The following is a 68,595-nucleotide window of genomic DNA, read 5'->3' on the forward strand; positions in this document are numbered from 1 at the left end:
CCGGCCGTGCACCCTCGAGGGGGGCTGGGAGGTGCCCAGAGCAGGGGGGGTCACAGCAGGTTGGGATGGAAAGGGGGGACCCCGCTGGGTTCCACCGAAGTGGAGGCTCATCCCGTGGGGCTGGCTCATCCCGTGGGGCTGGCTCGTCCCGCCGTGTCCCTGTGGATGTTCAATCCCGTGGATCCCGCTCCATCCCGCCGTGTCCCGATCCATCCCGCCGTGTCCCGATCCATCCCGCGGGTCCCGATCCATCCCGCCGTGTCCCGATCCATCCCGCGGGTCCCGATCCATCCCGCCGTGTCCCGATCCATCCCGCGGGTCCCGATCCACCCCGCGGGTCCCGATCCATCCCGCCGTGTCCCGATCCATCCTGACGTGCCCCGATCCTACCCGCGGGGCCCGATCCACCCCGCCGTGCCCCGATCCATCCCGCCGTGTCCCGACACATCCCGCGGGTCCCGATCCATCCCGCCGTGTCCCGATCCATCCCGCCGTGTCCCGATCCATCCCGCGGGTCCCGATCCATCCCGCGGGTCCCGATCCATCCCGCCGTGTCCCGCTCCATCCCGCGGGTCCCGATCCATCCCGCGGGTCCCGATCCATCCCGCGGGTCCCGCTCCATCCCGCCGTGTCCCGATCCATCCCGCCGTGTCCCGATCCATCCCGCGGGTCCCGATCCATCCCGCGGGTCCCGATCCATCCCGCGGGTCCCGATCCATCCCGCGGGTCCCGGCGCCGGGCGCTGCCTCCCCCTCGCGGCCGCGGGCAGCGGGTGCTGCCCCGGGACCCTCGGCTGGAGGGGATCCCCGATCCATGGTGAGCCTCCCCCTGCCCAGAAACCCAGACCCCCCACTCTGCCCGCCGAAAGAGCAGAACCCCGGCTAGCCGCTGGCAGCGGGAAAGCTCCGGGGGACACGCCCGGGATGCTGCTTTGGGGTTCCCGCGTTGTACAAGCCCCAGACCGGGACCAGCAGCACAGTAGTGACAGGATCACTCCCCAGGCTGCTGTCCCCCACTCCAGTCCCACGGTGGCTGCTCCAGGGATCCCATTCCAAGGGTCACAGCTTGTACAATCCCCAAATCAGGAGCAGCACCACCCCACAAAATAAGGAGAAAGCAGGATCCCCCACCAAGCTGCTGCCCCAAACAATTCCCAGCTGATGCTCAAACAAGAGGAGACAAGCAGCAGGTTTGAGGGTGAATTTTATTGGAAACAAGGACGGGGGTTGAGGGGTACAAACCATTCCCAAAAATACAAGGAGAGAGGGGCTTCCAATGAGAGTCAAAATCCTCGCCCACCTTAAAGCCAAGCTGGTTCTACGCAGCGAACTGCCACTGCAGAGGGAACAAGGTGGGACAGGGAAGCAGGGGTGTGAAAAGGGACATGGGATTTGGACAGCTGAGACCTGTGCTGAATGAGGCATAGGAGATGGCACAGGGAGGTGTGGTGTGTTTGCCCTCTCAGCAAAGCCTCAGCTCATCCACGGGGGCCCAAGCCCAGCCCAGAGACCTCTCCCCTGTGTTTGAAAGGGCAGATGCTCCTTTGTCCCAAAATACAGAAATCGGGACTTTCTCCAGGAGGAGAAATGCAGAAAAAAATAAAAAGCATGCAAAAAAAAGGTTTTTTAAAAATGAACACTGTTCCCCAATGCAATAAAGAAAGGGTGAGATAAAGGGGGAAAGGGTTTAAACAAAGAGAGAAGGCAGAAAACCCCAAAGCTCAACTCAAAACAAAAATAATCTGCAGTAACCATGAAAAAAAATACAATTGTACATCTCAGCAACGAAGCTGTCAAACCAAGCAGGTACAGGTGAGTGTTGGGTGGTTTGCAGAGCAGCATGAGGAGGAGGAAGACACGGAGAACATCAATCACTTCCTTATTTTCCATCCAGAGGTGGGCTGGGGGCTCAGGGTTGAAGCAAAGCTGAACAGGGTTTGTGCAGCTCCACCTGGGCTGGTTCCCTCAGGGTTTGCTGAGGGGAATCAGAAGGATGGCACAGGGAAAAGCGTGGCTGGGCGATGCATCAAGGACTGAAAATCATTTTCCCCAAAGCAGCTTTCCCAGGAGCAGCTCATGGGGATAGTGTGGAGCACCCCAGTTTCCCAGGCACTGCAGCAAACCCTGGACTGCAGGAGGGGGGGGATAATGAATTTAAGAGGACCCTGAACACTTGAAATTCACCCTGAAATCCAGACCTCCAGGGCATGAATTTCAGGAATAACATTTTGAAAAGATTCAGTTAAAAAATAGATGCATTTCTTTAAAAAAGAAAGAAACAAAGTAATCTTAGGCCAGAGTGTTTTCTAGTGACCCCTTCCCCACCTGCCCAACTTTAGCCAGAAAAATGTTACTACACCAGATCTGCTGGCCACATAGATATCCACACATTCATCATTGATTTAAAAATATATAATATATATAGAGCACACATACACACACACAAATATATATTAGAAAAGAAAAAAAAAAAATCCTTCAGAAAATTTCAATTATTTAAAAAAAAAAAAAAAACAACCAAAAAAACCAAACAACAAAAACCCAAAATCCACAGCTGGTGCATTTATCCATGATCACGTACAGTAGAAGCCAGAAACCCCTCCTGCTCCCCTGGCTCCTCAGGCTGGGAGCGTGGGGAAACACATCAGGTTTTCACAGTGGATTTGTCAGCAGAGAAGGAACTGCTCCTCCCTCCTCCCACACAGAAGGGCTTTAATTTATAGCGAGTTAGATCAAACCTAGGAAACACGTTACAAAGTCCATTATATATAGATATCAAATGTACAGCTGTCGGCAGCCCCGGGCCGGTCACTGGGGTTTGGCTCTCGCTGGCACCCGCAGGAGTTGGGGACACTTGGGGACACGAGGGGTGCGAGTTCGGCCTCTGCAACGAGCAGGTGTCACAGTGAGAGGTCTGACAGCAGCTCCAGGTTGGAAAGCAGATGGAGCAGCGTCTTCTCAGGGAGCCAGGGCAGGTGGAGGCAGCCAGAGCTGTGGAAGGCGATGCCCAGAGCAGGGATGTGTCCTCCCAGCCCGGGGCTGGAGGGAGGAGAGGCAGCACGGGGGATCTGCTGTGTCTCCATCACCTTGTGCCCACGAGGGAAGAGATGGATACTGGGGGCAGTCCCACGGGTGTGGGCTGCAGTTTGTGTCACGATGGGCTCATGGAAAAATGCCTTTTCTTTCCTCCCCCCCTCAAGGGTGCAGCACTGACTGAGGGAGGGATGCCCGAGCTGCTGCTGCCTCAAAGGGTCCTTCAGGTGTCGAGCCAGGCACTGAAACAAAACAGCAGCCCAGGGAGCCCCAGGAGCTCCTAAAGCTGCGTGGGCTCCTGGGGGCAGAGAGCCAGGCACAGAGGGAAGGTGAGTGAGACCAGACTCCAGGGAAGGGGCTTTGGGCAGGCAGGGGAGGAGTGGGGGAAGCACAGCAGCACTGATCCTCCCCGTCTTCCCCTGACAGCCAAGAAACACAACCCCCTGTGCTGTGCACTGGGTACTGGAGAGGGGAGGTGGCCTCTGGCACCCTCTGCCTGCTCAGGCACTGCTCCTCTCCCGGGACCTCCTGAGCCTTCAGAGTCCTTGGCTTAGCTGGGAAGGTGTTGGCTTCAAAAGGCTCCTCCTGGGGGATTTTTTTCTCAGGGCAAAGAGAAGAGATTTTGAGGCTGGATGGGGCCAGAGATGCCCCCAGGGCGACTTGTGATTTGTGCAAACCACCGTGAACTGAGTCCTTGCTCCCTCTCCTGCAGGGCAGCCAGGATGGAGGGACTGCAGGAAGCTGGGAGCTGGGAGTTAGGAGTCTTCCCCGAGGATCTCTGTCACGAAGGAGGCCATGTCAGTCTCTTTGGTGTTGTGCAAGGTAAAGAAAGGGTGTTCCTGCCAACGAGATCAAAGAAAACTTCAGCTGACACCAAGGCCACAGACCCTGGGGGATGTCACAGCTGGAGCTGGACTCCAACCTCCTCCCCAGACTCCCCTGGACACCAATCTTCAGCTAAAAGATGAACTCTGGCATTTCTCAGTTCAGCCCCACCTTGGCAGCTGTACTACCATCCTTTGAGGTCTAAACTCTCCAAGAGCAGATAGGACAGAGGGAGAAAACACCTGGAAACCCTGACCTTAACACCCATGAAATCAACATACCCTTCCACCTCTGACACACTACACCCATCCTGCCCCATGCCTGAAAAATCAGCCACGTGTTGTCCCACTTCCCTGCTGGACCACTGATCTGAGCTTCAAAATTGGGAATAAAGACCAGCAGAAACAGCTCTGCACTTACCATGAGTTCTAAATAGTTCATTCGCTCAGCTGGGTTCTTCCTCAAGCTGTAAGGAAAAAAAAATGGGAGAGAAAGGCTGTAGGATTCTTTTCTTTTGCTGTACGTGGTCTGTCATAGAGCATCTCCCCTTCCCACCCAGCATGAAATGCTTGGGCTGCACCCATCCCTCTCCCTCCTTGGCTGAGCAGGTTTGAACCACAGCAAAGCAGCCAGGCAGTAACTGGGGAAGGACAACTCAGTGTTTTGCCACAAAAAGCACAAACCCAGCAGCTGTGCAGTCTGCCCCACACAGACCAGAATGACTGGGAAGGAGAGGATATGGTTTCCCAGCACCTGCAGGGTGAGCTTGCCTTTGCCTGGCAGCTCCAGGCAGCACCCAGGGAGCAGGGGACACCCTGGAGGGGGGAACAGCTTCCCACAAAACCACAAACCAGCTTTCACCCAGAGGCTGCCAGGGGTTGGTTCTGGTTTCACTGCCACTTTGCCAGAAAACACCAACATTTCAGCAGCAGAGACAGGAGAAGGGGAAGAGAAACCTCTGCACTTTCCAGCCAGCCTGGGTGAGTCAGGACGAGAGCAAAACCAGTTTGGGCAGCGCTTCCTGCCATGCTGAGCACCAGGTACAGCAAGGAGGGGAGAAATGGGCTCCCAAAGGACAGCAAAGGAACCCCCCCTGCTTCATCCCAACCCCTACGGATCAGGGCTCCTCCTCAGCCAGGCTGAGAGAGCCAGCAGTCCCTGCTGGGGCCTCACCACTGTGCTGTGAAGTCCACAAACTCCTTGGAGAAGCGTTCAGGTGGCAGCTGGGGCGAGGGCTCCTCCACCACCTGCTTGAGCTGCTGGAAGGGCGTCCCCCAGGACTCGTATGGGAAGCGGAGAATGGCCAGTTCAATCTGGGGGTGGAGGCAGAGCAACGTCAGACACACACCAAGCACAACCCCACCATGCTCAGCCAGCTCAGAGGCAAAGGAAAACCCTCTTTCCTCACAAACCATTTTCAGTTTGGGTCACACCACTTTTTTTTCTTTCTTTCTTTCTTTTTTTTTTTTTTTAAATACAAAGACCCAGAGGCCAAAAATACTTCCTTTTGAGGCTGGTTCAGCATATTAATGAATTTACAGGAAGTCACAAAAGATATGTAAAATGGGATTATTTAAAAAGATAATAATAACAGCACACAGTTTCTGCACTGGCTTCCAAAGTGCTCTGATAGCCCTGAGGCAGCCTCTGGGCCTTGGGCTGGCACTGCATGAGCTAAACACACAAAAAAATCCACAAACTCAAGAAAAAATGAAGTGCTAGAATGTCATTTTGCCAAAACCACCTCAATCACTGGGTTCTTCCTACAAGTCACCTCTGCTCCATCCCTCATGTAAGCAGGAAAAAGTCTGTCAGAGCTCTTGGGCAGTCTCCTCATGCCAAGGATCATTTCCTGTCTCGAAACGGGCAACAGAACCTTGAGACCTCCAGGTAGAATGTGTGATGGGATGAGAGGAATAAAAAACCTGAAAGGACAGACTGGGACTCTGTGTCCCTCCCTGCCTCTGGCTCAGCTCAGGGAATCTCAGTTCCTGCTGCTGCAAAACTGAATGAAGCCACCAGCCCAGGAAAGCCTGGATTAGCCCTGCAACTCAATGGCCCACAAACTGTCTGCCCTGAAATCAATCCAACCCCTTCATAAAGAAAATAAGACAAAAACTCCCAGGAAGCCAGCCCAGGAGGAAGACACAAAAGGGAACCAAACATTCCGGGCTCCATTCAGCTCCGGACTGGCTTTTAGCAAGGTCCTGTCTCCCTTCCAGCTCTGGCAAGGTTTGGATATTCCATCACCCGGAGTCTCCCATCCCACAGCTTCCTGCAGCTCAGAGCTGATGACATTTCCAGTCAACCAGACCAGCTCTGCACTGGCATGGGGACACCAGGGAGAGGGGATTTGCTTTGGCACAGTGGGTGAGACCACGCTGGGGAAGAGGGAATATTTGCCAAGACACAGCATGCACAAAGACAGGGATGCAGCCCCCAAAACAAAAGCCACGGCTAAGAGGGCACAGGAAAAATTCCTGAAAATAATCTACCCTCAGAGAGAGAGTCTCCTGGAAAGCAGGAGCTGTTTCTCAGGCAGCATCCCTTGGAGCCAACAGCTGGGATTTCCTTTGTCCACCGGCGCCAGAGGATCTCAGCTGCTTTCTGCAAGATCCGTTTCTTGCAGGAGGCAGATAAACCATCCCGAGCAGCTGCGATTTTGGAACTGAAAGCATTTCCCCTTCCTGTTGGCTGCTCTGAGCTACCCCACAGGCAGGATTTGCTGCAAACCACACACAGCAGCTCTCACTGCAGCGGGACTGGAATCCCCTGCAAGGCTCTGGTGACATGGAGAGGGAGGGGTGACGGAGGAAGGCTGAGCCCCAGCTGCAGCAAACCCTGCTCCACTGACCACCCCTCAGCCAGCAGGCAGGGCACTGCAGTTAAAAGCTCTTGGATACTCAATGTCATCCTGATATTGTCTGCTGGGAGCCTGAATTCCCTGGGTAATTAACCTCATTGCCCTGAGCTGTCATGCCCAAATTGAGTCCTGCTGCCACTGCTCCCAGCAGGGGAACAGCCCCACCTGCCCAAACCCCATCCCAGCCCCAGGGCTGCAGATACAGACCCCAGTCCCTGACATTACCATTGTGATCCCAAGGCTCCAGACATCCGACTTCACGTTGTAGCCCTTCTGGTTCAGCTCAGGGTTTATTCTTTCTGGCTGTAACAGCAAAATGAGAGATGTTACCACTCCTGCCTTCCCCACAGAGCATCTCTGGCTCCAAAAGCCAGGCTGGGTGAATTTCCCTGGCTTGTGTCCCCAGGGCCTGAGGTTAAACCCAGCTCTGATGAAAGCCACATCTTGCTCCACACAACTCACATCAAGTCTCCCTCTTTTCAGGAGAGTGAGACTTGCACGATCCCTGCCTCAGGAGCACACACTTCCCACATGGATGCCACAAATGGCAAAGGGAAATTCATACTGATTTGAGGATGAAACTAAACAATCCTGCCAAGAAAAGCCTCAGCACTTTCTATCCAACAACAGCCACAACCAGCACCAGCCAGTTTTGCATCCTTCTGCAAATGGAGGGGGCAGAGGGAGAGCTGCTGAGGGATTAACACACAGAGCTGGGCTTAAAGGGAGGCTCTGCTGAGTCAGGGAGACCAGAGCACTCTTGAGTGGCTTTTATCTCAGGGTGGAGGTGGAACAGACTGATTTCTAAGCAGCAGCCTCTTACAGTCAAGGCTGAGGCTGCACAGGGTTGCACTTACAGCCATGTAAGGTTTGCAGCCAGCATCCATGGTCTTGGCAACAGAGTCCACCAAGTAACCACTGATCCCAAAGTCGCACATCTTCACGTGCCCCTCCTTGTTGATCAGCACGTTGGAAGGTTTCACGTCTGAGAGGAAAGGCAAGAGGGCAAATTGGGCATTTGCAGGGGTACTGAAGAGTCTGACACAAAACAGGCAATTCCCTGCAGGCCTGGGAGGGACCAGGCAGGCCCCAGCACAGGGAGAGGGAGACAAAACCCCACCAGTCTTACTGCAATAGAAGTCGTTCACAGGTAAACTACAACCATGTCCTTATGTCCTTAGGGAGAACAAGTCCTCTCTCCAACCAGGCAGGTCAAAAAGTAGAAATAAAATGTTGAGTTTCTCCCCAGCTCCTTAGGAGAGATTTATGTGCCCAGCATAGCCTTACAAGCACAGCTCTACCAAATCTTCAGGACAGCTTGTCTCATGCACATCCTGATCTGCCCACAACTACACAAGGGACTTTACCAGGATGGAGAGCAAGACCTGGGTGTTAAAATTCCCATCTGTCATTTTGTAAGATCTCCTTCAGCCCTCACTTTGCTAAAACTACCCAGCCAGGAGGGCATGGGGATTTTATCTCCAAGAGCTGCCTTCAAGGCACTTCTGTACTGCAAGAAGGACAGAGATGCTCATAAAATACAGGTAGTGAGGAATTCTGTTGTTACATTCAACCCTTCATCTAGAAAGGAGGAAGAGAACAACAGCCTGCAAAAAGGGAAGCATCTCAGGAACAAGCATCTCAATCTGTTCACCACAGTCCTAAGCACCAGCAGATTCCACTTCAGGCATCCCAGAGGGACAGGAAAGGAAAGGAATCCTCCCCTAGCTTATTTCAAGGTTAGATCTCCAGCCACACTTCACTGACCCCATCCAGCATTTACCTCTATGGATTACAGACAGTTTACTGTGCAGGTGCTCCAGAGCTCGTACAATCTGGGGACAAACAGAGTGAAAAAGCACCCATTAGTCACACGCAGCAGCAGTCGCACTGCAAACACACCACAGGCCTCAGGAGAGGCCTCCAGCAGGCTCAGGGCATGCACAAACCCATCTAAGAACCCAAGAGCCACTCACAGACACAGCCATTTTCCCCAAAATGTCTTCAGGGATGGTTTTCTTCTTCTCCAGTACTTTCTTGTAGAATTTATCTAGGGAGGTGTCCATGAGTTCCATGCAGATCCACACGTCACCCTGCGGATGGAGAGAAAGCTGCTGAGAGGGAATTCCCTGGAAATCCGAGGGAGATAAAGAGCTGGGCTGAAGAACACAGAGGTGTTTGGGGACAGTTTGGTGCCTCCAGAGCAATCCCACAGCCCCAGGTGCCCCCAGGCACCCACCAGGTCAGTACCTCACGGAACAGGGCTCCGTAGAAGGTGACTGTGTAGAAGCAGTCAACTGTCCTCATGGAGATGTCCAGGTCCATCAACAACCTCTTCTGCTCCTGAGTGTTCACAGTGGCTCGAATCCTCTGAGACAAACATGAAAGAAAAGAGTTTGGTGTAGGTGGGGTAAGCATAATCACCAGCCTGATTCAGGACCTGCAGTTCTGGGGCCAGGGTGTTTTATCCTCATTTTGCAGCCAGCAGGAGACGCCCAAATTGCCTCTGCCAGACAGAACCTTAACGAATGCAAAACCCTTGGCGCTCTCTTGGCAGCCGATGCAGGGCCAGGCCATCAGCCTGGAGAGGCACTCTGACATCCCAGCCTTGCACTGCAGGCACCAATCCTGGATTTCCAAGCCCCTGCTTATCAATCCCACCGTGCCCAGGCAGTATCAGCACAGACCCTTCCCTGGCCAAACCACACCAGGAACACCACAGGCTGCCAAACCCAGATAAACCCGTCCCCATTTTGCCACAACCAGTGGAGCTCAGCAGTTCCTCTGCTCCCCTGGAGCTGCCCCTCCTGATCCCCATCCCACTCAGGTGTCCTCACCTTCACGGCCATGATGGTGCCGCTCTGCGCGTGCCGGACCTTCTCCACCACGCCGTAGGCCCCACGGCCCAGCTCCGAAATGGTCACCAGGTCATCAGCTTCCACCTCGAAGTTCTTTAGGGAGAGAGGACAAAATGACATCAGGGACAAGCACATTTACCAACAAGGACATCAGCAACGCTTTGAGCTCACTCGTGCAGAGCATTCCCAGCAATGGCACCTACAGGACTCCAGAGGCACCACACTTTGAGAGGATTGGGGGTATTTTTGTCTCTGTTGAATCACAGCCCAAACCCTCTCACCCCACCACTCATCAGGGTTCATTTAATTCCCCCTCTGCAGCTGGAGATCAGGACTTTCATCCTTTAAGCCCAGGGAACGTTGCCACTAGAAAGGGCACCAAAGGTTGGTGCCTCTCTGCCTGCAGGGGATTACTCACACAGGGGTATTTCAGCAGTTGCTGAACTATTTGCAGGGTTTTAACAGTTCCTGTGCCAACACTGGCAGCCTCCACCACAGCTCCAAACCCCTCTGTGCAGCCAGGGATCCCTCACCTCTCCCCACATCCCCAAAATCATTAGACCTGTGTGTGTCTAATAACACCTGTGCAAAACCTCTCTTAGACTGGATGCACACAGCAACTCCATTTCTAATTATCAGTGAGTTCAAACAGGTTTCACCCGCTTTCAATACTTTCTCCTACCACCAAACAGCTGCCAGCGAGGTAAAACCCGAGTTAACACCAAGAAAACAACTACCTCAGCGTTACTTCAAGCTGGGAAAAAAACCATGGCCAGTGCTCACCCCAGCGAGTGCCTGACCCAGCAGGGAGCCAGTGAGCTCCTGCACAGCCCCACAAACAATTTTCCCTAAAGACACGTTCCCCTGTAATTGCTGGCTCTGCTGGGCAGGGCACGAACTGAGTGAGACACGGGCTATTTTTGGACACTGCATTCATCGCTCCTAATAAGTCACAGGCCTCCTTTTAGCCAGGCTTTATCCAGCCTCCAGTTTTCCTCCGGTCTCAGGGAACGAAAATAATACCAGGATGCCAAACTGCCCCAGTGGCCACAAAGGCAGCGAGGGTGGGAAACAAGCACAGCTCCGGATACGGTGCCTGCGAGCTACGCCCTGAGCAGGGAGAGAGGAAACGGCCTCTGGCGTGGAGGAGCCAGGCTGGGAGATGTGGCTGCCAGGCCCCTGGCCAGCACTGTCCCCTCAGCACCAGCCACAGCAGCCTGAGGTCTGCCAGACCCTCCTGCCAGCGCTGTTTGCAGCCAGATGTGGCTGTTGATTCCAGCCAGATGTGGCTGTTGATTCCAGCCAGCTGTGGCGGGCAGGGAGCGAGGGAGGGCTGTGCATAGCTCAGCACTGAGCTATGCTCTGCCCAGCACAGGAAGGTGCCGGCCCTTTCCTGGGCAGGACGTGGATCCTGAAATGAGGAGAGCAGGGCTGAGGGGACACGTCCGAGCTCCCGCCACAGGCAGCTGGCAGAGGAGCGATGCAGGCTCGCAGCAACCTCCAGGAAGGATCTGGTGGTGCTTTTCGGACATGTGTTCTGCAGTTGTTCCAGGTTATTGTGTTTTTCCTTTCCTGGCATTTGCCCCGAGGCTTCCCCAGAAGCTGGAGGTTCCCAGCACCTCCAGGAACCAGCACTGCCCTGCCCAGCAACAAGAGGCGATGGATGCGCCCCTGGAGCCGGCGCTTCCCTCCCAGGACAATGGGATGCACGGCACGGCCTCTGCAGATCCCACGGACCTGAGGTCACCACCCAACCCCATTCCTAGAGCTGGAATTCTGCCCAAGTCCTCTTCTCCATCATGTCACTCCGAAATACCCAGACCAGACCCTTCCTGCAGACACTGGAGCAGGCAAGGAGGTGACTCTAGAGAGTTCTCCCGAAGCTGCAGCACTCTCCCCTTGCACACACAGAGAGCATCTCTCCCAGAGTTCTTGCTATACATGACACCAGGCCCAGAAAACAGCAAAGGCAGCAGGACTGCTCCCTGGACCAAGCCAAAGCTTCCTCTCCTCAACCCTAATCCTTGCACTGAGGCCAAGGGACCCAGATCCCATCAGCCAAGCCACCTCCCAGCCTGGAAAGGGTCTAGATATAGGGCTGATCCAATGCAGGGTATTTTTAGCTCATTTGCAAACAGCTTCTGCAGCCTCAAGAGAACTCCTAACAAGAGAATGAAATAAAAGAGAGACAGTGGCTATTTCTAGCAGTGTTTTTCATCAGGTCACTAGGAAAGAGTTTGAAGAACCAGAGAGAAACTTTGTGCCTGGCTTTTCCTGGGCCTCAAGCAGCAACACAGACCGGTGGGTAAGCAGGGTAAAGGGACTTTGCTAGGGGCAGTCTCAGAGCTTGGTGAGGCCACCCTCATTTAGGACAGATGGGTTGGATCATCCTAGAATGGTTTAGATTGAAAGTTACAGCCCATGAGGCTGCACACCTGATCTGACAGGTTGCAAGGCACAATCCACAGAGCTCTCCATGCCCAGAGAAAACCAAACTGGAAGCAAGCAAAAAAAACCAGAAACTCCACTGACACTTACTTTATCTCCAATGGTAATGAACGCCCTGGAGTCCAGGTTCCTCGGGGGCCTGCAAGGAAAGGCACAGAGTCAGGAGAAAGCCCAGCTTCACTCATCCTCCTGGCCAGAGCCAGGTTTCACACTCCTTTGAGCACTTTCCCCCTGTGCCTCGTTGTAGGTTCCAACCAGCCCCCTCCAAACACCCCCAAATGCTTTAAACCATGCCAGTAACACCCCACAGCCACGAGGCACAGTGAGAACCCTGGGGAGTCAGCCAGGTGAGGCATGAACCCAACCACCGGGCTGTGAAACCATTCCTGCTCAGGAGAGGAGCCCGAGGAGCCGAGAGTGGCGGGATGAGCCGTTCCTGTGGCAGAGCAGCTCAGCTGTCATGTTTTGACAGGCAGGTGTTGTAACAGCACAGCCACGTAGCCCGAAACGCACGCGAGGGAACAACAGGTAATTCCTCCCCCGTGAGTCATTTGTGTACTCTCTGCTGCCTGTTCCAGGCAGGCAGAGCAGGCAGCACTTTGGTGTCACCCTCTGCACAACACCAGGCAGGTGAAAGTTGTCCTTTATGGCTTTTTTTTCCCCTCATTACTGCCCACTTCCCATTCGGGGCAGCACGGTACTTTTAGAGCCACCATCAGTGTTCTGCCCCTCGTGCCTCACTTCTGGGCTCTCCCCATCCCTTGGGAGCTTCTAAGAGCAGAGATTGCTCAACTGGTTTAGTCTCAATTCCCATCAGAGCAGCCTCTGGCTTCAAGGAAGTACTTTGGGCTCTGAGCAAAAGCCTTGCACTGCGCAAATATTTGCACTGCAGCATGAAAAGCAGGGAGAAAAGGAGCTGTGGACAGCTTGCACCAGCCTCTGGGCATGCAAAGCCCTGCAGACTCCAGCATGAGGCCTTCTCCAGGGGAAATTCAAACTCTGGCAGGAGCAGAGACAAATGTGCCCGTGGGGGAAGGAGGTGGTTGTCCCACACAGGGCAGGGCTGTGCGAGGCTGCACAGCATCAGTGGGGGAGCTCCCCTGCCTCCCCCTTTCTACCTGGGTTTTCAGCAGTGATATTTCTCTTTTGGGGACTTCACTGATCTCCTGGAGCTGGGAGAGTTCTCTAGAACAAGATTCTGGAGCAAACAAGGCTCAGCAGTGGCGATGCAGCCCAAAGTGTTTTGGAAGAGCACCATGGAAGTGGAATTTTAGCCATCTGTTCTTTGTCAAACCAAGCACTGCCACCCTGGGCTCTCCCCCATGGCATAACAAGCATCAGCAGCTCGAAGCAAACAGGGCAGGGAGAAATTCCAGTGCCCTGAGATACTGCTGGGCACTGGCCCCAGCACCAATCAGCCCAGCAGTGCAAGATGTCTGTGAACTCCTTGCAGCAGGGTAAGGAGCTGCAAACAACTCAAACTAAACCTGACACTCAGGTTGTGTAAAACACTCCCCACAACCTTTGTGCCTCTGGCTTCTGTCACGGTCCAGCTACCACCACCTCTTCTCTTCCCCTGCACTAAAATTCTTCCCTCTTCTTCCCTAAGGCAGATTCACTCTCTCTACCGCATTTTTGCCCTTTGGCATTGGCAGAGCCATGGCAGAAAGACTGAGGAGAGCTCCCCAGAGGATTCTGAGTCTTCACCTTTAGGACATTTCCTATCAAGCAGGCACTTCCCAGAGAGAGACACACGCTGCGCTCGTGTCTGCACGCACATGTGCAATTCCTTCTCATCACCCACGAGCCACAGCTTAAGAGGAAAGAATAACTATGCTGATTTTGGGAAGTCTTCACAGGCCATTCCCCTCGAGGAAGCGCCAAATCCAGCTCTGGAGAACCTCTTTGAGCAGCAACTTACGTTGTGTTGGCAACGGGTGGTTTGATGGGGACACATGTTATCCTCAGATCCCGTTTCTTCTTGCCTTTCACTAGAAGGGGAGATGCACACATGAGCAAATGGACTTTTGCTTGTTTTCCTTCAAGCACCCTCTTCCCAGCAGCCCCTATGCAGGGGATGCAGCCCTTGGACCCCTCACCATGGTCAGCAAAATGCCAAGAAGGTCACAGTGACCACTTGCCCAAAATTTCAAGCAAGAGCCAGAGCACAAGTGTGTCTCAATGACACTGTTGAACATTTCTCTGTAGAAACAACCAAGGGTGCACTAACAGACCATTTTCCAGGTCTTGCAGCCAAGCACTGTACACTGGAAGTGCTCTTTACTCTTCATGGTCATTAACAGTCCCCTCTATTTGTAATTTAAGCTCTTTCTGGGGTTAAAGCTGCAATTTCTGCTGGGCACTTACCTGGTTTGTGTGGCTCCAAGGATCCTTTGGAATCTGAAAGAGAAAAACAAGACACCAGGTCAGCCTTCATGCTCCAGCCACACCAGAAAGCAGCCCTGAACCCCTCATGGTTCGTGGACTCAGGAGAGCTCCAGAGGAGAGGGAGGCAGCTGGGCTTTGGGAGCGCAGCCAAGCCTGGCCCCATCCCCGTTTCTCCAGCCACAAGAGGTCCCCATGCCATTAGTGATGTGCAGGGCTCCCAAAAAAACATTCCCTGTCCCGAGACTCCCTGACCCCCCAGGGCCCCAGCCTGGATCCAGAGCTGGATCTGGCACAGAGGGCAATGAGACATCCAGCAAAAGCAAGGGGTTAGTGCAGGAGAGGGGACAGACCATCTACAGCAAATGGAAAACCAGACATGAGCTGTGAACCCCTCACAAATCCAGGCTTGCACAGGCTGAGGCACCAGGACAAGGCACCAGCAGTGACTGGCAAGAGGATGCTCTTGTCCCTCCCTCCTTCTCCCAACTCCAAACAGCCCTGAGATAACAACACCCACTGCTGCAGAGGGAAACGGGGCTCAGGCAGGGCCAGGACAGGCCAGAAACCTGCAGGTGAAAATTCCATCCCAGCTCCCTGGGAAAATAAACTGACCCCAAGGGGCTGAAAGCACAGCAGCTGAGAGCATCGAGGTCCTGATGCCCTCAGGAGAGACAAGGGGCAGCTGCACTTTGCAGCTAAAGGTGCTCTGGCTGCACAGAGCTGGAAGACCCGTTAGGAAGCAGGAATATCAAGGTGTGCTCCAGGCATGGGGTTGGGAGCAGACAGCTCAGCGTGGCCTTGGACAGCCTTTCAAAACAGCTCCTACCTGCCTGGCTGCTGGGAGCAGGCGTGTGGACAAAGTCCAGCACTCCAAAGGCTGCCAGGGAAGGGAGGGGAGAGCGAGGAGCTGGAATTTCAGCAGGAGACGCAGCACTGTGCAAGAGCTGCAGCAGGACAGAAGGACACATGCCAAACATGTCCCCAGCAGTGACAGCTCCCATCCCTGTGCCCTGCCAGCTCCAAGACAAAACAGGTGCCTGGGACTCACTTCTCCTGCCTTGTCCTCCCACAGATGCAAACCTCACTGAGGCTGTGGGTTAAAGCTTGTCTGCAACATGCTGCAAAGGTCCCAACTGCAGGACCAGCAGCATCCCTCCCTGCTGAGGGAATCAGTCCACACCCCCACCTTATCTGTCACTTTTCCTGCATCACAGCTGAGCCAGAAGCTCCAAGACCAGCACAGTTTCCATGATGTGAATTTCCAGCTCAGTGAAACCACCCAACGAGCCACCCCACCCCAAACCAATCCCACTTGGATGGAAACCACCCGACCGTGTCAGAGCAATCACAAGTTCTAATTGGTGAGCCTGCAGAGTTTTCCCTTCCCCATCACCCACCCAGCAGGGCTGGAAGGGGTACTATGAACAGCCCCACACACCCACTGGTGGCACTTTGCAAAATACCCAGCTGAATAAGGACAGGAGCAAACGCAAAACAAAGCCAAAGGAAAGATGTTGGCCGTGGGTTCAGAAATGCCTCCCCTTCCCACTCCCAGCCTCTCGCTACTCAGTGTGGGAGGCCATGAAAATAATCTAGAAACTGGGGTCCCCTGTGTCCTTCTACACTCAGGCAAGTTGGGGAGCTTGCTGTGGGCACCCACCCTATCCCAGGGGATGGATTTAGCTCCGTGCTGAGCGTTGCACCCCCAGGACCTGCTCCCAAACTCAGGCCGGTCTCTGCTCCACACACAGCAGCTCCAGCCAGAGCTCTACACGAAGCCCTGAAATCCCCCCATGCTGGCTGGGATTCTGCTCCATCTGTTTGCTCTCCCTCTCCCCAATTGCCATAGAAACCCTGCAGAGCTGGCACAAAGCGCCTTCTGTGCCACCAGCAGCGCCCCTGGCACCGCGGCCGTGACTCACAGGGCAGGAGCAGGGTCCACAGGCACCCGAGCCAGGCCTCCTGCAGGATGGCCCCAGCCCTTCCTCAGCCCTTCTGGCTGCAGGACCGAGGCTGGAGGGAGCTGGGAGCACCCAGTGTGGGGTTGGGAATCACAGGGTGCATTGTCCAGCAGAGCCCAAGCTCGCAGGCAGCATTTGCAGCAAGGGATAATCAGGGCAGATTCCCTGTTCCAAATGCCTTGCTCTGTACAGAAGAGGCTTTTGATGTGCACTGGCCATGAACTCTGCTGTCACAGGCACCCTGCACACTTCCCTGTACTCCTAAACTACCACTCTTGACCTCACAGAGTTGGAGTCAGCAACCATCCCCTTTCCCAGCCTATCCTGCTTAGTCCCAAAAAGCATTTCCTAGCTCCAACGTGAAAAAGCACTAATTAAACTGGAGGTATTACACCACCACCCCCAGGCTCTGCCTGGGCCACCTACAAAGGGCAGAAAACCCAGCTCAGCCCATGCCTGCAGGAATAAAATCGTCCAGGATGCTGCCCTGCAACCAGGGAGCTGAGGCAGAGGTTTGTTACAGCTCTCCTAAAATTTGACATGAGATTTCCAGCTCCCAAAGGCTGGCCTGAACCGCTGCAAGCTTCTCCCACTGCTTATGGCACCAGCACCCCTCCCCAAGGAGAGCCCGTGCCCTGGTCAGGGTGAATGAGAGTGCAGGAAAAACAGGGGGGGGAAAAAAAAAGGGAAAAAAAGGAGCAGAAAGGCAGTGGGATGGGCACGACAAGACCCTGCAATTCAAGCCCTTCAGTTGCAGGGCAGCTTTTGCCTTCAGCCCCCGCAGGCAGCTGCTGTCAGCTCCTTCCCCCTGGAGAGTCCCTGGCACTGTCTCTCCTCCACTTGAGACTCAGCACAATCCCTCCCACATTTGGGATCCCGGGAGGGTCGGTGCAGGAGGAACTGCTAGAATGTGCACAACTGCTTATGCCACCTGAAAACCCTGGAAACTCTCCAGTTTCCCACTGGGCTCTTGCAAGAGGGGTGTCTGCAAGCACAAGTTCCCCTCAAAAGATCCTTCTGCAAAGGCAGCAGCAGGACAAGGGGATCTGGGGATGTGTTCTGGTTATCCCTGCAAGCTCCAGGGCTCTGCTGCCAGCCCCGAGCCCACCAGGGCACAGGAAAAGGCTGCCAGCCACAGACACACACGGCACAGTGCCCTGCACCCAGGCAGGGGAAAATTAGCTGACAGAAGTTCCTGGTGCAGATGAAATTGCAACCCACGTGATGCTGCAGGCACGTAACTGCATCCTTTATGCTAAGAAAGGAACCATTTCCTCCTAAAGACAAAAAAAAAAAAGCCCAACTAGATTTTTTTCTCATGCTATAACCACCACCAGTTAAGAACTGCCAGACATTTCCTGGAACTGCCTAATTCAACACCGGAATCCTCATTTTTGCCACCAACTTCAGCCCTATTAAGTTGCACCTCTCCACCGGAGGTTTTTCCTTCCCACTCCGCTGGCGTGGGCGGAGAGAAGTGAACAGGACAATCTAAAGAACTGCAAATAAAACTATTTGCCTGAGTCGACCTTTGAAATTAAACCTCACCACTGCCTCCCCGGGGCTCTGGTTGCAGCCCCAGGTGAAGTCCTGGGCACGAGAGGCTGCTCCAAGAGCTGCACTGCTCTGTTAGTGCTGGGGGAAATGTTTGGGATGCATCCCGGTTCTCCCCGATCCAAGGAGGAGTCTCAAATGCCATGGATAGGGCAGAAGGCTGGAGGGTGGATCCCAGCCCTGCTGCAAAGAAAGAGCTGGAACAAAAAAGCATCAAGGAAAAACAAAACAAAAACCCCAAAATAAATTGGAGGCAGGGTGCAGAGCAGAGAGGGGAATTTGGGTGCTTGGTCATGAGAGCCAGCTCCTCACAGGCACACTCTGTGCTGTTTTCCACTGTTGGGAGTGGAAAAAGCTATCCATGGGAGTGGAAAAAGGGCTCTGAACCTGCCGAGAGCCATCACTCATCAGCCCGCTGCAGAGGGGCTCCCGCAGCGCTCCTCACTTCTGCAAAACTGCCCGCCAGCAGCAGGAAAAAACCACGCTGCACAAAAAGCCCCTTGCAGCCCCAAAGCAGCTCCTCAGCCTGTGCTGAACCAGAGCTCCCGACTGCTGGGGCCATGGGCACCCACCTTTCCCATGCAACAGGCAGGGGACAACTATGAGGAGCTGCTGGAAAACCCTGAGGAATGCGACTCAAACCGGAGCCAGAAGCCAGCTTTACCCTCTGCATATTTTCCTTCAGACATGCTGGATTTCTTTTTTTTTTTCTTTTTTTTTTAACAATTAAGACCCCAGAGTTTTAACCCCACAAAACGTGCAACTTTTCCAGTGCTTGAAAAATAGGTCCCCAGCTGCAAAGATCGACCCCTTGCCCAAGCCAAGAGGAACAAAACCGCGTGGGTCGACCCCAGAAAAGTTACACAGCCCCTTTTAGCACCAAAAGCACCCTTTGCTCTCCCCCACCACGTGTTTTGGAAATTGCAACATCTACCTTGCTTCTTGTCCATGGTTTCCCAGAAATGAAGAGCAGCGCCGGCACGCCTGGCAGAAGAGAGGGATGGGGGCGGATTGGAGGAGGGAGGGGAAAAAATTCCCGCAGGATCCAGCGCACGGCACTTCTTGCAAGCACCGCTGATTCTTTTCAGTGGGAATGCATGGCCCGAAGCAGCCTCTGGCTTCACCTCCTCGCCGGGTGCCCCCAGATCCCGGGGGTCCCCAAGGCTGGGAGCAGCAGCCAAGGCAAGCGGGGGGAATCGGGGAAGGTAGAGCCGCGTTCCCTCATCGGCAGCTGCCGAGGTTGGCCGGACTGGGCTCCGATTACCCTGGAAAGCTCAACAGTTGTAAAAACTGCAGCAGAGAAATAGCAGGTGACGTCAACAGGAAACTGGTGGGGAGCCAAGTCCAGCTCCGGGAGCTGCTCAAGCGCTGGATTGCTACAGCACATCCCGGTGGGACGCGTCCTCTTCCCACAAACTCAACCATTCCGAGCCAGCCCGCAGGCCTGGGCATCCCAGCGGAGTGACCCTTGCTCCAGGACAGCCCTGGCACCAGCCAGCACAGCCAAGGGGAGCCCAGGCTCGCTGGTTTGGGTGCTGGGATGGAAAGAGGTCACATTTGGTTGTGCTTCAGGTGACACGTTAATTGCTCTGCCACTAACAACTATTACCACAGCAAATAGTAGAATTATTGCTCCATGACAATGCCAGCGCCGAGCTCAGCAGCTATTCCAGGGTGACAACAGAGATGGCATCTCTGGTAGCAAAATATAAATTGCTGCATGCACTTGGCTGGGAAATAGCAAGGGAGAGCGGGCAAATAAAAGCATTCATTTCTCTGCAAGCACGTGCAAGAAAAGCCGTGGCCAAGTATCGCTGCTCTTCCCCTTTCCCTCAAAACCGCTCCAGCAGAAGCCAATGCTGATGTTCCTCATCAAAGCCAGGCTCAGCTCTGACAGGCTGCAGTTTTGTTTTTGATTTCCCTGTCAGCCTGGAGGGAAGATACTGTACCAGATTCTTTACCTTAAACTAATAATAGAAAATCTACCAGCTCTTTGCTCCTGAGCTCTCTCCCGACTCCAGGCTGTGCTGGACCAGGCACATTTGCAGGCTGAAAAGTCAGAGGTCAAGGTAAACGCACATGCCAACATAATGAGCGGCTCTAATTTTAAATAGTGTTTATGTAAGCCCCAGAAGGACTGTGGAAGGTATTTTCTCAGGCTCATTTCCACTCCCAGGGTATAGTTTCAGGCACAGATCATCAGCACATAAAGGATGCTGACGCAGGAGCTGCTCTTGCAGATGGCACTGAGAGCCACCAGCAGCCATCCTGGGGAGAGCAGTGCTGTGCTGCCCTCCCATCACTAACTCTGTTAGCAGCAAATTCCCTCTCACCCTGACACAGGCACCCCAAGGATCTTTACAGACACCCACAGAGCTGCTTTGGAGCAGAAAGTCCCTAACCCAGCAGGTGGGATGGGAAATAAGATTTCCTTTGAATTAGTCCCGTTGGGTTTCAGCGCCCGAGGACCAGGGGTGGTGTAAAGCGGAGCTTCCCAACATCTCAAAAGCATCTTAAAAAATAAACAAACAAATAACAACAACAAAAAAGCGACAAAGCAAAAACAAACCTTATCATCCTTTCAAGTTCTCACTATTGAGAACTCTTTCAAAGGTTTGCTGGTGCAGTAGGAATAGCCAGGCCTGGAAAGACATGCACCGTTTGCCAGAAATTATCCAATCCTTTATAGGGCACAGGTAATCCCAGGGGAACAAAAAGCATCAGGTGTTTCACTGGTGTTAACAAAGCCTCCCCACGAGGGACATCACCCTGTAACAGGTGAGGGATGCTGAAGAGCAAATCCTGGGGAGAATTCAGGCACTTTCACAGGGTTGGGTATGCCAGGGCAGAGCCAGGGACAAGGATGGCTCCCATCTCACCCAGCAGCCTCCTGCCAGGGGGCTGGCTTGAATAAGGGGAAGAGCACACCCTCAAAAACAGCAATGAGCTCAAACAGTGCCCAGCCAACACTGGGCCCCTCTCCCCACCCCTCCCCTGTGGACACACAGCCCCTCCCGAGGCCACCTCAGTTAAGGCTGGGTCACCATCACAGCCAGGGAGTGGAGAAGGGGATGAGCTGCTTTGCCATGAGCAGCAGAAGTGTCCCATTTGGGATTGGAGAGGAGTTTTTATTGGTGTGTTTGGGATAGACCAAAAAATGACTGACTTCACCTGTCCTGCAAGTAGAGCTGCTGTCTAACCACGGGGACAGTGTGATTTCCATGGAATATTTCATTCCCTCTGATCAGAGACAAGCCCATGCACCAGCTGGCTGCCCCATCCCAGCGCCACACTGCCTGATGTCCCCCACATCTCTCCAGGAATGGCAGCAGCTTCCCTGCTCAGGGCTGCAAGGGATTGTGATCGCCTTTCCACACACACATCCCACGGGAAAGCCCCACGTGCCTGAGCCATGCACAGGACACACAGGCTGGAAACTCTGCTTTAAAATAGAGCCTTTGAACTGAATCCAGCTGGAAAGGGAACAGTGTTATCTTTCTCATCCCTTTGGATGGGGCATGGGATTGTCCGTGGTTGGGGACGATCAATCATTGCACCACACGGGACTCGAGGATGTCACAGCCACAGTGCCACCAGCTCTGGATGAGACTGTGCAAGGCACAAGGATGTGACCTCCCTGTGCCCAGTGAGGAATTTGGGGATGGGCACTGCAGCCACAGTCTCTGACAAGCAGAGGCACTGGCACGGCCACCTCGGGGCTCCCAGCCACACCCGGGCTCCCTGCACCGGCCAGATAACACCGGGACAGCCCCGGGAGGATGTCACCACCCAGCCACATTCCAGATGTATTTTTAGGTTACCTGTACAACCTCGAGGGCTGGAAAAAACGTTTGATTTTTGTCCCCGTGTGTCAGCCCCGTGACAATGGAACACACGGGCTCCACGCCGAGAACCCACACGTGACCAGAGGCCAGACTCCCCTGAGGAAGATGAAAATCCCTGTCTGGCTGACACTGTGACATTACAGGACACGTGTAATGCCCAGAGCTGTGGTGCTTTGCACCAGAGCTTGTGCAAAACCCCTGTGCAAATGTGCTGACAGTCACAGAGGCACCTGCTGAGAGCAGGCAGTGAGCTGGGGCACAGGCAGAGCATCCTCTGGGATGGACACTGCCTCCCTTGCATCCTCTGCTCCAAATGGATTTTCCCAAAAAAAAAAAGCAGTGGCTGAGGCTGCACCTCTTCAAAGCTCAGCTTTGTCATGAATCCTTTGAAGGAATCCCAGCCTTGATGCCCTGGGACTGTCACGGGAAGGCAAAGGAGACAATGCTTAGAGAAAAGCAAAGAACAAGCTAGGAAAAAAAAATGGGAAAAAAGGAAGAGACAGAAGCATCATCACCTGTGGCCATCTCCTCGACAGCAGGTACCAGCATCACTCCTTTCTTTGACTTCTCACTCCGTAAGCTAAGTCATGAAAAAATAAAATCTGCTTGGAATTGATGTGACCAGCTAGTGACAGTTTCCTGATGGGAGAGAAAACTCAAACTGTCCTTGGAATAGATCAGCTTGACAGGAGGCACAGTGGGAAAGGGAATAGTTTGACTTTGTAATTGTCAGCAGTAACTCAACTCCAGCATCAAAAGACACTTCTATCCAAACTGGCATCATTCAAGTACTGCCAGGTGTCCTTGTAAACTTATCAAGAAAGCAAAGTATTCCCCTCTCTGCTTCTTCAAAAAAAAAAAAAAATTTTGGGAAAGAAAAAATTTCTACCATCCTCCCTCTAATTTGCTTTGGGCAGGGATAGAGTGATGTCATCTCTCCAAATGATGTAAGAGAACAGGCACCTGCTATGAAAATGGAATTTATGGGGGGAAAAAAAATCCCCTTCATGTTCACAGCTGCCTGTTCTGGGAGAGGGGCAGAAACAAGGGACTGACCCAGGTGCTTCCCACAGACTTCAGGCAAGACTTTGAAGAGCAGCATCTGCACTGGGACCAGGCCAAGCAGCTGCTCAGAGGGTTCACAGTGACATTATTCCCCAGGGACCTGGAATGCTTCCCCACTCCCAGGGTGCCACCACAGCTCAGGTGGAAAAAGCCTGTGCTCCTTCAGAGGAAAACTTCTGACCTGCAGCACTGAGCCAGCTCCACATCCCTGAGGTGCAGGAGCAGAGAAAACCTTGGATTATTTCCTTTGGAGCAGCTTACACAAAGCAGCAGGCAAGTGCTGAAGTACAATTCTCTACATTTCCTGCTGTCCCACACCAAATTTTTGCTCTTTTTGGTGCACATTCAATTCCATCCCTTCCCCGCTACAGGGAACCAGGCAGGAGACACAAACACAGAGAGCTCAGCCCCAACAAGCTGGACCTGCAGCCTCTTTTCCTGGCATTACCCACACCATCCTCATGGCCCACACCATGTACCACCTCCTCATTTTCTGGTGGAATTGCCCAGTACCCACATGGCAGCTTTGATTCATGACAAGGAAAAGCAGGGGCTCCACAGGAAATGTGTTTTGCCACCACAGCCCCACGTGGTGGCAGGAAGGGCACAGCTGCTCCTCTGGGTGGGATGGATCTTCATTCCCCTCCTTTTGTCACTCTCTCATATCCACCTATCACACTGCACTTTTCCCAGTGCTCAGGGAAGTGAGAGTTGCAGGTTTTTCCTAGTAAAGGCAGATTAAAGAGCTGCCTCTCCATCCCAGGAAACCAGAGGTCTCCACAGCCAGGCTGGTCCCGACTCACCAGCCCAGCTCAGGAGCTTGCAGTGACTCAGCCCAGCTCAGCCTGCAGCTGTCCTGGGGCACATTCAGGGCTTCCAAAAACCATTTTCATTTGAGTAAGAGAAAAATCAATTTTTAAGAATCTCCTTTCTCCCAGAAGAGCGAGGCTCACATCCGTGTTCTGGGGAAAGGAGCGGCGCTGTCTCTGCGGGGTGACGCGTGGAGAGGAGCTGGAAGGAGATGTGTGAAACATCAAACCTGCCTGAGATCAAGGGAAACACACCCTGGCTCCTCTCCCTGGGATGGTTACACATGGTTTCCCTCACTGAGCTGAGGCTGTAAAGCCCCATGGGGAAACCCACAGTTACCAAACACAAAACCCTTTGTGGATCTAAAATTAAGGGTAAACTCTTGTAGATACCTGGAATGTACACAAAGAAATCACACCTACAGGGGAGCTGCTGGAGGAAAAGCCAAGTGGTTTTTCAAGCACCTTAGCACACCACACACAAGGCTGATAAGAATTAGAAATTCACCCACAATTTCTGCTTGGTTACCTCATCCAGGCCTCGCTTCACTCTCATCACCCGTCAAGAAACCAAGGCACAGACAGGTATAATTAATAAAAATTGCAAAAAAGCTACTCTTGGGTAAGAAAGCAGCATCTGCAGGGCACAAGAGGCATGCCCAGCACAGCCCAGCCCAGCCCTGCAGGTATCCTGGGCTCCAAGGACAAACCCAGCCCTGGCTGGTGCCAGCCATCCTCAGCCACCTGGTGCTCACCTCTGATGCTCACAGCCAAACAATTGCAGGGATCAACCAAAAACCCGAGAGAAACGGGCTGCAGATGCTAACAGAGAGTGAACACTGAGATTTGTACAAGCAGATCATCTAAAACACCCACCACATCCCTCTTTTTAGCAGCCTTAAAGCAGTGTGGAGCTGCTTCCAGACTTAAGGAAAAAGGGTGCTGCCAAAGAGAGACAGAGCTTGGCACAGGGGCTGGTCAGGTCCAGGCTGGTCCTCCAGCAGCATCACCATCCACCAGCACCTTCATCCCTCTTCCTGCACAATTACATTGTGGGTTTTTTTTTCCCTGAGCACCACAGGGGTGGCAGTCAGCACCACGAGAGGAACAGGTGAGGATTTGGCACAGGGTGGAGGATTTTAGTTCTGGAGAGACCAGGGAAACCTCAGAAGTCAGCTGAGCACATGTGCACCCACACAAAGGTGTCTGACGCTGCCCTGTCCCGTGCCAGCAGGGATTTTCTGGGGGTTTTACAAACAGGCACGTGGGGCTGGGCCTGTCACCTACCCCCGAGCACCTTTCAGAGGTGTTTGGAAGATGACAAAGAGCAGCAAAAGCCACGTATCAGCACGAGATCATCTCAGCTTTGGCCGGGGCGCAACTTGGCAGCACGTCAGGAGAGAAACCAAGCAGTGCAGAGCAGCAGGGGATTTTGAACTATGCAGAGCAGCTTTCCTCAAAAGCCCTGACCGTGAGCACATCTGGCCCTGAGCACAGGAGCCACGTCATTTTTAGTGACAAGCTGCAAAGACATCCTCGTGTCTGCAGCACAACACACCCTTGCAGCCATGCCTGTAATGTTCAGGGCTGATTCAGAGGGGCCATCCCAAGGGCTGCACACTTTGCTGCTTCATCATCTCCCTCTCAAGCCTCAACTTTCCCACTCCCACAGCAAGTAAAGCAAGATCTTCAGGCTACAGCAAAAATCTCCTCCGTCGTGCAGCGTGTTTGCCCTTCACCACCTTGGAAAAAGTGTCCTTGCAGGGAGGGATGAGTGCAGGAACAGGGAACATCTGCTCCAGCTGTGCCAAACGCCCTCCAGCCAGCGGGGTGAGGATGCTGCCATCTCCAAGCTGCTGTGAACACACCCCAGTGAACACATCCACAGCACCCAGCCCACTGCAGCCAACCCCTGCAGCACAGCCAGGCTGCTGCGTCAGCCATCCCCACGAGACCCCGGCTAGGAGGGAATTCATACACACACACACACACACACCACAAAGCAGTGTCTAACTGGCCTGCAAGCCCAGACAAGCTGACACACCCTAGATAACCCCGTCATCCTCCCCTAAACCACCCCCAGCCCATCCACGTAACCAGCCCTGCGTGTTTATGATCTGTCACACACATGACTGTCACCTGCCAGGCCCTGCAGGACAATTTCTTCCCCTCCTGTCCCTCTGTCCTGCACTGCTGGTCCCATCCACACCCATCTCCCACGGATGCTAAGGGAGGATGTGGCTCTTGGCACCACCAAAGAGATGCTGGCAGGACCCCATCCCCTCTGAAGGGATTTATGCATTCCTCATGAGAAATCTCCAATACCTTTAGGAATGAAATACAAGAATTAAAAGTTGCTTTTACACTTCCTAAAAGGCACTATCACGGTGGGAGAGGAGGCAGCGGGGATGAACACTGGTGACAAGGGGCACTTGGTGCTCAACAGGCAAATCCCAGGGAGAAAAGGGTCCAAGGTATTCCCAAAGAGCTCCAGCAGACACAAGCAGCTTGGCTGGTGCCAGTGCCAAACCACAGCTAAGGTTAGCAGCCTCTGATGGGAAATTACTTGTATTGAGCACTCCGGAGGTTTCTTCCTTTCCAAACCCAGATTTGTCTTTGGTGGTGGTGAGGGGGGAGGGAAGGGTGAATGCTCCACAAACAACTTCTGGTAAGTGTTGTCTCCTCCTCATCCTGCCTCCTCTTACACTCAAGATAGGTTTTTAGTGGAAATTTATCTTTTTTTTTTTTAAAAAAAATAATTTCAATTGAAATGATGAAATTAAGGTTTAGAGCACAGGAGAGATCAACTCAGCAGTGCCCCTCCCTGGGCACAGAGCAGGCCAGAGGATGGAGGCTGTGGCAGCTCAGTGGGTGCTGGAGAGGATCCACCTCATCCTCACCTTCATCCCACTGCAGGTCCCCAGCATAAGGCAATGATTTCCTTCCTCCCCTACCCACTGGGACCGCCAAATCCTGCCCTTCCCCTTGGCCACGCTATAACCCACCACATTCCACACAAGCAGCACCTCTGCTCCAGCCTTTTGCTGGGCAGAGAAACGGCTGCAAGAGAAAGGAGCACACAGGGAGCCCTGTCCCAGCTCCAGAAAAGGGAGCAGACTCAGATCCACGGAAAACTGGGGCCACCAGGCAGCCCTGTGACATCCAAGATTGCTGCAGTTGTGCCCAGTAATTCCAGTGCTCCTCAGGACAAGGAACATTGGGACCCACAACGCTGCCACAGCACCACTGCAGCACTGCCCAACACAGATAAGAGGCTCTGAGGAGATGGAATATCTCCCAGGTGGAAAAAAAACCAACAGAAACTTCCAGTTTCCATCATAAAAAAATCCTCTCTGCCCTTTCCCCCACTCCAAATCCCTGACTAACACTTGACCTGTGCTGCAGAGGTTTGTCAGCAAGAGGCAGCGGGTAGATCCAGCTCCGTACGTACCCACAAGCCACCCTGAGTCATGCCAGTAAAACCCCAAACTTTTTGTTGATAGAGTAAAATCACCTCCCCAGCCAACACAAGTTCCTCTCTCCCAGCTCTTTCCCCAGCAAACAGCCAGCCCAGGCTGTGCCTTATTAACCAACACAAGCAAAAACCATTTTCTGTCCAAAAACCCACAGAGCCTCACGTCTGCAGAGGTGTCATTTTGGGCCACAAAATCACCCAAAGGGAGCCTCTACAAAGCACAGATTCATTTCCTCCAGAACAACCACCTTTGCAAAGAAACTCCAGCTCATCCCTGGACCAATTTATTCCCAACTCAGAGCTGGAAAATAAAGGGATCAGCCTTCAGCGAGATTCATTATCCACTAGAAGAAAAGCAGGGAAGCATCCCTCCAGGGAGGGAAATGGATTGCTGAGACACAGCTAAATATTTATCATGTCCAGAATGATATTTTCCAGGCACCCACCGTTATGCCAGCAGAGGAGGAAGGCAGGAGCAAAGTGCTGTGTTTTCTCCAGGATTGTTAGAATTAATTGGATTTGAGCTCTGTGATGCTTCAACTAGAATTAAATACTGGCTCCATGGGATGAGAGCTCCCACCCCTCCAACCACTCACACCAGGCTGGTGGCTGCTCTGCCTGGACACGACAGGAGCCCAAAGCCAAAGTCCTGCTTCAGCAGGTCACGACCCACACGTGTATTTTTGGCAGAGCTGCCTTTTTTTGGGGGATGGCAGCTGGAAAAGTGTGAATGGCAGATGAGACAGTGCTGGATTCACAGACTGAATTGCACAACAGTGGTGTGCTCCCACGGAGGGCACGGCCAGGGCACGGCAGGGACACGTCCCCATCACTTATTTACCCACCCAGAATAGATGTGCCACGAGAACAAGCACCAGTTCATCCTCAGGTCCTGGCACCTCTCACTGCTGATTTTTCCAAGCCTCTGTGGCCAAGGAGAGCTGCCTCCCCAGAGGCACAGCCTGGCTCCAGACAGATCCCGATTCCTCTCCCCAACAGCACCTCTATTCCCAAAGGACAATCTCCCTGCCAAGGAAAACTTGCTTTTGAATTACTCAGGCATCAGTGCTGGGTGAGCCAGGGGAGGCCAAGCAGGTTTTCTCCCTCCAGATCCTGTCCATGTGCTCACTCTCCCTCCCTGCAGCTGCTTTTCCCTGCAAACTCCAAGATTTTGGGAAACAACTGTTTTGCCTCTGGCACGCTCCTGCCTGTCCCTCCAGGGGGGGCTTCCTGGGCATCAGGGGCCACTCAAGTCACAGCCAACAGCCCCAGCGATGGGCACAGGGATTTCCACGTGCAGGGCAGGCAGGAGAGACACCTTGAGACCCAGGGAAAAGGCAACAGCCTGGATTTGTATCCCCAGGGTCTCAGACTTTGCAGCCTCCGCTGTTTCTGCACCCACACAAAGGCTGAAAATTCCCTGAGGCTTCATCCCCTCCTGCTTTAACCTCTGGCACACAACACCCTCCATGCACAGCATCCATTCACTGAAAAAGGTGCAAACCTTGCTGGAAAATCACACCCAGGCCCAACCAAGCCTTGCAAGCTGCAGCCAGAGGCTGTGTCCCTTGCAAAACTCTACAAGGAGGATACAGGGACAGCTCCAGAGCTTTGTTCCCGATTCCTTCCTGCAGTGCCACCCCATGCCATGAGACACAGCTCGAGGGAACTTGGGTGACCTGAGAAAACAGGGAGATTTTTGCATATATGAGTAAACATCAGCCTCAACAATGCAAGATAACACAAGAGACGTTCTCCCACATACAAGATCCTGCGAGATAACTTGGATCAAGCAGACAGGAGCAATGGGAAGAGGAAGAAAGAAAGCTGAAATCCTCCCTAAGCTTCACAAAATCCCCAGAAGGTGTTTATCTCCCAAGCTATGTTTAGTGCAGAGCAAAGCCCCGGCCCAGCACCATTCCTATCGCCAGTGTCACGACCAGCCACGCATCCCAAAAATCTCCTGAGGCAGGAGACAGCCCCGTGACTAAGCCAGAGTGATGGCAGGTGAGTTTTGGAAGGCATCTGTCACAGAAAGAGCCAACCAAGAGCTTCAACACAGCAGCTTCCCTTTACAACCCTGGGCAATACAAACCCGAGGAGAACCAGCAAAGGCAACCTGAGATTGCTCGCTGAAATTCCCTAAGGAAAACTAGGGAAATTCAGCTTAAATTCAGGCTGCCTGAAAGAGAGAAAAGTGGCTGCCATGAGCAGCAGGTGCACACACTCAGACCTGCGAGCATCCCTGGAAAAAGCCGCTCGGAGGCAGGTGCAAGCCAAGGAGAGGCAGGACGAGAGGGTTGTGAGGAGGCAGGTGTGTAACACACACACACACACACCCAGGATGGACCCTCGTGCTGGTGGAAGCAAAGGAGCTCAGGTCAGACGGGGACTTGGAGCTCTCAGTACACGTGTGACATCTCCAGCACAGGACATCGGGGTTAACTGCATGAATGAACCAACTTGTCACAACCAACAGAAACCTGCACACACAGAATGGCTCCAAACCTCCTCCAGGCATCATCTCCTGGTGTCAGCCACGCTGCTTCCCCCAAAATCCTCCAGGCCCAGCTCGGGCTTCATCTCCTGTGGGGCACAAGTGGTCCCAGGGCCAGGCTCACCTCGTCCCTCCATCCACACATCCACCGGTCCGGCACAGGCAGCCAAGGAAGGGTCTGGGCTCGAGTGTCCCAGCCTTTTAAGAAGCCTGGATGATCCCTTCCAAGGCTGGATGGCTGGAGGCATGTGCTCCTACCTGTGAGTCAGCAGCTCCGCTCAGCAGCTCCGTAAATCGCTGCTGATTCACACCCTGCTTACACAGCAAACAGGAAACTCAGGTCCACATTCCCTCCGGATAAGACACGGATCATTTAAAAACGGAGGGGGGAGAGAAAAAAAAAAAAGTCACGGGAGGTGCGTTCATCTGCTCACATGGCTCCTGACTTCAAGTTTCCAGCGCATCACTCCCGCACAGGGAAAACCCCTGGAATTTTATTCCGCTGATGGAGAGCGGCAGCAGCCGCACTCAGTGCGCTCCCTCCTCCGTCCGCTCTGCGCTCCGGGCGCGGGTGGAGCCGGCTCCGGGGAGCACCGGGACACCGGCAAAGCCATTTCCCTGTCCCCATCCCTCCCGGCACGGCCATGGCAGGCCGGTACCTGCCGGCCGGTGCTCACCTTGGGATGGGGACAGGCCACCTGAGTCACGGCCCCGCTCTATAAATATCACCGGTGACACACAGTCACGTTCTCCGGCGGGGAAACAGCGAGGCACGCCCGGCACCGGCCCCGGGCCGTGCCCGAGCACCGACACCAGGAGACACGGCCCGCAATCCCAGCCCGCTCCTTCCCACCCGGCTGAGCCGTGCCGAGGGCTCCGCTCCCCCGGCTCCGAGCCCACGATTCCCGAGTGGAAACTCAACACACGGAAAGCCTCCAGCAGCAGCAAACAAAACCCGTTTTTATCGCTCCCCCCACGCCAAACGCAGCTTCGCCCCTTCCCCCCCAGCGCACTCCCCTCCGCACACCCCCACCGAGGGCTCTGCAGCCCCGGCCATCGCGGCACCCGGCTCCGGCCTGCGGAATCGCCGGGGCCCGCGCAGGGAAAGCCGCGGGGAAGCCCACGCCCGGCGGGTTGTGCGTTAGCCCCGGCCCCGCGGTTACCCCCGGCCGCCGCTTCCCCCAGCCCCGCTCGTACCTCTGGGCAGGGACATGGCGCTGAGCGAGCCCGGCGGGCCCGAGCGGAGCCCGCGCGTCCCGCCCGCCGCGGCCCCGCCGCCAACCGCCCGCCGGGCCCGCCCCCGCGCCGCCATTGGCCAGCGCCGCGGGGGGGGCGTGGTTATAGCCCCGCGCGGAAACAGCTTTGCGGTTCTCGGGCGCGGCTCTGAGGGTAAGTGAGGCGGGCGGGCGGGCGGAGCTGCTCCCCAGCAGAGGTGGCCCCGGTGTCCCCGGTGTGGCCTCGCCGCGGAACCCGCAGGGTTGGGGCACGGAGCATCCCCCGGGGAACCCGTCCTGTGCTGCTCTTCGACCCACGCACCTCACCTGTCAGCTAATGATGGTCAACTTGCCACATCTTCAGTGGGTCCTGCACGCCACGGCTGCCACCGGTGGGTCTGGCTGGAAAATGGAATCAAGGGAACGTCTGGATTTGTGATTTTGTGAGGTTTAGGTTGGATATTGGGGGAAGGTTCTTCCTCCAGAGGGTGCTGGGGCACTGCCCAGGCTCCCCAGGGATGGTCACAGCCCCAAGGCTGCCAGAGCTCCAGGAACATTTGGACAACACCAGGCACAGGGTGGGATTTTGGGGCCTGGAGTTGGACTGGATGATCCTTGTGTGTCCTTTCCAGCTCAGGATACTCTGTGATTCTATGATTAATTCCTCTCTGAGTCACTGAGGAATCAATCCCTCCTAGTCGTGGCACATCCCGGGGTAAGGATGCTCCCACCGAGCTGGGCTGCAGGCAGAAGTGCTGGACAGGATGTGAGAGATGCAGTTGAACAAGAAGAAAAGGAGATTCCAAGTGCCATTTTCTGGCTGGAATTCTTAGCATGATCCATAAAGATCTAAAGGAGGGGTGGCAACTGCTGACAGCACTGGTGAGATCACAGCTGCTCTGCCACAGCCAGCTCTCAGCTTTGCAGAGCATTTGGGGTAAATCTGAGGGCTGGAAAAAGTTCCTCAAACCCCAGCAGTCGAAGGGAATCACTGCCAGAGGGAAGGAGCTGGATGGATTGGGATCTGTGGCCACACGGGTGCCTGGAGCAGATGGCACCAGATCCAGCAGCTGCACACTGAAGGTGGAAGAGTTCAAATGGAAAATAAATTACAGGTTTTTAATGGGGAGAGCAATTACCTTCCCCAGAGACGTCACAGATTCACCACCTTTCAAGTCTTTCAACACAGATGAGGAGGAGTCTTTCCCCCCCCAAAAAAAAACTGCTCTGCAGCCCAGCCTCGTGTCATTGGTGCTGGTGCAAGAGCTGTGGATGTCACTGCAGGGCTGGGCAAGCGGGAGCTGGGTGGTTCTGCATTGTCTGTACCTTTCTGACATTTATCCACACGGATCTCGGAGTCAGCAGCGGGGTTTGAAGCGATGCACACAGGTTTGGGCTGAGCCAGTGCTCAGGTGTGAGGTTTGGGGGGTCTGGGGAGCAGAGCATCATCACCAGCGCTTCTGCAGATGTGGAGCTGTGGGGAGCTGTGGGACCAAGGCTTCCAGCACAGGAGCGCTGCAGAAGCACACAGGGAAATTGGGATGCACTCCCAATCCAGATCCAACAGGGTGGGAAGGCAGGGAGCACACCCAGGCTGCGAGGATGGGACCAGAAGCAGCCACGTGCTCACCTCCCAACCACGGCAGGGCTTGGGGATCTCTTGGGAGACCTCCCCTTTTCTCCTGCAGCTTCCCAGTGCTGCTGCCATGGCTTCTTCTGCCTGCACCTCCTCGTCTGAGCCGCTGTGCTCGGGCCCTGCAGACTCCCAGGAATCATCACAGGCACAGGATCCCCATGGAGCCTGAGTGCTCCCAGAGATTTTGGCAAGGTACTGGATTTCTGTGGAAAGCCTCTCCGTGCTCTCAGGGGCTGTAGGTGAACCTTTGGTTGTGCAGGCTCTGGGTCAGGGTGATCACCACCAGAGCAATAAGGAGTTGCTCACCCATGTCCAGGCAAAACCTGCTTCTCCTTCCTCCTCTCTCCCAGGGTTTCCCAGACCCACTGTCTCCTGGGATCACTCATCCCCTTCCTCCCCATGACACCCCAGCAGTGCCCAGCCTGGCTGCTGCAGTGTTTGCATTCCCTGCGTTCCCCTGCCCGGGTGTTCTGCTGTTTGTGTCTCCCTGCAGCACCACACGGTGTGGGAGCACGGGGAGGGGATGGGGAGAAGGACAACATCTCCTCACCAATATCCATGGAGGAGGAAGGGAATGGAGCCTTCTCTCCAGGCAGACACACAGTTCTTTGGGCCAGGGCTGGATGGGAGTGGGAAAAGAGCAGGAGACCCTGAGAGGCAGAACACCAGCACAACCCAATCCAGTGAGTTCCTCAGCTGCAACTCGGGCAGCAGGAGCTGAAGGGATGAGTAAACAAACGCCAAGCTACACGAGATGGTGTTTGGGTGCAGAGAAGCTGCTGCTGCTGAGCTGTTCCTAGTTCCAGGTTAATTCAGGTGTTGCTGCTTTTCCTGTTGCACAGCCAGCACAGACACCTCGAGCACTCTCAGCTCCTGTCACTGAGAGCTTTGGGCTCAAAGATGTGATGTGTATGTGATATATGATGTGTACATGATACATGATGGAGCACCTCCGCTCTGGAGCCAGGCTGGGAGAGCCAGAGGTGCTCAGCTTGGAGAAGAGAAGGCTCCAGAGAGACCCTAGAGCCCCTTCCAGTGCCTAAAGAGGCTCTGAAAGAGCTGGAGAGGCACTTTGGACAAGGGATGGAGGGACAGAACAAGGGGGAATTAGACGGCATATTGGGAAGCCATTCCTCCCTGTGAGGATGGTGGAGTCCTGGCACAGCTGTGGCTGCCCCTGGATGTGTCCAAGGCCGGGCTGGACGGGGCCTGGAGCAGCCTGGTCCCAGCATCACACAGGGGCCGTGGCCGGGGGCTTGCACAGCACAGGGCAGGGCAGGGAGCCCAGCAGGGCCCGCAGAACCGGAGCTGCCGCAGAGTGGGCGGCACCAGGAACCCAGAGCAGAAAAACCAGTACAGAACCAGTGCAGGACCAGTACAGAACCAGTACGGGACTAGTGCGGGACCGGTACAAAACCAATGCGGGACCAATACAGAACCAGTACAGAACTGGTACAGAACCGGTACAGGACCAGTACAAGACCCCTACAGAACCGGTACAGGTCCAATACAGAACCGGTACAGAACCGGTACAGGTCCAATACAGAACCGGTACAGAACCGGTACAGGTCTAATACAGAACCGGTACAGAACCGGTACAGGTCCAATACAGAACCCGTACAGAACCGGTACAGGTCCAATACAGAACCGGTACAGGTCCAATACAGAACCGGTACAGAACCGGTACAGGTCCAATACAGAACCAATACAGAACCGGTACAGGCCCGGTACAGAACCGGTACAGGTCCAATACAGAACCGGTACAGAACCGGTACAGGTCCAATACAGAACCGGTACAGGTCCAATACAGAACCGGTACAGAACCGCGCGTGTCCCGTGCCCGCAGTGCTGGTGGCGGTGCCCGCCCGCGCGGGGGCGCCGGGCGCTGCCTGCGGGCCCCACGGCTGTGGCGGCGTTGCCCCTTTAAGGGCCGCGCGGCCGTACCAAAACAAAAGAGCGTTGCGGCCATTGGCTGCGGGGCGGGCACGTGCCGCACAGCTGGGGCTTCCTGCGGCCGGGGCCGCGCCGGGGCCCGACCGCGCCTCCGCCCCGGCACCGGCACCGGCACCGGCTTGAGCTCCGGCACCGGCTCCGGCTCGCCATGGCGCACTCGGCGCCGCTCGGCCTCCTGGAGCAGGGCTGCCCTATCCAGGTGGAGCACGATCGCAAGCGGCGGCAGTTCACCGTGCGGCTCAACGGTAGGGACGGCGCTCGGGGCTCCCCGGGACGTTACCTGCCGCCTCTGCCCACGGCTCGACCTCGCTGGCGGCCCCAGATTCCCGTTCCTTTTCAGCCCTCGCTGTTTCCCCCCCTTCGCCCCCCCCGTCTCTCCCCCGCTTCCCCTCCCCGTTCTTCCTCCTCGTTGCTCTCCCCCCTTTTTCTTCTTGTTCCTCCCTCTTTTTCCTGTTCTCACCTGTTTCCCCCGTTCCTCCCGTGCCGCTGTGTCCCACAGCACTCTCCCCTGTGCTCTCCACCCTGCCGCGGTGCGACCCCCACCCCAAATCCCCTTCCTGCACCCTAAAACCTTCTCCCGGCTCTGGGGCTCTCTCGGCTCCCTGCCCTGGGGTCGGTGTGTGGAGCCCGATGGTGGCACGGGCAGGTCTGGGGACACTGCCCTGGGCAGGTGCCTTTGGGTGATGAGGAGCTGTGGTACCCGCTGGGAACGGGGCCCCTCTGGGGAAATTCCTTCAGGGAAGCCCCTCGGGGGCTCCAGCACGGTTCTGTAGGATCCAAGCTGCCACAGCCACCTATGGGACCGGGACTGTGGAGCTCTGGTGACATAGTGACCCCTAAAAAGCTCTGTCACATATTGGGTGAACAAAGAAAAAAAATAGGTGCCATTAAAATTTCTCTGTGGTGTCCTGATTCTTTCCCAGCCTTCATCTTAATGGGTAATTCCAGATATTCAACCATCCCAACATCTCTTTCCCACCCATTTGCCGTGCTGAGAACTGCTCTGGGTAAAACTGCCTCACTGCCCTGCAGAAATTGCAGGGTAGCTGCCTTTAAAAAATAAAAAAAATACATGAAATGTGTAGTTCAAAAATCATAGGGAATGCAGGAGGCTTCGTCGATAAAACAACAGGAATAGCCCAGATTTTATTTTAGACTTCTCTTCCTCCCCCCCACCCCATTTTCATTTCAACCACTAATTACAAAGTGCAGGCTGGAGGCTCGGTAGTGGTGGAGCGAGGAAGGAGGGGACGGGTGCGGAGAAAACAATTTCACCAACTGCTTATTTCAGCCCGAGATCAAACGAGGTCCCAGGTGCCAGGTCCCCACTGCCACCACCAGAGCATTGTCCCAGCCAGTGGAGATGGTGTGTGCAGGAAATAGAGGGGACAGCCAAGGGTCAACAATTATTAGGGAAACATAATCTTTTATCGTGGTTTTCTGGATAAAAGCTCTGCCGGCCACACCATGGGCCGAGGAGCGTTTGGTGGCTGAGCAGGGATGAGTCGTGACTGGAGAGGGTGAACTTTGAGAGGGAGAGAATCAATCAGCTGTGGGAGTCGTGTGTGAATCAGCACAGAACCTCCTGATTCAGAAGGGGGTCATGGAATCCCAGAATCCCAGAATGGTTTGGGTTGGAAGGATCCTAAAGCTCGTCTCATTCCAGCCCAGGGATGCCATCTGTGTGTCCAGACATGGACCAGGTTGCTCCAAGCCCCATCCAGTCACGCCATGGCCTCACCCAGGTGAATTCCTATGCTCAAAGTTGTGTTTTATCTGGGAGTTCAGGGAGTCTGAGCCTTTTTTTGTGAGTTGAATACTGGCCACACAAGGCAGCCGAGCTGAGCAGTGTGCTGCTGTCCTGCTGTGCTGACTAACATCTGTGTGGAGTGGGTGATCCATCTCTCCTCCTCCTTGTTAGGCACTTGCTGGTAGCAGCCAAGCCCTGGAAGATGGTCAGGAGATAACATCTCTGTGGGAGTGCGTGGCAGGGTGTTTATTTCCTGCACTGCTCTTTGTCGCTCCTGGCACAATGAGCATCGGTGGTGTGGAATGCTCTGGGAGGTTTTCCCTGCTGCCTGCAGGGAATGACAACAAATGGGTCAGACGCAGATTTTGGCATCAAAGTGACCCTCAGAGGGTCTTGTCCCATGTCACTGCACTACAGCAGAGATGAGCAGCATTTTGTGGGCTCCAGGGCAAACTTTCCTGTGATATTCTCACTTTTGCTTAATGTCAAGTGTGGAGGATACCCTGGGAAAACATGGATGCACCAGGCACGTGGACCAAGCAGCCAGACTTTGACAGCTGGTGGTTTATGGTGGTGTGATGTTGGGTAGAAAACTTTCCATGGTGATGAATTTCTGGAAATCCCTGGAGCAGGAGGCCTGAGACAGTGAAAGCTGTGAACTGGTTGTGAAAGTGTTCATTTTCAGCATCATCCTGTGTTTGCCTCTGCAACCCTGTGTGACCTCGTGTCAGGACTTCCTCCTTGTGCACAAGGGAGATGAATTGAACTTGATTTTTTGGGGCTTGCCTTGTCTTCCCTTTCTCTGCTGTTCCTCCCCTCCCTCCCCTCATTGCTGCAGTAGCTCCTAAAACTCTGATAGGAACAGCTGCTTCACTTGAACACGTTCCCTTTTGCCTTGCATTCCAAATGAAGGAGCATTTAGAAGCTGAAAGTAAAGCTGATTATAACCAGACCTCACTGAGCCTCGTTATCCCTCGAGAGGAGGGCAAAAGACGCCCAACTGGATTTGTAATGGGTTAGGATGTGACTAACAGCCTGAGCCAGCCAGAAATCTCCCTGTGCAGAGACTCTCTTGGAAAACATCAATTTGTCAAAGCTAAAAGCTTCCATGGGAATCATACAGGCTGGTTTTGTCAGGAATAGCTGGGTATTTCTTTGGATCTGAGATGAAATTTCAGGTCAAAACAAGAAACCCAAAGGGATCTCCCACCCCAAAGCAGTCGGCTGGTTGGTCCAGCTGCTGGCACAGATGTTTTGGGCAGGGGAAGAGATTTTAGCAGCAGCTGCTGTGACTTCTTGATGTCCATCAGGCTCTCCAGTCAGGCTCACCACGAGCGTGGAGCAGCTCCAGTTCCTCAGGGATGCGCGGGCTTCTCGCACATTCCAGCTCCCATTCATCCAACACTTGGGTGCAGCACACCACACTTCCCAAACCTCCCACTCCTCCCCTGCTGCGTTTGGACACGATTTTGGCTGGAAGCTCCTGCTTTGCCCACTGCTCATCTGAGTCTCAGGAGCTCCTTGTCCAGGAGCCCAGGCTCAGGTTTATTGGGAAAGCTGGAGCAGGTGCTGCCTTGGAGCTTTCCTCCCTGATGAGGCAGATGCTTTCCAGGAGAGGGGAAGGTGCTGAGTTTGCAGCAGGGACCAAGGGATCTGTCACCAGACACTGCATCAAAGACGTCCCCGCTGCTCCCGTGCCACAGGCGCCTCCAGAGAGCTCCTAAACAGGAAACTGCTCCAAACCAGAGCCCTCCCTGCTGCCATTCCTGCGAGTGAGGCCCCTCCATCAGGGTTGTGCTGTCTCCACTCTGGCTGTTGTGCTCTGTTGTGTTTTCTCTCCGTAGTAACATGCCAGTAGCTCTCTGGGGAGTGAGGCCAGCCCATGGCAGGCAGCGAGAGCTCCTCGGGACGTCTCGTCCTCTCAGCCCACCCCACGCGCAGCTTTTGCTTTTTCATTTCCGCGCTCTTTGGCTCAGCAGCAGAAGACCGGAGCTGCCTCCTTCCCCCTGCTCCTGGGAGATGGGGCTGGCATTTGTTCTCTGCCCTTGCTCCCAGGGAATGGCTTTGCAGCAGTGTTCCAAGGAGGCTGGAGCTCAGGGGCTGCTCCAAAGGCTGGCGTGCAGAAATTGGCCTTGTGGGCAGCAGCCGTGGCCCTGCCCGGGTCCTGGGCACACCGAGGGCTATCGTGGGCTGGGGCTGGTGCAGGGGGACAGGGAGAAGGGACAAGGGATGGTCCTGCAGTGCTGCAGCCTCCCCTCGTTGGGCAGGTACTCTGTGTGTGCCAGGAGAGGGGGGGCACTGAAGGATGGGCTGGAGTGGGGTGCCTGTGTCTGTCCAGGTGCCTGACGTGCCCCTTCCTCAGCTGGGCTGGGACTGGGCTCTCTGCTTGGCAGCCTGGGGACTTGTGTCTGGCATGAGGGCTGAGCCCACCACTGCACCTGGTGGAAGCCCTCCATGGAGAGCAAAGTTTAGACCTGGTCCCTTTCCCAGCTCCCAAAAAAGCTTCCCCTTCCCCGAGCCCCCTGTGAGTGGAGGGAGGGACAGAGGGCGAGCAGGGCAGCAGCTGTGCTGCCATTGCTGCCATCGTGCTCCTCTCTGGCTGTGCTGATTTGCATTGACTCCACATCCTGGAGGGGAGTGTCAGTGAGCCAAACGCCACAGGCCGGCTCCTGGGGCTCTGCTGGCTGAGGCCTGGGCCTGCTGTGCCATCTCTGTCTGTGCAGGATGATAAACTTCTGTCCCAGAGCCCAAGGGGGTGACACGGGCTGGGAGCTGGCAGGAGGTGTCTCTTGTGCCTTATTCTGGTGGGGTTTCTGCTTGTGCCCCCTCTCTTTGGGGGTGATTGCATCAAATTTGGGCTGGGTACCCCCAGGACGGGTCAGCAGTGCTTCCAGCTCCCCCAGCTTTCCTGGGAGCAGCCCCCCCATGTCTGGGGTACCCCACAGCACCAGGGCTGGCTTGTGCCAAGCCATGGCTGTGAGCTGCAGGGCCCACACCACACCCTGAGTGCCCTTGGTGTTCATGTGCTGTGTCACCGAGGTGAGCGTGTGTGGATGTGATCATGCACTTGGCTGAACTGGCATGTTTTTCTGAACTGGGCCCAGTTTCCAGCAGCACTGACTCTCTGTTGTAAAATCAGGATGGTTGTAAAATCTTTTCTGTGTGTGTTCACCTGTGCCCTGGTGGCACTCTGCAGCTCCTGTCCTGGCTGGGGGTTTGTGGAGCTGCTGGGAATATCGAGGAAAAACCTGTCCAGGATATGTCTGAGATCCTCCAAACACTGCATCACCTTCTGCTTTAAAATGGATTTGTGTCTGTGATACTTCTAAACAGATCATATATTTTGAAAGTGTATTTAAAGGAAAAAGGTCTTTTGTTTTGTTGTCAATTTAGTTTTAAACTTCTCAAAGCTTCAGACAGAGGCTATGGAAAGTTTTAGCCTGGGAGGAGAGTGGGGTGGAAGGGCTGGAACGAGTGAAAGCTGCTGCTATAAGATCATTTTACAGCCTTTGGTGCTGCCAACTCTGCCCTTGCCACCCCTGAGAGCTGCCACCAAATGCTCTGTGAGCGTGAGGGCACCTCATGCCCCAGCCTGAGCAGGTCTGTGCTGCTGGGGAAGGGCTTCACCTACTCCCTTGGCTTTTTTGGGGTGCCTGGATCCACATGGAGAAACACTGCAGTGCTCCCTCTTTTCTGTCTGGAGGAAACTCAAAGAGCTTGGCTTTTTGGTGAACCAGAGCTGAGAGGGGCAGGACTGAAGCCTATAAATACTTGGGGGAACAGCAGAGAGGGAAATTATTTATGTCCACCCAAGAACAATGTTGGCACAAGAAGGAGTGGGCAGAAACCAGCAGGAATAAACTTGGGCTGGAAACGTGAAGGTTTCCATCCAATGTAGGGGACTTGAGTGTCTGCAAAAAAGGAGCAGAAATAAAAGCTTGAGCTACTTCTCTGGAAACACAAATTTCCAGTGGGCTCATTTCTAGTTTCTCTTGAATACAGGGATGAGGCAAACTGGGCTGGACTTTTCAGCTGAAATGCAGTGAAGTAGAGTGTATTGAGCTCAGCTAAGGCAGATCCTAAATGCAGGTGAACTTTGCAGCCCTTCAGCCTTAAAAAAGCATTGGAGAGAAGGAAAAGTTTCCATTATTTTAATCAAACTTGTCTCTTTGATTGTGATCTTGCATTTCTGGAACTCACTTTTAAGTACAGAAACTTTCTAGAAATGAAATGCTTGCTTTTGCACTGCAGGCAGAAGCTCAGGTTCTGTGAATGAAACCAGAGGGATGTTCTGACTCCTCTGATTTATACATGAGCTGAAACTTCTTTTTTCCTGTAACTGAGCTGCTGTGAGAGAAAGGTCAGGGTGTTGAAACAGGAAGCCTGTGTGTGTACATGTAAATTTGTGTGCACAGCCCCCCTTGCACACCTGTGTGCACCTTCCTGTGTGTTTGTGGCATTCACCTCCCCAGCATCTTCTCCAAAACGTGTCTAGACAATGCTGCAACAGCAGACCCCCAAGGAGTCTTCTCCTGTTTCATGTGCCACACCAAAAAACCCTGTGCTGGAGGAGAAATTAATTGGCTGTTACCTGGGTCAGCTTTGTTGGTTTTCTCCCTCTTCTTTTTGCTCTCCTCCACCATGAGCACATCTCCTCCCTCCCCACAGCTGCTTTCCTACCCTAAACATGTGCTGGCATCATTGATTCAGGGCTGGGTCAAAAACTTGCTCCTGCTCCAGGGGCTTGGAAAGGCCAAGCAGATCTGGCTCTGCTCACACCTCGGGGGGACCAATGAGGACATACAGGTGTCACTGAAAGCAAAGTCTCCAACCCAGCACCAGATCCATTCCCATGGGCACGAGGGATGCTGTAGCAGTCCCAAAACTGCTCATCCTGCTGTGGGTTCTCTGGGGACATCCCAACCCTCAGTCCTCTCTCCCATCCCCTGCTGTGGGTTCCCCAGGGACATCCCAGCCCTCACCCCTCTCTCCCACCCCTCAGGTTGCCACGACAAGGCCGTGCTGCTCTATGAGTACGTGGGGAAGCGGATCGTGGACTTGCAGCACACGGAAGTGCCGGATGCCTATCGGGGGAGAGGAATAGCCAAGCACCTGGCAAAGGTACGACCCCAGCCACCCACAAGGGCAAGAGCTGTTGCCATCCCAGCTGTGGCTAAAGATCCTGGCTGAAGCCAGGCCCCATCAGATTGGAACTGCACGTGTGCCCTGTGGGAATCCTGCTCTGCTGGGAGATGGGGTGGCTGGCGGGGCAGATGGAAATCTGGGCTCAGACATTCCTGTTTCTTGTGGTAAGAGGAGCTGGGTAAGTGTCAGCAAATCCAGCCACTCGCCCAGGTCTGGCCCATTCCTCTTCTCAGCAAAAAACCCTTGTGCAGGGGCTGATGGTTCACCTCAGCTCAAGCCAGACCCCTCCTCTCAAACCTTCACTGCCCTCATGAGCCCTTTGCCTGCCTTGGGCTGTGCAGGGGGAGCTGAGGAGCCATGAGCACAAGGGTGGGGTGGTGCTTTGGGGTACAGCTGCTCCCTGATCCTTTAAGCAGAGACAAAGGGATGATGAAGGTGGCTTCACAGGATGGGCTGGGTCACCAGCAGCGCAGCATCCATGGGGCTGGATGTGTTGAGGGTTAAACTGGGGACTCTGTGGTCAGGTGGTGGCTGTGGCAGGACAGCTCTGCTCTCCCCTTAAGCCTCTCCCTCCACCTGCCCTGCACAGGGGGAACCTGAGGGACCCCTGCTGCTTCCCCCATCTGGGTGAGGGGTACAGGACTCCAATGAGGCTTCAGAGGGGAGCAGAGGCTGGGAGTGCAGGTTGTAAAATCACCTGATCTCCGTTGGTTGCAGGCAGCCCTGGACTTCGTGGTGGAGGAGGACCTGAAGGCCCACCTGACGTGCTGGTACATTCAGAAATACGTCAAGGAGAACCCGCTGCCGCAGTACCTGGAACACTTGCAGCCTTAAGGCAGGACTGTTCCCACACCAGCACAGCTGTCCCTGACTGTTCAACGCGGCCTTCGCTTCTCTGCAGTCTCAGGAAACCCTTTCCCACACTCACAATTCCCGTTTTTTTTAAGCGTGTCCACGCGGCGTGTGAGTGTGGGCACGACCTCCTCCTCTCTGCCCACGTGTGAGCATGGCTACAGCCCCTGGGCCAGGCTGGCTCTGGGCACACGTGGTGCCCCCCAGTGCTTTTCCCAAGCCAGGGGATAGAAGAGGGTGATATTTCCACCAAACTCTATCGGAAGGCCAGGGGATGACTTGTTCTGCACCTCACCCTCTCCCCTCTGCTTGGCAACATCTCTGAAGTTGCTGGGGGATGTTGATTAGGGGTGGTCATGGGGTACCAGCCCCGCTTTCCTCCTGGCAGCTGGGGAGATGCTGTGGATTAAGCTTTGTGGGACAGAGGGAAGTGCTGGAGGTGCCCCAGCCCTGTGTCAGGTCCATCCCCTGTTGGGCACCAAGCTGTGTCCAAGCCCACATGCAATCATACAAGAACATGTGGACCACGGTGGCACCTCAGGGGCTTTGCTGCACTGGCTGTGGAGACACTGGGATGGACACCTTCGAGCCTAGAGACAAGACCTATGTGAAGAGTGGACTTGGACTGCAGAGGCTGTGGCAGTGTCTGTGCAGAGGAAGAAATGTGGCTGAGTTGCAGATGCTGCTCCTTGGAGATGCCAGCTTCTGTACACAACCCTAAAGTGGCATCCCCACAGGGTCATGGACTGTTATTCCTGTCTCCCTGCCCTTGGTGTGGACACAGGCTGCTCAGGAGAAGAGCCCAGCTCCACAGCCAGCCCTGGCCTAAGCGATGAGAGACATCCCAGGGCACCAGGGTGGTTTCCTGCAGCTGAAGAGGAAGGCTCGCCCCATTCCCCCCATCTGCTCCATCTCTGCATCCCTGTCAGTGACCCAGATCAGTCCTGTCATGACATCCTGAGAGCAGCAGTGAGGCCTCCAGGACTGCTCCTGGCCCATCTCCAGGGTTCAGTGCTAGAGGCGCCTGCGCCCATGTGGATTCCAATGGTTTCTCCTTACAGCCTTTGGAAAGAAGCCCTGGCTCATGGCATTACCTGTCTGCTCAGTGGCCTCCTCGCAGCTCCAAGCTCAAGGCACTGGTGGCATCGTGGGGACCTTGGCCAGCAACAGGAACACCCTCATTTCGGGAGGAACACCCTCTTACCTCCGTGGATGACAATTCTGTAGCACAACCCAGCATTGCCACACTCAGATGTAGAGGTAACACCCTGATGGCAGGGCACTGCCAGGTTCCAGCTTGCTGCCTGTCCTGCCTTGCCTGGGTTTTCTAGGGCCTGAGCTACACCTCAGAGCATCTCACACTGAGCTCTCAGGATTTTGTAGTGTCTCAGGGCAGGGCTGTGGTGAGGGAGATGTTTTTCAACACACCCAGCCTTGAACAACACCTGGGGGCTGCAGTCAGGCAGGAGATGGAAAGCCTCTCACCTGGAGACCAAATCCAGACCTTGCTTAGCTCAGCGGGGACTAAAGTTTACAATCTGTGCCACGGAATGACTGAAACCCCAGGTGAGAGGCAGCTCAGCCCTGTCCCAGAGCCCAGCACAAAATCCATGGTAGCAGAGGCAAAAACTACAATCTTCTCTCCTGGTTGGAGTGGCCAGAGATGGAGACCCTGTGCCAGGATTTCAGCCTGAGCTGTCCCTGGCCACCAGCTTGAGGTGAACCCTTGCTGCCTGCCTGTGCTTTTGGGCTGCCCATCACCAGCATAGTGCAGCCCTCTCAGGCTTCCAAACCTCCCAGACTCCATCCCTGCCCTGCACACTGCAGGCTGTGAGACCCCTGCCCATGCCCACCACCTGTGCCAGGGGGCACAGCCATCTCTGCCTTGTGCGGCTCAGGAAAGGCCTTGAGCTCAGCCCTGCCTCTGCTTCATTTCTGCTCTCCTGCTGCTTATTTCACCCAGGCTGTGACCTTTAGGGTGGCTTTGAGGGACTGGGAAAGGGTGGCAGGTAACAAACTAAAGGGACTCAAGAAGAAATGTGGGCTGCTAAATGTTCCTTCTTTAACATGCAAAACACACTTCAACAGATAGTTACAGGAGCAAGGCTGGCTCTGGTACTGCTGTGATGACTGAACCATCCCTTCTCTTGATTCCAAGGTGAAGCTGAACTGTTTCCTCCCCTGGAAGCCAAGATAACACACTTGTGTCTTTGCCACAGCGGGGCTGGGTGCTTGGGAGCGATGTTTGAGCCCAGTGCTGTGAGCCTCTGTTCTGGTTTTGTGCTCATTTCCACTGTGTGCAGTCTCCAGCAGCTCCCTGTTGTGTCAGCTCACTGGAGGGTGTGCTGTGCTGTCTGGGCAGTGTCCCAGTGCCCAGCCTGGCTCTGGAGCCCCTCGCGCTGCTCTGGCAGGAACCTCGTGCTTCCCGGCGCTGGATCACCCGCAGCGATCGCTGCCTTAAATCAGGCACAGCACACGGTTTTGCTGCTGCTTCCCTTCGAGGTGCTACAACCCCCCCGGCGTCTGACCCGAGAGAGACGTGTGCCAGTGTCTGTGCCAACCATTTCTCTGCTGTGTCCATGCTCTGTCCCAGCCTTCCCTCCTCCTCGATGCCAGTGAATAGCAATACCTGCAGGTCACCAGCGTTGCTGCAGTCCACGGTGCTCCTGTGACCCTGCACGGCCGGGTGGGACCCGGCTCGGGGTCCCTCGGTGCTGGGTAGCCCTTCCCTGCCTCCCCACCAGCTGCCTTTTCCCAGCTGGTCTCTGCAGAAAGGAGCTTTGAGACCTGTGCTGCCCCTTGGTGCTGATTAAGCCTGGAGGAGTTTGGGATCTTGGACTTTTCCCCGGGCAACAGGAGTGTGGAAGTGGTTTGGTTGAATACTGAGCTCCCCAAACCCATTTGAACTGCAGACCTTTGGTGGGTGGGTGAATGCAGGTGGCTGTCAAACCTGCTTCCACAGCCCCCAACTTGAAACAACCCCTCCCTTATCCGCTCTCCAGCATTGTCTTCCTCTGTCCAAGGTTTCCGTTCTGTTGGATTCGGTGGTTACGATGTGCCTTTCCTTCTCAGGACCTGTTACAAACAACCTTTCTGCTCTTGTTTATGTTTAACATTTATCTTGATCCCTCCCTCTGTCATACTATAAAACATGAACATAATGCATGGAATACAATACAATAAAAGTGTGGCTTAACTGAGCTGCAGTGGCTGTGCTGTGCTGGGGGGACCACATGCTCCCATTGAAAATGAACAGTAGGTAAGGGGTGAAATTACTGTGTTTAGTTTGAGGTCACAGGGCTGGCTGACCTCGTGCTGACTGTGCAGAGCTCAGGGTGAGTGGGATCACAACTGGTTCCTCTCCTTTGCCAGCTGATCCAGCCCTGCTCACCTTCATCATTCCTCCTTTGGATTTCAGGCCAGTCTTTGGGAGTTGTCCTGCAAATGAGCAATCAGTGTTTATGTCCACTGTTTTAAGATGGACATGAAAATACTTAAATATCCAGCAGCTGTGCTTGTCCAGAGGAAGGTGGGCAGGAAGGTGACTTAGAGGGACACAAGGCCCTTCCCTCCTGGAGCCAGTACTCCTCCAGGCTGGGAGCACAGCCTGAGCACTCCTAACAGGGCATTTGTGTCACTTCCCAATGCTGTGTGAAGGCTACAGAGGCTGAGGCTGAAGTCTGGATAACTCAGATTGCCAGGAAGGTTGGTGTGGAGAACAGGTATGATTTGATCCAGCATGACAAGCTGCCCCTGGGCTGCAGCAGGAGCGTGGGGTTTGCTGCTCCCAAGGGACAGCACGGTCGGTTGGGATCTGTAGCTGGGCTGTTGCTGGTAACACACTCTGTTTACATTCCACATTCCAGACAGTCCATGCTCCGGCCTGTCCCAGCACTGCTGCACGTTCTGCCGGGCTGGGCACGCTTCCCAAACACCTCCTTGTTCCTGTGAATGCAGAGTTTACCTCCCCCGAAACAGCTGCCCCCCAAAATACAGCTGAGAGAGCAGCGGTGTGGGAGGGCCCCGTAGGCTGGGAGAGCAGCCTCGGGATGCCTGGGAAGGTGGAGGCAGCCAGGGGTTTGTTCTCTTCAGTCCCATTAAATCACTTGGGAATAATGTCAAAAAGAGGCTTTTTCTAGGAACGGGGGATGCAGAGCCAGCGCCCCTGTCTCCTGATGTGCGCTGTCAGGCTGGAGGAGGGCTCCAATAAAGGGGGGATACAGACAGGGAGCTGCTGTTTGATAAGGGAAAACTTAAAATTCCTGAGAAAAAGGCTCCTCTTCTGGGAGGAATCCGGCCGGGAGCAAGAGGGAGCCCTGCAAAGCATCCTGGAGATAACCAGTCCAAGCACCGTGCACAGGTTGCCCACAAAACCTTCGGACGGATCCACAGGAGCTGGGAAAGCTCTGGCAGTACCAAACCTACATTGCAATTCTAGAACAGCGTTTGGTTATAGACTTTGTATTGACTTGATGATCTCGAGGTCTTTTCCTAAGTGATTCTGTGATCTATTCCTCCTCAGAGATGCAGCAGGGGAGCCTCCCCATTCACTGCCCCTCTTTCGAGATTGATTAAGGGGGCGAAATTCACCCCCAAACCGCCCACCCTCTCCTCCCAGGGAGGGAGGATCCTCCATCCCTATTCCCCCGAAGGGAAGGAACCTCCTGGGTTTTTTGGATTAGGAACACGAAGCGATGCTGACCCTGCCGAGCGGTGCCTACCATCGGCAGCCCATCCCCTCATGGCGGGGCCGCGGGGCAGGCTGGGACTCTTCGCCGCGCTCCTCCCACCGGGTGGAAGATCCCGGGCGGCGGGGCCGAGCCGAGGCGGTGACGGGCCGGGCTCCGCCACCGGTGACGGGGCTGTGGCGAGGGGTCTCACTGGGGTCCCACCGCGGTACCCACCCGGCCCCACTGCCCCCGTTCAAGGGACTACGCGCCCCAGAGCCCCCAGCGGCGGCGCGGCGGTGCGGGGTACTGCGGGACTTGTAGTCCTTTCGGGGGCTCAGCCCCACCCCGAGCAGCGCCCGCCGCCGCTCCCGCGCACTACATCTTCCGTCGGGCATCGCGGCGCGCCAGCGGGCCGCCGGCGGAGACATTTGCGAGGCGAGTGTCTCCAAGATGGCGGCGTGGGGAAGGAGGCGCGCGGGCCCCGGCGGCACCAACAGCGGCGGCGGCCGGGACAGGTGAGGGGCGGCCGGGCCGGGGCGAGAGGCGGCGGGGGCTGCGGGGCTGCACCGCCCGCGGCGGCCCCGCGACTCTGCGGCAAATGCGGGGGCGCCGCGAGGGGAGCGTGGCCGGGCGGGGCGGGCGCGGGACGCGGCCGCGCTGAGTCGCGGAGGGGCCGGGGGCGCTCTGCGGGGCCGGGCCCGGGGAAGGTCAGTGCGGCCCGCGGCGTGTCTGGGCCAGCGCTGCCCGCGGCGGGATGCGGCGCTGGAGGCCGGGTAGAAGAGGGCCGGCCCCGGGAGGCTCCTTCCGTCCACGGCTATTTTTAAAGGCGGGGAGGGAGCGGCGAGTCCTCCAGGGTGACCTCCTTCTGCCGGGGCCGCGGCGGGCAGGGAGCTCGCTACCGCGCTCCGGCCTCTGCTGGGCCGGGGGAGCGGCCAGCACAGGCTGGAAATACCCACGGAGCAGCGGTGGAAGTTCAGGAATCGCGACTTTAAAGAGAGAAAAGAGACAGACGGAAATCTCACAGTATCAATTAGGTTCGAAAGACCTCTGGGATCATCGAGTCCAACCTGTGACCGATCCCCACCCCGTCACCCAGACCAGAGCACTGAGTGCCACCCAGTCTTTCCTTAAACACCTCTAGAGACAGTGACTCCACCACCTCCCAGGGCTGCCCATTCCAGCATTTAATCACCCCTAGTGTGAAGAAATCTTTCCAAATGTCCGACCTGAACCTCCCCTGGCACAGCTTAAGACAGTGTCTGGTCGAGCTACTTAAAAATCTGTTTGCACAGCTCTCCACCTGCTGAAAATGTCTGGGTTTATCCCGCATATCCTGACGTTGGCATTTTTCCGTTCTGCCCCAGGGCTGACTGATGTAACCGGCAGCTGCTGAAAGCTGCTGTGGTGTTTTCTGAGTTTTCCTTTGTCCTGCCGCCTCGCCTCGAAACTCTGATATCCCCCTTAATTTGTGTTGTGGCTTTTGCTTCACTTTGTTCCCTTGCTGTGATCCGATAGTGTTTGCTTTGATGCTGTTGAATCTACACGGCCAAGGAGAGCCACAAGTAGCCCTGAAAATTCTGGCGCTAATGTGAATTGCAGGAATGCTGCCTGTGTTCAGGGAATTCAAAAGTAATTGAACTGGAAGGGCCAATGGAATTCCTGCATCAGCGTGGTTTAAATAAACAACTAAGAATACCACAGTGGTAAAACCGTCTGCACCCAGTGCTGGCACTGCCCCAGCACGGGAGGTGTGGAGTTTTCATGTGGCAGATGTGTCCTCCCAGCAGAAGGGAAGAAACAGAATACGGAAAAGAACATTTAATAACTTCAGTTATTCTTCCAGGGTGAAAATTGATGCAGACTTAAAAGTGAGTTGTTACTGTGTAACTTCATCTGTGACCTGTACAATAATCTAATTGTTGTTTGAGGTGATCTTTTTTCAAAGATTTCTCTTGATCTTAGGATCAAAAATATTCTTAAACACGAGTCACTCCATGAACCTGCTGCATGTATTATTTTTTATTCCTTTGCCAGTGAGAAGGGTATGGAAGAGAACAGAACAGCAGATCTTCACCTGAGCAGCGTTTCACAATCTCCATGAAAACCTGCTGGTTCTTTAGGTGTCACCCTGTACAAATGTGACAGGATAATTCCAAAGGTGTTGGGTGATGTCAGCGAGGTGCTGCTGCTTTCCTGGCAGTTGCAGAGCAGGAGATGTGGATGACTGGGCCTCTCTGCCACTCCATCAGTGGCTGATCCCAAACCACACCTGCTGGTCTTGTCAGGCTGCTGCAGCACCGGTTGTGCAAAGGCAACGCTGACAGACCCGATGTCATCACATGATGGCATATGCTTTTTATAGGGTGAATACAGTTTTCTTACTCTGGGCAGGATTCTTGTCCAAAGACATGTTCTTTTGAACTGAATGTGCTGATCCAGTTTTCCTGGTAACTGAGCTGCTTCAAGGAGTGTCTGTAGTTGTCAGCCAGCAGCTCTAAAAGGCATCTGTGTGTCGGAGGTGGTGTGAGGAGACTTGGTACTGAATAAAATCCTGTCTGCTGCGAGACTAGAGCAGCTTTCATTTAAAATTATTTTTTTTTAAAAAAAACAGCATATCTGTGGAGACTGAGTGCCTTCACAAGTAACTTTATTGATACAGAGAAAGCTATATTGGTTAAAAAGTACTTTCCTTGCTAGGAGTGAATGTAAGGACGTTGCAAAGGATGTTGACTGTGAACTCCAGCTGGCTTTGCTGGTGAAATAATAATGTTAAACAAAATAACCAAAAACACAGAAGGGAACTAACTAAATATTTGTTTTTCTTCATTCTGGATAGACTCTTTAATGGAGCCTGTCTAAAGGGAATTGTTAATCTGTAGACCAAAACAACTTTTTCATACAGAACAGACACTGGATTGTACTGGGTGTTTTTGTATAAAAGGCAGCCCGGTGCCCGCCAGAGCAGTGGACAGCATGTCGTTTGTTCCCCTGGGAGATGGTCTGACAAACTCTGGAAAGAACAGCTTTCATGTCATCACCACTGCCTGCACTGGCTCCTCTGTGCCCTCCCAGAGCTCTCCTTTCGCTACCTGCACTGCTCAGATTTCTGGTACTCTGCTTGCAGCAATGATTGACCTATTTCCATCAGCCTGGCTAATCATTAGTTGACTTAAAATTGACACCTCCTTGTTGTCTGGGGGCTGGATTTGTTGTAATGGTCTGGTGATGTTTTCCTTAGTGTTCAGGGAATGTTGTCCCTCCCTAAGGCTGTTTGAAGAGCTTCCCAATGTTCTCCTGTCCTTTTTGCTATTTGAATTTAAGGTGCATCTTTTGAATTAAAGTCTTGCTTTATTGCCCTGCATTTCCTGTTCTTCCTCTGCTTGAATGCCCTTCTTAAAGCCCCAGGCCTGACAGCCCTGGCTGAGGGCTTGAGCCTGGTAGATTGTGGGGACCTTCAGAGAAAAAATTCTCCAGGTGTTTAGGGTTGTTTGTGCTTTCTGTGCACCATATCCTGAGTAGAAACATACACTGGGGAATATGACTGGGAGGTGGAATATTTCCACTGAGAATTAAAGCCAGGCCACAGCTCATTCCTTAATCTTGAAATTAAATTAAATTTCAGGAAGGATTTATGTTGGAGGGAGGGAAGTTTAGTGTTTGAATAATTTGTCATGCCTTGTCTCTGTTGACTTCTTTCAGCTTGGCTGAGATGCTGACAATACTCCCAGACATGCTCTGGCCATCTGTAATGTCCTTTCTGAGATCTTGCACAGCCTGCATGAAACCCCTCTTGCATTGCTGAGCTGGACTGTGTGTGCTGTTTGTGACCAGGTGTTATCACACTGCTGCAAGCTTCTCCTTTCTAATTTTTTTAATTACTTATCAAACTGGTCTTCATTTTCAGTTAATCTGTTTGGTGCTCCAAGCAAAACTCTTGCCCAGGAAAGAAAACTTTAACAAAACTTTACCTGTGTATTATGGGAGGGGCTCAAAAGAACTTTTATTTTTGCCCAGACTCTGCTTGTGCAGCTTAAGACTGTTTCCAGGTGTGATTTTGAGCATTTGCAGAACTGAGATAGTTGGATAACTGGAAACCCTCACCAAAAGTCTGTCTGGCAGATGCCATTAGGTTCAAGGCAACAAACTCAGGAGGCTCAGTTCTCCCTGCAGGTGGGAGTGGTAGGAGGATACCGAGGGTTCTCCCAGAGTGTTTTCCCCTGCCTTGTTCTCAGTGCTCTGTTCCTTTGGTTCTGCTTTTGCCACTTGGCACATGGCAAAATGGAAGGTATTTTCACACAGAATGGTATTGTGCCTCCTCTTTGCAATGTTACTTATTTCTTCATCCATAAAGACTATCCAGTTGAAATTTCCTTTTACCAGGCAGGCTGCTATTTTGAGGAGCCTGCTTCCAAGGTGGAGGCAGAGAAATGGAACTGCTCTGAGGACTGGAATTTCAGAAGAGATTCTTCCCCGTGAGGGTGGGAAGGCCCTTGGATCCCTGGAAGTGTCCAAGGCCAGTATCCAAGGTTGAAGCAACCTGGGATAGTGGAAGGTGTCCCTGCCCATGGCAGAGGACTGGAACTGGATGGGCTTTGAGGTCCCTTGCAACCCAAACCATTTCAGGATTTGATGAACTGCTGGAGCTGCTATTGTTCACCCTCTCCTGGTGCTCTCCCATATTCCCATGTTAGGAAGACAATCCAAGTGTAATTTGAAGCTTGCTGTATAGCTAACAGACACTTCTGCCTCTCCTGCTGCTGTAGCTCTGTTAACAATGGATTCCTTATTTATAACTTTGGCAATACTAAAATTTGACATCATTGAGTTTTAAGTGATTTACATCTTGCTGTGCTGAATGCTGAGAGTTCTGTCACATTCCCTCATCCAGGCATTTGTTCAGCACCAAGAATGAGACACTAAAAGTTCTCAAACATAGAATGCCTGAAGCTGCAATAGAACAAATATTTGGATGTAAGGCCTAGAACTATTCCTATAGAACAGCTGTACAACGTTTTAACTGTGCCCTCTTACAGGTCCTGGAAAATCATTTGATTGAATAATATTAACAACTGCTTTCAGGCTTTGTTCTATCTAGTGAACAGCCTGTCAGGCTAATGAAGGCAGCATTTTATGTCTTCTGGCATTGGGTGCTCTCTGGTTATTTACTATTCTTTTAAGTAAGTTGGAGTTTATATAAAATCCCCACATTTGATAGGTGGTGGATGCCAGCTCAGAGTTGCTTGCACAGCTCTGCAGTTGTGTTTGTCATGGCTGGGGATGGGTGACAAGCTCCAAAAGGCAAACTCCACGGCCTCCAGTGTTTGAGCAAATCCAGTTGCTTTGACTGGAATTGTTCATGTGCAGCAGCTTTGTTCAATGGAAAGGCTGTGTCAGGAGAGTTGCCTCTGTGAAGTCCTCAGCTGAAACCTCCTCAAGCCCACATATCTGTGTCTTTTTCTGTATCATCTGAAATCCAAACAGTTCTCAGCTTTCCGTACTCCAGGGGCAGCCAGTTCTTGTGTGGAAGTAATACATGATAACCCCACCTCCCTGTGCAGAAATAGAGACTTGCTGCCTGCCTTGCTGACTCTTCACATGTCCTGTTTGAGCAGATATCTTTTCAATTGTCATTTTTGGATTGGCTGTTTTGCCATTTGCAGCTTCAGCACTATGATACAGATTTATTCTGATTTTAGAGGATTCATTTGGAGAAACAGCACAGTTGGGGGGCAGACTTTTTCATGGATGAAGTCTTTGTGCTGTTCAGTTCCCAGTGATTTTTATTTTTCCCAGCAGAACATACTTTAAATTCTGCTTATTTTGGCATTGGAGGATTGTGCTTTTCTCATCTTCATTGTTATAAAGCCCCAGAGCCTGGCAAGCCAAAAAATTCCAGAGGAGATGGACAGTGCTGCCTCTGGCCAGTCTGTTGGATTCCTGCTGACAGGTGGCTGTTTGTGGTGTGGATCTGCTTGTGCAATGATGCTGAAAGGAAAAAAAAGGTGTTCAGAGGGAAGAAAAGGCAAGAACTGAGCAAGGAGAAATGAGGCTGATGGGTTAGTGCCACGTGTCCTGGTGCTGAGCCTGGAGAAATCTCATGTAATGTAGATACTGAATTCTTGGAGTTAGAAGCTCCGTTCCCAATGGCTCTTGTACAGGCGGGGAAGGAATGGGCTCACTTCATCCATGTTTTCCCAGTGATGACAGGGAGATCTGAATGACAACAACTGTGCTGTTCCTAAGCCTCTGGGAAGTTCTTAGTTGAATTTGAATTCTGCTTCTCTGTTTTGCAGACCCATCTGCATGTTCCCAGGTATTACAAAACACTGAAAGTTGGAAATATATTATTTTGTCTGGAGGGTTGTGTTAGCACTGGGTTGGCTTCCAGCTTGACAATGCCTTTCAGCAATAGCTTTTCCATGAAATCATTATGCCCTAGCAAGTGGTTTCACAAAGTCATGGGTGGTGGTGTGCAGTTACCTTAAGCCTCTATATGTCTTTTGCAATGAAATTGGAATTTCTGATTTAGCAGAAGCTGCACTTGGAGCAGCTGTTATCAGGGAAAAGAATCCTTGGCAGAAACCATGACCAGCTGTGTCCTTGGTGTCAGTGTAACACCTGCTTGACTGGTTTCTTGTTAGAAACTCCTTATATAGGTCCTGTCCTTAAATTTTAAATACTTCAGTTCACTGCAGAACAGCAGAGCCCACCACATCCTGTGCTTAAAGGGTTAATGGTAATTTTCTCAACAATGTCTGACAAGCTCTTTGCCCTAAAGAAGCCCCCGGCATACACAGAATTAAGGTGGATTTTTATTTTTCTTTCTACCCATGAACAGGCCAAAGGGGAAATGCACTGCAAGGAACTCAATAACTACACTGTAAGTTGAGTTTTCCTTGTAGGTTATATAAATTCCAGCTGGACTTTTAATGAAACTGCTTATGACTCTGCTTTGGGAGAAGGTGGTGCCTCTCAGGTCCTGCTGGTTGATGTTTGCTGCTGTTACAAACCCAGCATGTCTGCAACAGCTTGTAATTTAACAATATTCTTGATTACAGCTGGCCACTGCTCAATCCCCTTTGCAGCCTGAGTGGAGCTGCACATTAAGGATAATGTTTGGCAACAGCAGCTTGTGAATGTGTATTTTTCTCCCTTATTTTCCAGTGCATGCACATAAGTACCACTGTACTAATGGAGCAAAAAGTGCTCATTCTGTTCTCTACATCAGCAGTGTGTTCCTCCTGATATCACGGGGGTCTAAATGATGTTGGGATGAGGCTGTTTTGTCTGCTGTGATCAGGTCAGATGTGTGATTTGTTCTCCTTCTGCCAAAGGAATCTGCTAGATATTTTTATCTTTGCTAGGCCACGTGCTCAGTTTTGCTCTGGTTAAGCACAAGTATGTCAGAAATATTAATTTCTGCTTAGAAGGGAGAATTTTGCTTGGTTCTGATGGATAGGTTTTTACCCTTTCTCAGAGCAGGTAAACAATCATAATCCTATTTCTTAGCAGTCTGTATGTGAATGTAGCTGCAGATGGAAGGTGATGTGGTGAAGAAGGTAGAAATTGATGTGACATTATGTAGCTAAAAGCTGCTGCTCCAATACAAGTTCCCTGAATTCCCTGAGTATGAAATGGGCTCCCAGATGAAGTGAGCAGCTCTTTCTTCATTGCTTAAGTCTGCCTGGGTTAAAAAGTTAATTGTATCTTGCTTTACTGCATCCCACTTCAGGAGACGGAGTGAAGCATTCTGCCAAAAACTGAATGTTCTGCTGCCTTCTTCACTTTCCCTTTCAGCAGTGTTCCTTGGCCATCCTTGTTGGATTTACCAGGCTGTGTTAATATAGAGGACTAAATAGTAAGCTGCAGCAGAAAGCAAATGTATTCATCTGGAGATGCTTCCTCTCTCCAAACCTCCCAGAGCAGCTTGTCCTCCTGGATCAATGAGCTGCTTGTCTTGGTTTCTGTGAAAGCTCCTGAAGCCTGTGTGGTTTGTTCAGTGATGCGTTGTGGTCACTAAGGTGTGACACTTCTGCTCTCTCCAAAGAAACTGCTTGGGTATCAGTGTGAGAAAGCATTTCAGGACTGTTACAAGACCCTATTTCTCAAATTGTTCTAGATCCTCCAAGTTAGGAAAAGGTAAGAAAAATATGTTGCCTTCTTTTGGGATGAATTCTTGTACAGCAGGAGTAATCAGCTGATGCAAAATGAAGCTTGAGTTGAGAAGCTGCTGGTTGTGAAACAGAGGCAGTGACCTCGAGGGGCTGCCCTCACTTGAGGCACTTCTGTCCTGCTCTCCCAGCCGGGTGGGTGAACGGCCTGTCCTTCAGCCCTGTAGTTTTAATTCTTCATTTCCCCTTACCAGGGTGACCTTGTCCTCCACGGACTGTTACATTGTGCACGAGATCTACAACGGGGAGAATGCTCAGGACCAGTTTGAGTACGAGCTGGAGCAGGCACTGGAAGCGCAGTACAAGTACATCGTGATCGAGCCCACGCGCATCGGTGACGAGACGGCGCGCTGGATCACCGTGGGGAACTGCCTGCACAAGACGGCCGTGCTGGCGGGCACCACCTGCCTCTTCACCCCTCTGGCACTGCCAGTAGATTATTCTCACTACATCTCCCTGCCCGCTGGAGTGCTGAGCGTGGCTTGCTGCACCCTCTACGGGATCTCTTGGCAGTTTGATCCCTGTTGCAAGTACCAGGTCGAGTACGATGCCTATAAACTTTCGCGCCTGCCCCTGCATACGCTCACCTCGTCCACTCCCGTGGTGCTGGTGAGGAAGGACGACCTGCACAGAAAGAGACTGCACAACACGATAGCACTCGCTGCCCTGGTGTACTGTGTAAAGAAGATCTATGAACTCTACGCTGTATGACTTCAGCAGGGAAGAGAGAAACCCACAAAGACAAGTGTATTAAGACTCCCACAGTAACATTTTGTTTTTCCTCTTTGAGAAGCGGTGGAGACTGGGAAGGATTTGGTTTAATAGAGCTGTTATTTTTCAAATAACACATCACTGGTGCACCAAGGTTTTTCAGTTCTTCGTTACACTTGAGATGTGGATGTGTGGTGACTTGAGATCCGTATGTTAGGCCAGGGGAGTCCAATCCAGCAGCAGAATGTCGATGAAAGAAAGCAATAGAAAGAAGGGGTGTGAGAGCTGCTTTCTTTTTTTTTCCTTTTTTTTTTTTTTTTTTGGGAAACATTTAAGTATATTGTTTAATTGTATTACACAGAACCAGCCAGAAGTTATCATTGACCATTAAAGGATGAGAATTTCAAATGCTCTTGCTCTCTTGTCACTGTTATCATAGTGATACCACTATAAGTGTCCAGCTACAAACACATTCTGCTTAGTTCTTGTAGGAGTTCTTCCTAAGGTGGATACATCTCTGAAATGCCTTGAGCCACAAGCAGGGCTGGGGGCTGCCAAGGTGGGAACCTACTTGCCTTACCTTTGTGCTGTGCCCTGACCACACAATTCCACTGCTTTTGCCTGGAACACAGGAGCTGCCTGCTCCTGCTGCAAGGCATCCACGTGACTGCATCTTGTAACTGTGTTACCTGAAATTTTAGAATTCAGTACTGTGCATTAATTCATTTTTTAGCTCTAAACTCAAAATCTTGTTCTTAGAATGGGAAGGCATTTACTCCTCTGTGAGATCTGCCAGTTATTTTTAAAAGATAGGAGCTTGCTGGCTGTAATCTCCTCCCACCACATGGAGAATAGGTGTGGCTGGCATTGGCAGGGCCAGCTTGGCACTGCTCCAGGTGTTACATTTGGAATAGGAGAGCAAAGGCCTGCAGTGAGAGCTGCCTGTGCACTGTGTGCTCCCTGCTCCAGTGGGAGCTGCAGCCTGCCCTTCACAGCTGAAACACTGACCTTGACAGGGGTCAGACCCCAAATTCTGCTTTTCTGTCTTTATCTCTCCAAATTGCCACAGCAAGCACCAAGGACTCTTCCTGTCCTCACCTCCATGGCTGTTCTGACCACGGTTCTGACTTGTGCTTCTCTGCTGGGGCAGTTTTTCTGTGAGCAGGACATGCAGCCCACTGTGGTGTGCTGGGCAAACTGGGCTTGCTGGGTGTTCTCAGTCCTTAGCACCAGCACAGGCAGCTGTACGTGAGTGGGCTGCAGGAGCTCCAGTGGCAGTGAGACATTTCTGGGTGGCAGCAGCTCTTCGTACAGTGGCTGAGCTCTCTCCCTCCAAGGTTAAAAGAAGCTGGGATCCAGAGTGTCTATTTATAGCAACAATGTACAGTTGCCTTGGCAGAGAGGAGCCAAAGAAATGCAACTACTTCATCTTTCAGTGGTTAGGCCAGGCTGGGCAGGCTGCCCTTCCACCCTGACGTGTCTCCGGAGTCCCTGCTGGATGGATTTGAAGCCAGCAGCACATCTGCCACAGCTAATACTGCTTACTGCTACACATGAAGTACCTTTGTGCTGGCCACACCAAAGGTGTTCCTGGTCTTTGTTTTACTCAGTGCAGAATAATTCTCAGACCCACTAGTTCCTTTCCTGCACCAAACCTCTGGGGTCCTGGTACTTTTTTGTGTAAAGCTTCCCCTGGTCTGGAATGATCACTATGGCAGGTTCCCTAAATGCATGGCTGGCATCAGAGATTGGAATTAAAAATTAGCAAGTTTCCTGGGGTCTCTTACTGCAGGAGGAAAGGTGAAAAGTCAGCTTAGCTGTCACAATGGGTAGGTCTGATTCAAAACCAGCTGTTACTCCATTCTGAGGTGGAGGGGCTGAGGAGCTTGTTTTCCAAGGAATCTCAGTGTTAACATAGCTAAAATGCTTTTTAACATTCTGGTTGTTAGTCAGTCAGGGATGTAGCTGCACAAAGTGACCTGGGAGAATTAGAGAGGTCCTCAGGGGTATTTTAGTGCACAGTGAAATGGTAAAACAACTTCAAAAAATTTCTCATCCGTGTGGAGTGGTGCTGTATCTGCTGTCCCCAGTGCCAGTAGCTCAGTGGAATAACAGTGGCTGGGGACAAACCTCCCTTCAGAAGCCCCCACACTTTGCTGCCCACCCTACCCATTGTGGATGTGCTCTGGAGTGTGCAGCATTCCCCCTGTCACAGAGAGGGAATTTACTTCCAAAGGGAATGGGTGCACCCTCAGCAACCTCTGCCTTGGAGCTGTAGTTCCCACAGTAACTACAGTAACTCCCCACACATAATTTTTCCCTCAGGCCTGATGTGTTTCACCCTCAGTGCCCTGGATGGGAACACAGAAATGCAAAGCAGCCCCTCGGTCCTTCCTGGGTAGCCATGACCTGAAACACCAGAACATGGAGCAGCTGAACAAGCCTGGTAGGAGCACTGCAATTCACTGAGAAACTGAGGATCTGAGCATGGGAAACATAAGGAAAAGCACAACTAACACCAACACTCCCCTTGTGGAGAGGCAGAGAAGGTAATGTCTTGCTTTCCTATCTTAACAGGAAAAAAGGTGTCTGCACACCTGAAAGCTTCAACTTGTCAGTCGAACCCAAGGCCTTTCTGTGACACAGCTGCAGCCTCAGCCACAGGGAAGGTGGCAGAGCATGGATGTCCTGACAGAGCAGCAGCATTGTCATCATTAAACACATCCTGGTTCTCAAGAGATCATTTATAAATCTGAAGTGGTTAAGAAAAGGCTTTTAGAAGGAGAAGGTCCTTTTGAGCTTGCACACCGGTATCAGAGTTTGTGTGACTAATCCTCTGTGTGGATTCACACTAAGCCAGCAGGTCCCATAAATAGGGATGGGATAAAGTATGTTGTTCTGCAGCTACTGCTGGTACAACAGCACCTTGCAGGGATGTAAGAAAAGAAAAACAAAACCCTCCTGCTTTTCCTTCCTCTTATGTTACGTGCTGTGAGGAGCTGGAATAGACCAAGGGATTAATTTCATAGCACTGTAATTGTCATCAGATGTGCACTCCCAGGCAGGACACGTGAGGCAGGACACATGGAAAATGCTGGCAAGTGCATGGAGGTGGCAGGAGGGGTCTGGACCTTGGTTCCTACTAGTAGAGTTTATTTCAATTTTAAGATTATTTCTGTCCTATCTCGGTGCAGCCAATTCCTTTTTCCTAGTGGTGCTGCTGTCCCTCACATGAGGAGAAGGGGTGAGGAGTGGAACATGGCACCCCTTCAGGATGTCAGGCTCCCTGAAGTGATACCTGAACAGGCATATATCATTCCTCACTGGATGTGATACTAATTAGTATCTGTGATTGCTTTAAAGCAGATGAGAACAAAGGGTCTGTCTGCTACACTCTGCACCCTACACACATGGATTCTTCTCTAGTGCCAGAGAGTGGCTGGCATCCACAGGATCACACCTGCTCTGTGCTGCAGGTGGCCCAGGTGTGTTCCTGTCACCTGTGCAGTGTGTCCTGGCAGCAGATGCCTTGCTGTGTTCTACCTGTTCAGTGCTTCCATGCATTCCTTGGGCTGGGATTCACAGAGCGCTGTCACTGCAGAATTAACTGTCCCACTGCATCAGTAGGGCATGATTCAGACAGGTAAAATGATGGCCAAATACACCCAAATTGTACATCAGTTACTTCTTTAAAAGTGGCACTGGATTGAGCTTAATTTACCAGATGACTTGGCACGGTAAAGGAAGAGGCTCTGAAGTTTCCCACTGCATGCAGCATGTCCTGGATCAGATTGGAAGGTGTGGGAATGAGACACTGATCACGAGAGCTCCCAGCTGAGGACTGTATTTCACAGGGGTGGGAACAGCCAAGGTCTGCTGGTGTGAAGGCAGAACAGGTGGGTTTTATTTGTAGCAGGCCAGTAAAGCTGAGCATGCCTGGAGTGAGGTGAGGAGTCTCCCAGCCAGGGGCCTCCCTGGCTGCAGTGTTCCCCTGACCCCTCCCCTGCAGCCTCAGCTCTCCCCCACTGTCCGAGCACCCCTCCTTCTCCAGCTGAGGTTTAGGTGCTATACTCCAGCAGTGTGGGGGAAACCACTTCCCAGTCTCCATGCAATAGTAAACAGCATTTTGAGAAAGGATTTTCCTGCAGGAGCACCTCCAGTGATGTCCCAGCCGACTGCAGGGGCTCAGCCTCTCCCTGCTCAAGGGAGCTGAGCTCTAAGAGCCCTTTGCTTTCTTCTCCTTTTTTGCTCTAGATGCCATTAAGGTGAAGAAGAGTCTGGGGCAGAGGTTCCTCAGGTAGACAGCCAGGCAGGGCGTCAGGCCAGCCACAAGCACTTCCTTCTTCTTCTGTCCCACTGCATTGAGAACCACCCGAGCCACCTCAGCCGCCGTCTGTCCCTCAGCCGTGGTCTTGTCCATAACTGCCAAGGGAAAGCTGAGTGAGCAGCAACACCAGCAGGTAAACCCTCACTGAGGTACCTTTCCTAGGAATGCTCTAACTGCACATGGCTGCTTGTTTTGGTTTTTATTCCAGTTGTGTAGGTGTTCCTCATGGTTGGCCCAGAGGGCTATAGTTGCTGTCTGGGAAAGCTAAATTTTGGGGCTTGCTGTTGCTATCCTGCATCCAAAGTTTGTTTTTGATCCTTCAGGGCTAACCTGTGTTCCCACCAGAGGCCATGTGTTGCAAACACACCTTCTAATAACATGGAAATGCTTCAGAAATAGGGCAGTGAGAGGTCTCTCACCTCCATAGCGAGATCCATCCGCTGTGACAGCGTTGAGGGACAGGTTTGTCTGGATGTATCCAGGGCTCACAACTGTCACTTCAATGTCATACTGCTCCACCTCTGCTCGCAGACAGTCAAAGAAGGCCTGGGTAGCATGCTTAGAGGCAGCATCTGGAAAACAGGAAAAGGATTGTGCACCAAGAAGGAGCAGGGCTGAAGGAATTTTCCCTTCCTGAATGGATCTTTCACTGCAATGCAGCCACTTCTCAGCAAGAACCCAAGAGCTGTTCTCCAGCCTCTACGTTTGTTTTTGTTTAGTGAATGGCAGCAACAGGTAGTGGGAGTCAGGGCAATTTAGGAAGACAAAATGTAAACTCAAGTTGAAAACTGGCTGGGATCCTGAGCTTAATATCACAGCCCTGCCAAAGCACTTCAGAGTGAACCCAAGCTGCCTCCCACTCCTGATAAAGGAGACCCAAAGGCTTTGGAAGGCATTGCTGGCTGCCCTGCACGTGCCGAGCACTGGGGACTCGCAGAGCAGGTTCAGGGCTTGGCTGCACACAAGGCAACACCAGATCACACAGGCAGGCAGAGCAGGGAAGTTCCTAGTGCAGGATTTTCCCCCATGAAATGGCTGAGTGACTCCTTTTGCTTGGTCACTGCCACGCCAGCAGCACCAGAGGCAGCTCAGCACAGGTTGCACACCCTGTGAGGACCCAGGCAAGGGCTGAGCTCCAGCTGCCAGATCCACGTGGCTCTGGTCCCTGTGCAAATGCTCTGGGAGCTCCTCAGAACACACTTCTTGGAGCAATTGGACCCACATCACCTGCAAAACCCCATGGCTCAGACATTCCAGGCTCTCCCCCACTCAGCATCATTCCTGACCCACCATATGCCTTCACCACTCTACTTCTGGTGTTTACTTTCAGTGACTTACAGATGCTTGCGTGTCAAATGCTCTCCTCTTAGTTCATCCATCTTTTAAAAGGTTTTTTCCCAGTAATCCCACCAATATTTCTTGTCATAACTGATTTAGCATGAAGAGTTTGCTGGATCAACATTGTTTAGGCTTCTGTTCTGGTATTGTTTGTACTATGGCACTTCATAATTTATTAAAACAAAAAATTCCTGCTTTCTTAGAGGAGAAAATGCAGACAAATGACAAGGATAAAATACCATAAAATTATGGAATTATAGTGACTCTCAAGTGTTAAGATAGGACTGTCAAGCTCTTTTCAAAACATATTCTCCTCCATCCCTTAAAAACTTAAGGACGGGGCTAAGATTTTTTATTTAAGAGTGCTGTCAGTGGTTTGTGACCCCATTGAGGGTGATCCATGGCTTTGCCTTCCCTGCATACAGCCAGTTCCATGGAGAGTTAAATGTGGAAGCAGGAGCCAAGTATTTATTCAGTCTGGTGTCCCAAATATGTCTTTCCCATCTTCTGTGGAGGTACTTACATGCAGATCTGAAAGGAATGCTTATTTTGCCTTGCACGCTGCTGATGGCCACAATGTGGCCTTGTCTCCTCTTGATCATGGAGGGGAGAAGTGCTAGCAAAGGACAGAAAAGACCCATTCAGACAACAGTCCTGCCATTGCTGCTGTCAAGAATCAAAGCTTTCAGAGCATTCAAGAGATGCTGAAGGGAATTACAAGATCCCTCTTCAGTGCAGTGGTTGGGACAGTGCTTGGGATGCCTCTGACTGAAGCTCTGTCTGGCTGGGACATTCACCTGTGAGGAGATTCCTTGTGCCAGAGGCTGCACAAGAGCTGCTCCCACACAGTGGGCAGCAGGACTTGCTTTTACTGCCACCAGAACATCTTCCCATTTCCTGCAGCTGACACGCTCTGGGCTGAGCTTTCTGTGTAACCAAAGTTTCCGAGGAAAGCTGCAGCTCCACTGCAACCCTCACCACATTCTCCAGAGTTCTATCAGTGCAGACAGGATAACTGGACCTCTTCCCAAGTCCCTGCCAGGCTAGCATCAGGAGATGGAACCAGGGATCATCTCCAGTGGGATATTTTCCACAGTCATGCCCTCAGGCCTGCCCATAATCCCAAACCTCCCTTCACCCCATGCCTGTACCAAGTATAATGACAATCACAAAATGAAGCTGTGCTCAGTTGTGCTGGTCTGCAGAGGCATCAGCCCAATCCTGTGGATCATAGGTACCTTTGGTGAGGGCTATAGGTCCAAAGTAATTTGTTTCCATCACTTTCTTATCCACATCCAGTCCTGTGTCCACGATTGTGCCTCGGAAGCTGATGCCAGCATTGTTGATCAGGATGTCCACGTGACCCAAGGCCTTCAGGATCTCCTCAGCAGCATTTACCACAGTTTTGGTGTCCGAGAGGTCAAACACCACAGTGTGAGGCTCGTGTGTCTGTGAATAAACTGAAGTTAGCAAAACACAGTTCAGTGCTGGATGTGCCAGCTGATGATAGGATCTCCCAGCTCTGGAAGCACAGGAGCCATCCAGGCCCTGTCCAACTACAGTGCAGCAGTTCCATGTGGCAGGAATTCATGACAGAAGCAGGTTGTGCTTGTCTTTCTCTGCTCCTGTAGCTTGTTCCTTATCCCTGAGCCTAGCAAAGGGACAAGGGAGATCTTCCTCAAGTACTAAAGTTTCCTGTTGTCAAAGGAAATGCATCTGAAAAAGGCCAAATGTAACTGTTTTCTGCAGAAGCCAGCAGTACCTTTCTTAGCCACTGTCAGCAGGCATAGACATAAAAAATAAAAGCCAACAGAAAGAAAGTCACTTTTCCAGATTCAGTGTATGAGGTGCAAGAGTCTGGGCACTCTGTGCTCGTGTGCTTTCACTTCTATTTCTAGCCACGAGGCCTCTTTCTGTGGGGTTTTTACAAGGAATGACAGCTCAGTGTACTCCTATATCAGCCTCTACCCCTAACCACGGAGTTGCATTTTTCCTATTGCTCAAGAGAACAGCCCACAGGCAATTCTGTAACTTCTGTAACAACCCAAGCAGAAATCCTGTCCTTGTCCCACACTCACATTTTTGCGGTGATTCTTCACAGCACAAAGCTCCTGCACCAGCTCTTTGAGCTTCTCACTGTCTCTGCCACAGAGAACCAGCTTGGATCCAGCTGCATGGAAAGCTTTGGCACATTCTGTGGAGGAAGCAAGGAAGAGAGCAAAATAGGCATGTGAATACCAGACAGATTCACATCAGACCTGGTGATAGCTAAAACTGCTGTTTGCTGGCAGGGTCTGAGGTGGCTTTACTGCTGCTGTGTGATGGCCAGGCTGATTTACAGCGAGGTCACAGCCACATGTGAGACTGTGAGAGACACATGATAGTGGTGAGGCAGCTGCTGTGCTCACAGATACTGTGCTGGTTAGACATCCTCCCCCTTAGCTGGTCAAATTTGCCTGTGTCACCATTTTTGACTTTATGCCCTTCTTAAGAGGGACCACAGCTTGTTTAAGTCATCTAACACAGGTCTTAGGACTTTCTATTTTAATGAACATCTCCAGAACCTCCAGAGGTTCTGGGAGCCTGAGATTTAATGTCTTCATCAAGGTGATTCTCTTCATTTGGAAAAGCCTGGCAAAGGGATGCCAGGCTATTGTCCTCCTAATTGCATGTTCCTGTCCCCTCTGGGAGCCAGAGGGACAAACTGCTTGTTTGCATAAGGGATGACAGTGGATGGCAATGAACACACAGTAATTAGAAGTGGTCTGGTGTATTAATAACTAGGAGTAAGGGGAAGTTGTAAAAGATCTTGCAAATGAGTCAATAAGGGAGGAAACTTTACTGTACAGTGGTGGAAGTCGCTACACCCCACAGCACAGACGGAGCTCCACCTGGAAGGTTTCTCCTGGAATACTAATTTCCTCTCTTCTTGATGAGAAGTACAAGATCCTTTACCACTCCCACTCCTTGGTTGAGGCAGGCAGAGAGAACCAGTTCATCTCCTTTGGCCAGTTCCCGAACACCCCTGTCCTTAGGGACAAGCTCACATGTAAAGGCAGCATCAATTAAAGCTCTATTTGTTCTATAAATGTACTCATCCTAATGAAAGGCCTTGCTGGCAGAGAGCACCTTGTCTTCTCTTCAAGCAGCTTTTAAAGCAATTATAGAAAGCAAAATTAGAGAATGTAGCCACTGAAGCAAAACATAAGTTTCAGCTGGAAAAAAATACTTCCTGGTGTTAAATAATGCCAAGAGTTTAACTTTAGAGTGGATGGATTTGTACCATGAGAGGAAAGGTACCTTAACTTGAGGATGAGGGAGAAGGAGGAGTGGAAAGTTTGGAAGAGCAGCTGGAAGTACACGAATGCAGAATACCACTTCTGGGAGGTTTTAAAGAAACAATTTAGCTTCCTGGCTTTTTCAGGATTTAGGGAAAGGACCCCTGACAGCACAAGAGAAGCATCTGATTCCTTGCTTTGAAGAGCTCCAGTTTGTACAGGATGATTAAAATTTTCTGTACCAAACATTGAGACTTTCTTGCATCCCAGTCTGCACTGGCTGTGGTCGTAACTCAGGTGGGAGCCGCATCTCTCAGAACTCAGATCAACAGGAACTTTCAGCTCACTACTGCTTTACTCCAAGAGCTGCTCCTGCCACAGCCCCATGTCTGTCCTGCCCTTGGTGCCCTGCTTTGGGTCCATACCTTTCCCCAGGCCAGAGGAGGCCCCTGTGATCACCACCACTGCTTCCTGCAGGTAAGCTCGCATCCGCACCCACTGCAGCAGCCGGAACAGCGCGAAGATCCCCAAGCTGCCAAAAAGCAGCGGGATGATGACAGTGCTTGTGAAATCCATCAGCTTTCCTTTCTGAACTGTCTTCCTAGAGCCACAGGATAAAAGCAAAGAGATCATTTCACCATGAAGAAAACGAGCAAAGCCTTGAAAACTGTTTTGAAATTATTTTTCTTAACCCTGCCTTAGACCACCAATAAACCACCAAGATACCTCTGTATCTTCAGCAGATTTTTTCATCCCTTCATTTAGGCTTTGGAAAGTTCACATCAGTACCCAAGTTAAAGCATTTAGATAGTAATGTGAACATCCCAGCAGGACACTTGGCATTGCATCCTGTCAGCTGTCACGTAACAAGCTTGGGTTCAGGGATGCTGTTCCTGTGTTTTGCCCTAAATTCACCCTCTTGTTTGGAATTTCCTCAGGGCTGGGATATTCTCCACATTCTTCTGATTGTATAAAACGGTTCAGATTTCTCTAGAACAGCCAGTACCAGAGTATCTACAAGCCAGAGATCAGTTACTGTGTATTATCCCAGATGGATATAAGCCAGTCTGTCTTTTGGAGGCTCCAGGTTTCCTCCCTGAGCCAGTTATTTGCTTAACACACTGAAATCTCATGCTGGAGTTGGATTCTGATACCAAGGCATAGCCCTAATCCCCTTGCTAAGCCATTCCTTCAAGGGAATAGTTTATGTGACAGCTTACTCCAGGGCCAAAGAGCAACTGGGACTTCTGTGAAAAGGCCACTGATTTTCCCTCTGTATATCCCTGAGCTTTTATCACAGCTTGGTGTAAGAGTAAAGTTAATTACAACCCCTTCCTGAAATCTTCTGTGTCACACATGAAGTCAAAAACAAACATCAGGGAAATATTTTCCCTTCCCTTCTTCTTTCTCATGCAGTCAGAGTTTGAACTCTTACAGTCTGAACTGCAAGACAGGCAATCTTCTACCTGGAAAGATACTGGGACATTCTGGGCACACAACTTGTGCTCCTTCAAACAAAAGGACAGCACAAGAAGCAGAAAATAAGAGGTCACTACAATGCCAAGGCAGAATTCAGTGTCATTGAGTAGGACTGAGCTTGTGTGGAACTGAGGGGATGGCAGAGGCTCTGCATGCCATGGAACAGAGCTAATGTGGAAAATGTCAGGCTCTTCCAGATATCCATCAGGGGCTTGGAGAGAATTCCTCAAATAGCTGCTCAGTGAACAGCTTGCTGAAATAGTAGTGAACTGATTAAAATAAGTATTTCTGGGGTACAGCTGGAACACAATAAAATAATACATAAAGACAGCTCTAAATAAACTTGGCAAGGTCTAGAAACAAAGCCATCAAGTCAGAACACAAATCTTCTTGTACTTCTTTGGAGCTTCCCATTCCCAAACTGACTCATGTGTGTCTGAAGTCCTTCCTGGTGTGGTCTCCTGTGGATAATACAGGGAGACATGGGAACAGCAGCTCCCCGAGGCACAGGGAGTGTGCCCAGAGTGGAAAAGCAGAAACCCAAAAGGAGGATTCAGCTCAGGCCACTGCAAAGCATCTTATTCCTCCAGCCCTGAGCTGAGGGAGTGCACACAGTGTGTTTTGTACTGGTTTGCAGCCAGGGACTGCTACAGTTCGTTTGACGTAAGAGAATGGATCTTCCCTAAAATAATTTCTGGGAAAGAGATGTTTTGACACAAAGCCACTGGGTTTTCAGACTGGATGAGAAGGTTCTCCTGACTGGTTCATGCTCAGCTGGTCGTTGAAAGCAGCTGCCTTCTTTATGATTCCCCTTTTTTTGTTCTCTCAAAGATCTCTTGAGATTCACAACACGAGATGTGGGCAGGGACAACAGGTGCTGTGCTGACATTGGGCTTACAGGACATTCTGGAATAAAAAAAACCCTTCAGCCCACGTTTAGGCTCTTTCATTATTTCCAAAGTGGGAGCTGGCAGGTGCAGTGGCACTTCCTTCATGGGGCACTGGAAAAATCTGGCCCCGCTCTGGTACCAGTGAAATGCAAGTGAAAAGGTAACTGGGAAGAGGGGGCTTTCCTGACACCTCTCCTAACTAAAGCACAGCAAGATCTGAAAAACATTTCCAAGTCTTTTATTGTTTTTCTTTCCTTTTTCTCCATGTTATACACAGGAACTGGGCAGATTGTCCATCTCTGCCTGAGGGCTGCAGCAAACCAAGAACCCAGGCAGGAGCAACAACCTGCTGTGGCAGATTCCTGGCTGGAGTCTGAACCAACAGGTAACAGCTCTGGGGAGGGGAAGCAGGGGATGGGGAAGAGAAGGGAGAGGAGCAAGAGAGAAAGATTTGCCAATCAGAGATGTAAATCCCTTTATACTGGGGAATGCAGATATAGTGCCTTCTTCCAAGGTGCTCAAATGGCCTCTTGAAAAAACCCAAAACAAAGAAAATATCGGTTCAGTCAGATTTGAAAGAGAGGACAACCCAGCTGAATAAATTATTTGGGACAGAAGAACTTCTGTAGTACTTCAGACCTACAGCAAAAAGATTTGCTTTGACTTTGTGACTTTCTTCTATCACAAAGTTTAGGTAACACTGAAGTAGCCAAAGACATTAAAAACGGGGGTGAGGGTGAGGAACACGTGGGTTCCACACCTAATTTGAGATAAACTGACTATCTCAGGCCTCCTGCTCAAAGGTCTGAGACCCCACTATCACCTCTGTTCAATAATTTGGGCATTCACACTGAAAAAAATCCCTGTTATTAGCAGGTAATGTTTATAACACCAGGGTTTCAGAATGGGAGAAGCCGCTGCTCGTTAAGTGGTGCAAACCAAGTCCTGTAATTCCCAATTCTCCATCCCAAAAGGCAGGATTGGAACATGCAGGTTATTAGAGAGCAGAAATAAGAACACTGATAATGTGAGGAAATACAGGTGATAGGAAACTTTTAGAATAAATCACATTTATCCAATTAAAAATAAACCCAGAACTTTCCCCTTAAAACAAAACTGGATGTTCTCCTATGAAAGCCAGGACAGTGGTTTCTGAAGGAACATGGATATTGATTAATAAGGTCAAGGGTGCATTAGAGACAGCAAAGATGAGACCAAACCCCTGGAAGCTTCCCCAAACAACACTGATTCTGCAGCTGCAGGCTCCCAGAATCACATTGTCCTTTCCACGATGAGTAGCAGCAACTGGGAGGCTGCATTCCCAAATCCAAAGGTTTGGAGGGATAAAAGAAAGGGGGAAAAAATCTGGTTTTCCTAAGGAAAAAAGCACAGCCCCTCTAGGTTTGAGTGAGGACTTTAGTCTGAAGAAAGCACAATGTCCTACCTGAGAAAGGGGCTCACTTGCAGTGACTCTGAGCTGGAGCTCCCTCGGTCCCGGAGCAGGACAGCCCCGACTTAAATTTGGAAATGGCAGCGATTCAAGCAAGTGTCCAATGCCAGC

At 52.4% G+C, this 68,595-nt stretch overlaps 4 protein-coding genes across 6 annotated transcripts in view; 2 read left to right on the plus strand and 2 right to left on the minus strand.

Moving 5' to 3' along the window:
* Positions 1-1,186: 1,186 nt before the first annotated feature.
* Positions 1,187-30,896, minus strand: MAP2K3 (mitogen-activated protein kinase kinase 3). Of its 2 annotated transcripts, none has more exons than XM_088064325.1 (13): positions 30,818-30,896; positions 14,394-14,426; positions 13,948-14,017; positions 12,117-12,165; positions 9,558-9,671; positions 8,971-9,090; positions 8,697-8,813; positions 8,504-8,555; positions 7,578-7,705; positions 6,946-7,023; positions 5,031-5,170; positions 4,278-4,323; positions 1,187-3,871 (listed from the first exon to the last, which is right to left on the minus strand). In XM_088064325.1, exons 1-13 carry the CDS (start codon positions 30,831-30,833, stop codon positions 3,788-3,790), a joined length of 1,047 nt encoding a protein of 348 aa, XP_087920451.1. In that variant the 5' UTR covers positions 30,834-30,896; the 3' UTR covers positions 1,187-3,787. The 2 variants fall into 2 exon arrangements, with proteins under 2 accessions (XP_087920451.1, XP_005523095.1); XM_005523038.3 differs by lacking the exon at positions 30,818-30,896 and adding an exon at positions 18,864-19,189.
* Positions 30,897-34,496: 3,600 nt separating this feature from the next.
* On the plus strand, positions 34,497-45,370 carry NATD1 (N-acetyltransferase domain containing 1). Its single transcript, XM_005523040.3, has 3 exons — positions 34,497-34,668; positions 41,176-41,294; positions 42,036-45,370. Exons 1-3 carry the CDS (start codon positions 34,572-34,574, stop codon positions 42,150-42,152), a joined length of 333 nt encoding a protein of 110 aa, XP_005523097.1. The 5' UTR covers positions 34,497-34,571; the 3' UTR covers positions 42,153-45,370.
* A 1,685-nt stretch (positions 45,371-47,055) lies between these two features.
* TMEM11 (transmembrane protein 11) lies at positions 47,056-56,134 on the plus strand. Of its 2 annotated transcripts, none has more exons than XM_005523041.3 (2): positions 47,056-47,355; positions 55,206-56,134. In XM_005523041.3, exons 1-2 carry the CDS (start codon positions 47,291-47,293, stop codon positions 55,720-55,722), a joined length of 582 nt encoding a protein of 193 aa, XP_005523098.1. In that variant the 5' UTR covers positions 47,056-47,290; the 3' UTR covers positions 55,723-56,134. The 2 variants fall into 2 exon arrangements, with proteins under 2 accessions (XP_005523098.1, XP_087920002.1); XM_088063876.1 differs by lacking the exon at positions 47,056-47,355 and adding an exon at positions 49,496-52,800.
* Positions 56,135-59,392: 3,258 nt separating this feature from the next.
* DHRS7B (dehydrogenase/reductase 7B) overlaps positions 59,393-68,595 on the minus strand; it is a 10,191-nt gene continuing 988 nt past the window's right edge. The window contains exons 2-7 of the mRNA XM_005523195.3: positions 65,091-65,266; positions 63,466-63,581; positions 62,626-62,836; positions 61,911-62,003; positions 60,469-60,621; positions 59,393-60,144 (exon numbers count right to left, since the gene is read on the minus strand). Coding sequence (XP_005523252.2) covers positions 59,939-60,144; positions 60,469-60,621; positions 61,911-62,003; positions 62,626-62,836; positions 63,466-63,581; positions 65,091-65,266 — 955 coding nt within the window. The 3' untranslated portion in view covers positions 59,393-59,938. The remainder of the gene's footprint in view (positions 60,145-60,468; positions 60,622-61,910; positions 62,004-62,625; positions 62,837-63,465; positions 63,582-65,090; positions 65,267-68,595) is intronic.

The sequence above is a fragment of the Pseudopodoces humilis genome, chromosome 18 (genome assembly GCF_049639895.1).
Source record: "Pseudopodoces humilis isolate 2021_Gansu_Grassland_sample_001 chromosome 18, ASM4963989v1, whole genome shotgun sequence".
Taxonomy (NCBI): domain Eukaryota; kingdom Metazoa; phylum Chordata; class Aves; order Passeriformes; family Paridae; genus Pseudopodoces; species Pseudopodoces humilis.

Excerpts from the sequence above, each read along its gene's own strand:
- MAP2K3 (XM_088064325.1), bottom strand. Across the intron at positions 12,166-13,947 it reads CCACCCGTTGCCAACACAAC|GCCCCCGAGGAACCTGGACT; the intron begins GTAAGTTGCTGC and ends CTTTCCTTGCAG. Across the intron at positions 4,324-5,030 it reads GTGGACTTCACAGCACAGTG|CTTGAGGAAGAACCCAGCTG; the intron begins GTGAGGCCCCAG and ends TTTTCCTTACAG.
- NATD1 (XM_005523040.3), top strand. The coding sequence starts at position 34,572 with ATGGCGCACTCGGCGCCGCTCGGCCTCCTGGAGCAGGGCTGCCCTATC. Across the intron at positions 34,669-41,175 it reads GTTCACCGTGCGGCTCAACG|GTTGCCACGACAAGGCCGTG; the intron begins GTAGGGACGGCG and ends CCCACCCCTCAG. Across the intron at positions 41,295-42,035 it reads TAGCCAAGCACCTGGCAAAG|GCAGCCCTGGACTTCGTGGT; the intron begins GTACGACCCCAG and ends CGTTGGTTGCAG.
- TMEM11 (XM_005523041.3), top strand. The coding sequence starts at position 47,291 with ATGGCGGCGTGGGGAAGGAGGCGCGCGGGCCCCGGCGGCACCAACAGC. Across the intron at positions 47,356-55,205 it reads AGCGGCGGCGGCCGGGACAG|GGTGACCTTGTCCTCCACGG; the intron begins GTGAGGGGCGGC and ends TCCCCTTACCAG.